A 66685-nucleotide genomic window follows, 5' to 3' on the forward strand; every position below is an offset into this window, starting at 1 on the left:
ATCAGTATCCCCGTACGCGGCGTTTCATCCTTTTGCGGACTCGTCAGCGGGGAGCAGGGTTGGGAGTTTGTGTAGAAGAACGATGAAGATAAGAAGTGAGTAGAAGTGGTGTGTGTTTATAGGAGAATCATAAAAACAAGACTGCGTGAAAGTGTATTCGTAAGGGGTAAAATAGAAAATTTAAACTGTGTGTCTTACCAAAGTTGTTGTTGTACTTCGATAGACCAACGCGATGAGCCATCTTAATGATTAAAGTTGTGAGACCGTGTGGAATTTTATCAAAATTCGTGTAAGAAATTGCTTGACAGCAGAGCTTGTATCCGTTCAAGAAGCTTGATCGAAAAGGGGTCAGGGATTACAAGTGTGTGCATAAAATGCGTTAGTATGTTACACATAGAATTTAATAATCTTCTAATTACTACTTCATTTAAAGACATGTATTGAGTTCGTCATTTTTCCGAACTAACGTGTGAATCTCAAGGCAATGTTACACGAGCAAATTTCAACATCAACTGCAGCAAAGTTTTCAGCAGGAAGGTTTCGAAAAAGGTTCACGACTTCACGTGTCGAATAAGGCATAATTATATGGTATATATGTAGAATTCATAAGTTGTCTCAAAAGCAAGTTGAAGTTTAACAACAACACTGTCACTGACTCTGTACATGTTCTTCAAATTTTTTATTATTGTTGCGTTGCGAGTTGATGTTGAAATATTAGGTGTAACATCACTTTAAAGTGGCATTTCCACTTCACTTTTCTGATACGCATATTGATACGAAAGCCGCCAAGTTTACACGACAATCATTTTGGGCCCGAGACCATCTCCAGAGGTAATAAAGTAGCATTTTTGACGAAGACGAAGTTGACAACATGAAAGACGAAGTTGCGCTTGCTGTTGTGATTAATGTTGGAGATGTATTAGGACCATCTGTTTCAAAACTTTCTTTAACACGCTTAGAACACGAAGATAACAACCCAGACGCGCACCTTTTACCGTTTAAATCGCACATTTTTCCGTTTAAATCGCACATTTTATACAAAAATACAAAACATTTATACCCGACTGAAAACAACAAAACAAATTCAGCCTAATAAAATCTGACGCCACCTAGTACTACGCAACGTACTTTGCATCTCCATGACAATCGGTTTTAGCTGTATGTTCGATTTAGAAGAACGTGTTTTCATCTACCAGCCTATCTTTAAGGCCAAAATTCCATTAAATTATCAACTTTGATTCGTGTTGTTTTGACAAATTATCGATCACAAAAACTCATCACAACATAAAACAACGGAATTAAGGTTAAGAAATTATCCAACACGAAAAGCGCTCCACGTATTTACAATTCGCCGTATTCAACAAGCATGAGGTAAATAATCAAAGTGATCAAACAACTTCATCTAATTCATTGGCATGGCACTTGGATTTTGGGTAAACTTTAAGGCAAATGCGAGGAATAATGTGATGCCTTACTTTCGTCACTTTGTATTTTTGATCAACAAAAAAATAAACAATATCCTAACGAAAAGCTGAGCTTAAAAAAGGTCATATTCAGGCATCATTTACCAGTAAATTATCAACTTCGATTTTTTTTAAATTTTCATCATATAAACATAATATAAAAAGCTTTTTACTTACCGTAAAATCATGGTTAAGACTTTAGGAACTTAGCCAGGCTCCCAATTTCAAAATTTCACTCCATTGAAGCCATCACAACACCATGCTGTTTTCGCTAATATCTCCATATTTAACCACATTTCAAACACAAAATAACATCCAGAAAGTTCGTTGGCATCCTTTTATAGTTTACGAAATGATTACAAACTATAACAAGGAATTTTTCAATAAAATATCGGCGATATAAAACATCACGCAAAATTATCAAAAAATTTCGAATTCTTCAAAAACCCTGCTAGTGCCAGTCTATTTCCGCATCACACGTCGATCAGCGCGACATCAGCGCGTTGCGCCGCCCTATATATAAGCGCCCTGTTACTAAATAAAACGTATAAACACAAGAATTTTAAACAAACATTTAATAGACCGGCATGGCCACTACTGTGGGCAGATCGCTCCTTCAAGTTTCAAAACCAAGTGAACGTTTCTCAAACGATAAACCGTACTCCTTAGATGGATAAAAATGATCGCTTACTATTACTGTTCAAAATTTTTTACCTTTTATGGGGATCTAAAGGATCGTTTCCTTAATATCGCCACTTTTTGCATTTCGAACTGTGTTTTCCTATACTTTTTTATGGAAAATCCGGCCATGGTACTGGCTGCTGCATATTAAATGTTTATTTGGCATATTTAATTTGCCCTTGATGGCGCAGAATGGCGTGGAAATGGCGTGGAAATGACGTGGTCACGGAAAATTCGTGTGACATGCTAAAGTATTGAATTTCGCCAGAGTGAAACCTCTTTATAATATCTACTCTTTGTCTGAGCTCTGTATCAGGGGCAATTTTGTACGCATTTGCCTCGAATTTTTGCTACTGTCATTGTGGAAACGGTTTGATAAAGAGTTCGTGTTCCTGAATTGGGAGAATCGTGAATTATTATAAATATATAAAGTGGTTTTTTACCGCAAAACGTTCTGGTGAGTGGATATTTTGGAAATTTAAGTTACGAGAGCACATAAGAATCGGTTGATTCTCGCGCAAGCTAACGAACGGTGTACGCCATAAACGATCATCACACGCTAACGCACGCGCTATAACGGTTGTTAAAGCACTTATAATCAATATTTCTAAACTGTCAAATATACAAAGCGCGAGAATTTATGGAAATTTACAATAATCAATCATGCATTAAAATTAAGTATAATAGTTCTACAGACTATTTACAAAAACAACTTAACTAGACTACTCGCTAATGTTGGAGTTCCATTCCGACAACGTAATGTCGTTAGTTGATGTGATGGACGCAGTCCTCCAACTTCGACTGCCACGAACACACACCACGCGAGCTCTAAGCAAAGCAAAGGCGATCTTTCGTCGTAACCAGCTAACCACCATAGATGTAGAATGATTCTTCTTGTCAGCCAGCTTCGCACCCAGGAAGGAAAGAAAATGTTGGGTCTCTCTTCCGCATCCGCCAAAGGCGCTGAAGACGACCGGTGTGAAGGAGCCATGCTCGACCTCAACAATCCGTTGGTTGTAATGTCGCTTCTTTTCCCGTTCCTTGGCTTTAAACGAGCTGCTCAACGTCTGGCGTCGATGTGTAGAGGCGTATGGGTTAAACACCCTTACATCAAAAAATGCCTTTTCACATCTCTGCCAGAAACCTCTCGCAGCAATGTCCACTTGGCGTCATCGGCTGAGTTAGCACTGGATGGAAGAACCTCGCCAGTCAAAGGAGCAAGAGCAGGTTCAATTGAAAACATCGTTAGCAACGTCATCGATAGCAGCAGCAAGTAGATCACGGATCTCATTATGTCTTCGATGGATAAAACCTCCTTTCAGGCACGACAGGGCATGATCTACGTGAACGATTTTCCACAAGCGCAGAAAGATGGAAGGCGTTTCAAAGGCCATCGATAACGCATGTAGATTGCATCAAAGAACTCACGCTTGGTCAAGATGTAGCCCTCTTCAGCAAGTGGCAGAGCAGTTAGCCAAGCTGAGGATCCTTTCAACTGGGCGAGGTCATTTGCTCGAACTGCTCTTCACTCATGCTCGATCTCAAGTTCTGTAGCAGCAACGAGTTCCTAGCTTGACGTTGTTTTGCAATCTCACGGCGAAGATCGTGGATGGAATCTCCATGTTCTGCTGATGGTGTACCATTCTGGTGGATGATTCTACTTGAGAGAAGATGACAGATGGTTGTGGAGTTCAAATGTTCTTCATCACAGATGTCGTTAAAGATCGGAATACCAGACCTCCCATACGAGCTGGAAGCGAAACCAATTGTCGCTCATGGATGGACAAGCTACGGTTATCGAGGAGCGCAGGAAGGAGCTTCAGGTTGATGGTGTCGTCAACAAGCTGCATCGCGGTCTTGAACCTGGAACGGCACGAATGTGGTAAGTAAATCTGTTGCCGAAAACCCGAGACAAACGCCGTGTATGCTGCTTTGGGGTTGGAATTTGGCAATTTCACTCAAAACGTGAAGTTGCTGGCACCATTTACTAACTAAAGAACTAATATACTTCTCTTTTCCGTCATCCGATCCAAGATATCCTCCAAGGTACTTATGCCCTTCACTTGAAATTCGTACATTAGTTCCAGCGAAGATCTCAATGGCAGTCTGCTCCAGGTGTGGCTTCACAATCAACCAGGATTTATCAGCTCGCGGGTAGTAACCAAGACTCGGACCATGTACGGCAATCTTCTCCCACCAGGCACGCAGTTGCATTAGCTTACCTGCCCCACTAAGGTCATCCGCGTACGCAACATGCCTTACATCACTAGCTTCACCAGATTTAATCATGAGCAGGAGTGGAGTAATGGCGACGGCGTATAACGGCATGGCTAACGGATCACCTTGCGTGGTACCTTCAGCTGATGCAATTTCTTTACCACCTTGCACGAACAATCTTGAAGCTGTTACATAACAATTGAACGTATAAACAGCCATTGCAGGACAAATGTACTGAATGTTATGTAACATGATCTTGCGGTTGATGGAATTGAACGCATTGGTGGCGTCTACCAGTAAGACAGCGTCTGTTTCTTCTTCTTCAAAAATCTTCGACATGGCGTGAACAGCAGCCTCGCAGCCTGATTGTTGTCCTGCACATAGCTGCAAGTCTCCTGCGCTATCCATGATTTGTGGTTTAATGGCAAAGACAATTGATTTTCCAATTATCCGTCGTAGAACCTCTCCAATCCCAATCGGTCTGACACCAGGGTTCTTGTCCAGAGGTATTAAGCGACACGCTAAGAAGGTCTCTAAGCTGGTGGTCTGATCTGCTCCAATAACGACCTTCTGGGTTGCAAGTGTTCTCGCCATTAACGCTATTGCGGATCGTAGATCTTTGCCAGCATCTCCATAGTTGCGAGACACCAATATGCCGCCATCCAAGTGCGTCAAGACCTGAAGGACCAGCAGCACCTTGAGTCCTCAATGCTGCTTTTGCTATGGCTGCCTCGTCGATGTTGGCGAATAACGATGGATCGACATATGGAATTTCACCATCAATCATGACGGAATGATCCTCAGGTTGTGCAGGTGGATGTTTCTGCAAGAGGTCCTTGTACACAGCGTCATTAAGAGGAAGAACTCCACCACATGATTGTTCATCCAACAAACGTAGAGCTGCGTTCACTTTGCCACGAAACATGAGACTAGCGAAGGTCTTGGAAAGCTGTTCATTCGAAACCTTTCTAGTAGCCAGTAGTGTCGACTGGATGGTTCTGCATTCCCGAAGTAACCCATCAAAGTTACCTTGTTGCCACAAAGCCATGCGCCGAGACAGACAAGTCACATGGTCTTTCGATCTCGATTTGAAACTCGGTTTTTGTAAGAGAAGAGCAGGCATGATCATAGTAAGTTTTAAAGAAATATCATGCAAGATCTCCGAGTTACTGTTCCAAGCGTTAACAAGTCTCTCCAGTTCCCTGACGTATGACTTTCCAGCAGCTCCACTCGGCAAAATAAACAGATTTTTGCGCCAAAAAACCACCTCTCCATAGGCTGCGTTAACAACTTGCTTTAGATCGTCTTTAGTGAGGCTGCCCCAAACACATGGTGATCCGCTATTTTGAGAACTTGAGGGAGTAACCGGATCGACAACAATAGAACCAGGCATACTTGATGTTTGTCCATCTTGTTGACTCGCTCCACCAGTTGCGTGTTTTTTCCTGCATGAATTTAAATGTAGCGACCGTCCTCGTTCCGAACCAAATTGTCTCGGGCACAAATTACATTGAAATGCGCGCTCTCCGCCTTTGCTTTCTTGCGGCATAGTTTCTAATTAGCGTGCTTCGTCACCAACCAATTTACCAAATCACGTAGCACGCGGTTAACGGAATAACGTTCGCAAATATAATTTAACGGTCCAAACTCGAGAAATAGCAAAATATTTGCGTAAAAGTTCCAAAAATATATATAATATAACCAATTCGAACTCACAGAATTCACAGTTGAAGTAGCACTGGAAATTATTCACGCTAAAAGCAATGAACGCGTAACCACTCCAATGACCAATGTTCGATGTCCAAATCTTGATAAAGTCACAAAATGCGCGAAAAAACCAAGTTAACAAAAAATAACACCAACGTTGTTTTAAAGATATCCTTACTTAAGTAATAACGCAATAATGTTTCTAAAAATTTAGCAGTAATTGTGTAAAAATTTCAAATGTCACGGAGCACTATTTTTTAGCGTCTTTACGCCATAGTGCGCGTGCGTTTATTAAATACAAAATACGGTATACGGTATACGGTATACGGTATACGGTATACGGCGTACGGTTGTTAAATACATCAGAACAATTTGGAGCCAATTTAGAACTTATTAGAATCAAATTGTATTATAAATGGGCAAGACACATCTGAAAACACGACAAAACAAGTTTAATGGATGGCTCTTTTCACTCGTTATAACTCTCTGGTTATCAATACGTCTGAAACCTATAATAATCCATCTCCATATCAAAACTACTCCTCAAAACATCTGTATTTCCTCTCAACTTACAAGCCTACCGGACAGATTATGTTTTCTTTGGACTTCTACTCGTGATAACAAGTTGCGGAGATCAAACCATGCTATCAATCTCCGCTATGGCCTACAATTCCAAATTAAGCAAAAGGCATTACATGTTGTCCTTCTCATCCTACTCGCTGGCGATATTGCCACCAATCCTGGACCCCAAACCACAACTCAGCGTTGGCTATCATTTAATGCACAAAGTGTAGGTTTGGAACTGCTAGTCTATGTTATATTCGTTATTGACAACTGTGCTAATCACAGGAAAACATATATCTTAATCATTTATATCAAGTACCATAGGAAATTAAGTTAACTAGATTTACGCATGGGTAAGGCATGCAGTTGGACCAGAAACTTGGCAGTATAGTTGAGGTATTCTGGCAGTAAGGAGCTAAAGGTTCGCAAGCAAAGAGCAAAATCTACAAGCTAAAGTAAAGTTTCTGAGTTACTGGGAAAACATCTGTAAGTCGTTTTTTATTTGTATTTAGTTATTGTAAGGGTTTGTTTTGGAGTTACACTATATTAATTTAGGTTTATGTATTTGTTCTATTTAGTCGAACCACGTTCACGTTCACGTTTCACGATTTGCATATCGTCAATTTCGGGTTAAAATTATATTCAGATTGTATACGAGTTTATGATCTATTATTGTCGTTGCCATTGGCAAAAGTGAATCTACCCATTCTGCGTGCGTTTTGGACTGTTTTCCCCGCCACAATTGTGCTCACACGTAAGCTTATACCGTATTGGGATTACTGTTTTGCGTTCGACGGTGTTAGAGCTTACACAAAGTCTTCAAAGCTTCAACAGAAGAGAAGATGGAACATTCTCAAGTTATCTAAGATCGTTTCAAGATCTTGTTTACTCGGAAAATCTCGATGTAATATCAGTCACTGAAACATGGCTTAATGACAGTGTGAGTGATCATGAAATATTACCTTGCTCTGAATACAACATCATCAGAAAAGATCGGCCATCCAACAAACGTGGTGGCGGTGTACTATTAGCTTTACGTGAAGGAATAGAGTACAATAGAGTTACCTCGGGGACTTGGTCTGACCAGTTAGAAATTGTAGCTGTCGAAATTGTCACTCGAGAACAAAAGAAGTGTATTCTGTGTGTTTGCTATAGACCACCGAACTGTGATCATGAAGAATGGCGTATCCTGTTTGAATCATTCTTACAAGACGCTGAGAAATACGAAAAGATTATAATAACGGGAGACTTCAATTTTCCTGAATTAAATTGGAACTATAACACTACCTCCAGCCAAAATGTTTCAGCGAATTCTATAAAGTTCCGAGATCTCGTAAATGACTTTTTCCTTGAACAAACTAACCCATTTCCGACGCGAAAAAGAAACATCCTTGACTTGATCCTGACCAACACTCCTGAGGCCGTTACTGGTATATCGTGTATATCGCCAAAGGCTATGGACGTTTTCAGCGACCATAATCTTCTGTTTTTTGAATATAACGTATGTGCCAAGTTATCGTCCTGCGTCACGCGAACGGTTCTAGATTACAGTTCTGCAGACTGGAAGGGTCTATTCAAAACGCTATCATCAATTGACCTTTCTTCGTCAATAGTCTTGGATAAATATAATAGTGACAGTTCCGGAAAACTCCCTAACAACTCCGACAACCTAGAAAATAATTCGAGCGACACTGACGATGATTGGCAACGTTGGTGTGATCGTTATATGAATGCTGTGTATCGTCACATTCCTACCAAAGTCATCAAGAAACGCAAATCTCCACCTTGGTTTGACAGCGACGTTCGACATCTACTGAAGAAAAAGGAAACAGCTAGACGAAGAGCGAAAAGAACATCTAACACCAACACTGGAATCCTTCCGTGAACTTCGCCGTTACTGTAAATCCCTACTTTTACAAAAACGTAAAAATTCTTCCAGAACTTACCCAACTTAACGAGATCTAACCCGAAGAAATTTTGGTCGCTGTTTAAATCCGTGTCAAAAACGTCCACTGTGCCAAGCAAAATGACCTGGAAACGAAGTGAAGAGACTATAACAGCTGAAAACCCAGAGGACATTGCAAACCTTTTAAACAACTACTTCCATTCCATGTTTAATCCTCCCCTTTCCCAGGACGAGTATAATAATCATCCAACTCCGATCACCTCATCCTGTGAACCAATTACAGATATCCACATTTCCTCTGATGCTGTCAGACGTGTTCTCCTCTCGCTTGATGTCAGCAAAGCCACAGGCCCAGATAAAATCCCTGCAAGGTTACTCAAATACAGCGCACCCTATATCTCGTCATCGCTGAGTGATCTATTTAATAAGAGCTTACATACAGGAAGAATACCAGCGGAATGGAAGATATCAAATGTAACACCTATTCCTAAAAGTGGTCAAAAGCATGAAGTCTCAAATTATCGGCCAATCTCTCTGCTTTCCATTGTATCGAAAGTCTTAGAGCGTTGTATCTACGATCAACTAATTAACCATCTATCCTGCCAACTGCATAATCTCCAGTTTGGTTTTCTCAAGGGAAAGTCTGCAACATCACAGTTACTTCAAGTTCTTCATGAAATTGGCAAATCGCTAGATAAAAGAGTTCAAACAGACATTCTATACCTAGACTTTGCTAAAGCATTCGACTGAGTCGATCATAAACTACTCATCAAGAAATTACAAAGAGTTGGGGTTGGTGGTAACTTACTGGCCTGGTTTGAAAACTATCTCACTGACCGCTATCAGCAAGTTACAGTTCTAGGCAAAACATCTCAACCAATACCAGTGCTGTCAGGTGTTCCTCAGGGTTCAATCCTTGGTCCATTATTATTCCTTGTTTATGTGAACGATCTACCACAAAAGGCGACTTCATCGTCGTCGGTAGCGCTATTTGCTGATGATACCAAGTGTTATCGTGCAATACAAACAACAGAGGACGTTAACAATCTTCAAAGTGATCTCGACGAAATCAACCAGTGGTGCCAGACGTGGCGTATGAGCCTCAACCAGTCTAAGTGCGGTGTTCTCACTGTGACAAGAAATCGAAAGCTAGTTCCATCAAGCTACAACCTGACAAATCACGATCCTTCAATCACATCAATGATCAAAAACCGAACTGTGCAAAAGGACCTCGGGGTTTTATAACCTCAGATCTCAAATGGAACCACCAAGTATCAGCTGTATGTACGAAAGCTAACAGAATGCTGGGGTTTGTAAGAAGATCTTCTAACAACCTGAGTGATCCTCGTATCCGCTGCACACTATATAAGACCTTGGTACGAAGTCAATTTGCATACAGCTCGCAAGTCTGGTCACCACAGTCTCTTTCTCTTATCCTTGAAATGGAAAAGGTTCAAAGACGTGCAACAAGAGTCATCTTGTCGTTGCCGTTTGGATTCAAAACAAGCTACAAAAACCGGCTGCTAAAAACAGGGCTACTCCCTTTGAGCTACTGGCATGAGTACCTGGACCTAATTCACTTCTTTAAAGAAATGAGACACAGTCAAAACATAGAAGTTAAATTAAGTAATCGTGTCACAAGGAGCGAGACATTGAATAGCGTTAGTATACATACCAAGAGTAAACACCTTAACATATCAAAATAGCTATCACAACAGAACTCCTAGAATCTTCAACAGTCTACCGCCACATATACGTAGATCAGATGTTACCATTGGACAATTTAAGTCATACATGTACTTATTGGATTATTATAATAAGATGACTGAACTGGTATATAACATTGATGTTCCGCAATCTTTTAAAACTATCTGTGTTAAATGTCATTCATGTCGTCCGTTATGTAAACTTGTTGATAAAATGTGCTGTAGAGGTTGATTCGCTGACCTCAGAATATTTCTAATGAGCTTCTCAGCCTTCACTGTTCAAATTGGTAATATTCTTGAAACATATTACTATATTAGGAAACTAATACAATTTGTTCAATGTCTGGTTGTTTCTATGAGGGCAGCGAAATAACAATTATCTTGTAAATGTTGTTTGTGCATGTATAATGTAATTTTAGGTACCCTATTAGTGGAGCAATAAGCTCTGTAGGGATCACTGGTCAGAATTGACAAAGCATGTAAATAAATAAATAAATAAATAAATAAATATTCTATAAAACTCTATACTCGGTTTGAATACTGGAATGGATCTGAATTTGTTTCAAACCTTTACTTGAGATATTTTTTCGTGAAATAGAGAAAATGGGCTACTCGGAGCTGGTGGAGGGGGGTCAGGGTGGCATTAAGCAGCACTGGAAGGGCAAATGCGTCCACCAGCATATGCGCTTAAAGAAGCCTTGAACACGTAATTAATTAACTTGCGTGGACTGGCGGTGTGGTTGTCAAACAGAGCAATAACATGAAGTATCTCAAACTCATAAACCGCCGCTATAGATTTTGAAATTTGAACCAGACTGAGGATTCGTATTTACAAAAATTGTTGGTATTTGGATGAAAAAATGCACAAGATAATGCAAAACATAAAAATAATTCAACCAAAAGATTCTAAAATAATATTCTAATAAAAAAGACCCTCTTGAGTAAAACTAAAGGTTGCAGATGAAAGTGGAGATTATAGTTTGATGTGAATAGGATTTATTTGAATAAATGCTTAGTAAAATACTTTACAACAAGGTATCGTCAAAACCCAAAGACCAACAACTCAGAACCACAAGCTCACGTCAACATGACGCGAGTAACCGTATCAAGCAAGCGTGATACCACATTTAAATATTAGTCTAACAGTCATACTACATCATCCCCCTCTACAGAAAAGGCAGAGGTTTTATTAGTTATCATATAAATAATAGAAATGTCAATAAGTGTCGAAAAATCAATCCCCGAGAACATAGTCACGCATCCATGTTGGCTGTTGTCGATTACGCCTCGGTTTGTTTGTCATTAGCGGTTGAGTTGTAACTGGATCAACGTTACTGGGGTTTCCTCCGGCTGCCCGCTGCTGCTTCTCAGTGTCTCTGTTCCGGATTGAGTGGAGAGGAATGGTTGACTGCTTGATTCCCACAACCAATCATCATCGTCCTCGTCATAAGTGGCATGCTGCTGGAACGTCTTTACAGTCTTTTTGTTCTGTGCTGGATTGCTCGCCCCTCTGACTGACCGGTTGGTCCAACGTTTTCTCCGAGCGCTCGGGATTCTGCGAATGTCTACATCTCTTTATGTTGTTGAAATGCACAACCACCTGTTTGCGGCTACCTAACTTCTTTAAGCGGTACACCACATGAGTTATTTTCTTTACGATCATATATGGACCCTCCCATGATGCTGACAGTTTCTTCGATTGTCCTTTTTTGACAAAGTGCACCATTCGCCAAACTCGATCACCAACTTTGTAGGGTGTTCCTTGTACTCTTGCATCATAGTAGTCCTTATACCTTCGAGTAGATCTCTTTGTTTTCTCACGTGCCAACTCGTGTGCCGCTTGGAATCGACCTTTCAATTCTTTAACATACTCGGAAGCACTCTGTGCTGGTTGGGTTGGAATATCTCCAGGTACTAGGATATCTACAGGCAAGCGAGCTTCTCTGCCGAACATCATGCGAAATGGTGTGACGCCAGTTGATGATTGTACACTTGTTCGGTATGCCATAAGCACTTGTGGAATCAAAATGTCCCAGTCTTGTTGGTTGTCATCCACACACTTAGATAGCATATTCTTCAATGTGCGGTTAAATCGCTCCACCAACCCGTCGCTTTCTGGGTGATATGGAGTGGTTCGAGTTTTGTGGATGCCCAGCATGTTGACCACCTCTTGGAAGACGTTGCTTTCAAAGTCCCGACCCTGGTCGGAGTGTAGCGTTTGTATTACCCCGTACCGCGTTATCCACTCGTCCACCAGTTTTCTTGCCACAGTTGGTGCCTTGTGATCAGAGATCGGGTAAGCCTCTGCCCACCTGGTGAAGTAATCTGAGATGACCAGTATAAATCGGTTTCCTCTAGCTGTTGTGGGTAACGGACCGACAATGTCAAGGGCAACTCGTTCCATGGGGTATCCGGTTGAACTGGTTACCAGCGGTGCTCTTCCTTTCTTTTGCGGTGGGTGGTGTTTCTCGCATTTCTCACAGTTGCGACAATGTTCCTCTACATCCGTTTCCCAGCCTTTCCAATAGTAGCGCGCTTTCACTTTCTGAGTCATCTTGTTAATTCCTAGATGACCAGAGGTTGGAATGTCATGTAATGTGCTGAGTACAACTGGGATTAGTTTTCTCGGGAGGCATATCTGCAGAAAGATGGACTTTCCATCCTCGGATTCGTACTCGCGACAAAGGACACCGTCATCCCGCATCTTGAGTCTACCAAACTGACTCCACAGCGATGATACCAAGGGGCCCAGCCCAAGGGGTCTCGCTTCGCGGCGACGTTTGCCTTCTATAACCCACAAGATCGCTTGGCTGATATAAGGGTCCTCGTCCTGGTACCGTGCCATCTCCCGACCACTCGTGACCACAGCTGGAGGTGAAACAGTTGACACATGCCTCTCGTTCTCTTCCGGCGCACTCTCATTCCTGTTACAGGGTATTCGCGACATGCCGTCAGCGTTTCCATGCATGACTCCCGATCGGTGTACCACGGTAAACTCGAATTCAGCTAGCCTCTCCAACCACCGAGCCATCTGGCCCTTGGGGTTTTTGAAACTTCGTAGCCATTTCAACGCACTGTGGCCAGTACGGACAGTGAAGTGCTGTCCCCACAGGTATGCTTCAAAATGTTCCATCCCCCACACCATCGCTAGCAGTTCTTTACGTGTCGTGCTGTAATTTCTCTCAGCTTTGGACAAAGACTTCGCGGCGAACACAATGACTCTCTCTTTTCCCTGCTGTACATGCGACAACACGGCACCAAGTCCTTCATTACTCGCGTCGGTGTCTAAGATGAATGGGGTCTCGAATTCAGGATACGCCAGCACTGGTGCAGTTGTTAGCTTATTCTTCAAAACCTGGAACGCGTTTTCACACTCTCGACTCTATCGGTAGGCTGTCCCTTTCTGCTCCAGCTTGTATAGAGGAGATGCTATGTCCGCGAACTTTGGTATGAATTGTCGGTAGTAGCCGGCACAGCCCAGGAAGGAGCGGAGACTCGTTAAATCACCAGGACTAGGCCATTCTCGCAACGCTCTTATCTTCTCTGGATCGGTAGAAATCCCCTTCCGGCTCACAACGTGTCCTAAGACCACCGTTTCTTCTTTCAACAGCTGACACTTCCGAGCATTTAACTTTAGACCAGCCTTCCCCAGGCGACTCAGCACCGCGTTCAACCGTTCATAATGTTCATCGAGGTTACGTGCGAAGATAATTATGTCGTCCAGGTACACGAGGCAGTCTAGCCAGTTAAGTCCGCCCAAGATGGTGTTCATGGTGCGCTGGAGGGTAGCTGGAGCATTGGTTAGGCCAAACGGCATCCGTTTAAATTGGAAGTGTCCGTTGGGCGTCGAGAATGCCGTCTTCTCTTTGTCATTTTCATCCACGCTAACCTGCCAGTATCCTTTGACTAGATCAAGGTGGGTAAAGTAAGCAGCTCCCGACATGGTATGGAGGATGTCTTCGCACCTTGGTAGGGGGTACACGTCCTTCTTTGTTACTTCGTTTAGTTTTCGATAATCCACATAAAACCTCTTCGACCCGTCCTTTTTCGACACCAGGATGACCGGAGCGCACCACGTAGAGGTCGACGGCTCGATGACGTCATTCGATAGCATCACTTCCACTTCTGGTTGGACCTCTTGACGCTGTTTAAAAGGAATTCTTCGAGGCGGTACTCGGACTGGCGCAGCATCACCTGTTGGGATACGGTGTTCGACAACCGATACTTCGCCAAGGTCATGGGATCCTTTCGCCAATACCATGTTATGACGTACAAGCAGGTCATAGATGCGGTTCTTCTCGTGGCTCGGCACAGCTGGGTTATCAATAGGGAATAGCTCGGCCATATCTCTTCGCATCTTACTAATATTCTCTCTCTGCGCAGTCATGCAATAGGAGTGCGTTGTCTTGTCAGGCGGGTCCATTGTTTTGGCGCACTCGTACCATGGAGATTCAGTTCTTAATTCCGTAAGGGGAATTAGGTTTCCCATAGTACTACACCGATAGATTCGTCGTGGCTTGGACCTCGAGTTGAAAATTCGTACTGGGATCGTTCCCTTTGTTACGGTCGCAGCTACCTTTATGATTCGTACCGCATAACATTCCTCAAACCGCGATTCTGGTTCCAGTACACCAGTCATTTCCTCCACAGTTGTACCACCGTCTACCCTACACGCGATGTTTATCATCGAGTACGGAGGAATAGTAACTGTCTCTGCCACTCTTACTCGACAAATCTGTTTGTCCTGTTTAGAAATCAGTTCGCTTGTCCCGCCATTGGCCTCGAGCATTCCTTTCGCAAAGTTAATAACGAAATTGTGGGGTTGTAAAAAGTCTGCCCCAATAAGCATGTCTTGTGCTAGATCATCGCACACTTGTATCTCGTGACTTGCGATAACTCCCGTTAGTTTTATCTTAACATCCGCCACAGTATGGACTAGCAGCGGACTGTTGTTCGCTCCCACCACCGGTTGACTTGTAACTTGTTGGTCGTGTTTTGATATCAACGGTTCTCACCCTGTTGAACACGTCCCTGTACATCAGAGTCACAGCGGCTCCGGTGTCTACCAAAGTTGTCACCTGTTTTCCGTTAACTCTGCATTCAGCGTAGATGGCGTTGTTTTTCGTTGCACTGGCAATCTTTCGAGCGGGTGGTGGTGGTGAGCGCGCGGGCGGATTCACTTCTGGTATGAACCTGCCCTGGTCGCGTTTCCCTGGTTCTCGTTACGTGCGACTCTACTTGGACAGTTTCGTTTCTCCTAGCTCTTCGTTCTCGTCTTGGCTGACCGCGTTCACTACTCTCCAACAATTTCTCGATTTTGCTCTGTCGCTCGATCAATTCTCTCGCCCATCTTGGCGCGTTCACGCTGGGGTCATGCGCGCCCGCGATATTCACCTCTGCCGGTTGCGGTTGCTCCCATTGCTCATGCTCATGAGGTATTATTTCAGACAAAATTTGTTCAAAAACCAACAAGACTAACCAAGGCCAGGTTACTGAGTAATATAGAATATCCAATAAGGCGGATAGCAATTCAAGTCAAAAGTTTAAGGTTAAATTTGTTGGAGGAGGTCGATATGATCTCGCGAATTTACCAAAAACAAAGACTGGTAAACGTAGGCGTTCCTTTCGGCGGAATAAAGAGCCTCTGGAGGTTTCTGGTAAGGCTTAAGTATTACCATTTATATACATTTTGTGATCACTTAGATAACTATAAATTATCAACCAGGTTTGTTAGCAAACTTTGTACGAATGAACCCCAATGTTTATAGAGCTAGAGTTGCTATATTTAATATTCGCTTATTGATTCGCCAGGTTTAGACCGAACCGATAAGTTGGTGATTTGGTATCGTATAAACGTTTTTATTCGATCTATAAATTGCAAGACATTACAAATTACAAAGACATAATACAATAATACAATTATATAGTTAAATTTAGCTTACTTTTGTTCCCGAATCCCAACTTTAACAATTATTAACATTCACTGGTTAGCAACTTTCTTTCAGACTCTCTGGTTAGCACTGTTTACAACATAAGTTCTCTTCTCATACAAAACACATGTTTTTTCCCTAATTTCTGCCCTTTTTCAAAAAATGTCAACTATATCAGTTTTTGTTACTTTATGTAAAAACATTATAATGTCTCTGTCAGACATCAAAACACGCATGGAATTTGACATTTTAACTCTGTCGAGTGGTGTATTTACCAGATAAAGGAGAAGAGAGCTTATCATGTGAGGATAGCGTACTTGAATCAACTGAAGTAGACATTGTATAAATATATTGTATAGTAAATATAGCATGAATCGTTATGGTCTATCGTAAACTATTGAATCACCGCAAAGATCTTTTATTACAGACAGACGATGTACTGCCAGCATCAAATCAATATGTTGGTGCTGTTTCAAATGTTGATGCCTATTTTTCTGAAGTCTGTCGAGCAAGTGCTGTGGCTGGTGTTGGACAGACCTTAATGGCATTTGCCATTCAAGATTTCGATAGGGTTAAAGGAACTTTAAAAGTTAAAGTTATTGTTTTAACACTTCTTTTTTACTTATCTGTTAATTAGTTAACAAAGTTTTTTTTTAAGAATCAAAACACTGCTGCATTAATTAACTAGCACTTTCAAATTTTATACCAGATGTTCTATATTATATTTCTTTTATATTATCCTAGGTAGCCCAAAGGTATTTGTGTTTTAATCTAAAGCGTCTATCCAGTTTAATATCGCGGTCTGTGACGTAAACACCAATTGCTATATTTGTATTATAATAAGATTATTATTATCTTATTATAATACAAATATAGCAATTGGTGTTTACGTCACAGACCGCGATATTAAACTGGATAGACGCTTTAGATTAAAACACAAATACCTTTGGGCTACCTAGGATATTATGCATATTTTGGTGATGTATTCCAATTTCCTAACAAATACATTGCCTTAATTGTGAAACAATGAATGTAAATAAAGATGTGAAACCCCCTACAACAATATATGTTTTGTTTGTTTTAGGAGAACTGCTTTCTCTTAGTAGAACGCTCTTTGCATAACTTTGGTGGTTCTGGACTTGGCTGGGTGTATAGATGTTCATGTGACAGCAATCGCTCCAATTATCTTCTATCATTAAATGTATATGTGCAAGGAACAGCTGAAGGTATGTTACTTGTATGCATGTTTACTGTAAGTTGAAACTGTTTATAATGATGTTTGCATACAGTACAGTGCATTACATATTGAATGAAGTATTCCTATGGAAACCTTTTGAATGCAATGTTACCTTTGTTCTGTGTTCATTTGCTGTATCTTAAATAGTAACTGAAATGTAACATTCAGAGCTTAATGAAGAAAATAAGCCATGTGAGCACTGCATGGTAGTAAAACGATTTATTGGAAAAATTGAAGCTGTTGATGGTTCATTGCTGGAAGCTGCTATAGGTATGGTATTCTACTTCTCTCATTTAAAGTGCATACTGTTATTATAAAATTCATGTTCCTTAAATGTACATATAACAACCAGATAAATATTTCTCAGGTAATCAGGATGATGACCATGAATATTTTGTGAGTATCATCAGGGGTAGATCCAGCACTAGGGCACAAATTTGCATTACAAAACAAAGTGGTTATTTTTAGCAGTTTTCTTGTGTCATGCAAATTAGTGCATTAGCGCTGGATCCACCCCTGAGTATCATATTCATTTCATTTTGCTTACCTTCACCACCGATCTCTACATATTAGCTGAATGAAACCTTTATAACCTTTGTTTTTTGGGCCTAGTCTGAATTTCTGTTAAATAGCCATTAAGTCTTTTATTATTAGTAGTGTGTAGGTGTAAATTGAGTTAATTGACTGACCTAAATTTGCTTTTGTGTTGCAATCCTTTTTACAGAATACAGACAGCATTTATGAGTTGCCATGCAGCAGAAATGTTGTCTGTTCTTTTGTTCATGGTAAATATTCGTTTGTTGGATCAGACAAATATGTCTTAAATGTCTGACATGCAAATATGATACTCACAGCTGTGTTCATGTGGTTTTTGTGCAAACTAAACTTGATGAAGATGACGAATCTTTCCCATTCTTACAACATGTTTTTCCTGACCACGAAGTAAGACGCTCTCCTTCTGTCCCCATATGTGCATCAAAGGAAAAAGTAAATTTCGACAATGCTCATAACCATAATTTGATGCAAGAGCACACGTTAAGAACTTTGTTGCCATGTGATGAAAATGGAATATTCCAAATCATGCCGGATGGGTTTGAACAATTGAGTCATTGTCCTTCGTGTTCCCATGCATGGTTCAATGGATCAGGCACAGAAAGCAGTGGATGCTTAGTTTCAAGAAGAAACTTATTTCTTTTCAGTGGAACCTTAGTATGTCATGGTTAGTTAATATTTCTTGTTATATTTGCCTCATGATTAACATGAAGTATGCCACCTGTGTTAGACAAACCCTCAGCCCTTACTTACCTGATTATGGTAACCATTCTGCACCAATTGTTTGCTCACCAGGGACCGATGCATGTTTCGTTTAGAATTACTTATTTTAAAAAAACTGCAAGTTGTTACAGTATTACTCCTTAACGCCAAATTTGAATTCTCAACAGTCCTGGTTTTGCCTAAAAGTTTAACACTATAATTGTTTGGTCTCTCAACCATCCATCTGCAAATAATTCGCAATTGAAATCGAAGGAAGTGCACAATAAAAGTATTCCATTATATTAAGAAATTAATGTATTTTTTATCTTCAAGTCTCTTACAGGCTATGTTCCAATTCCTCATGCCAAGAAAAAAATTTTTTTGATGGAAATAATTTAGGTATTCTAAACATGGACAGATACCTTATCTCCCACGATGTTCTGCGCGATTACATGCATCATTTTTTGTTTGGCAGGTACATGCATCATGGTTTGTTTGGCATTTTGCAAATTCTGTAAATTCTTCGCTTCATTCCCAGTGGTCTTAAATGTTACTGGAAATATTTCGGTGTTATAATAACCTTCTTGATCTTTTCCGCTGTAGGGCAGCGTGTATGTATTTTGTGTAATTTTATAAATTATGTATATGCGTCTTTATTTAGTTGTACCTTACAAACATATTTTCAAGTTTGGACCCGTCGATTGTCTGATGTTGGTACCGCGGAAGAGGAAATGCCATCGTATAAGTTTCGATACGCATGGTATTCATTCCTCAGTTTACTTGATATAGATTTTCAGCAGGGAATACTTGTCAGCAGTGTGGTCCGGAGCCGAATATAATGGTTTGCGATGCCACAACTGTTGCGTTTCGAAAATCCATGTTGTTGAGATGCAACGCAGAAAATACTCGTGCTGAAACATCGGGTGTAATGTCTGGAAGATAAGTACAATACCAATATAATATAAATGTTAGTATTGCGTTCTAGACTGCCTTCTGTCCAAAATTCGTGTGTTATATACTCACCTTTAGCCTCTACAAATGTAGAAGGGGCTTTCAAAGAGTGGCGGAAATTTTTTCAATGCATGTAATGTGGATCCAGATGAAGGATAAACTGTCATTGATTGGTGTTCCTATACTTTATGTCGAATACTGGAATTAATTTCCTTTGAAATATTTTTATCTATTTCTATTTTTATCGTTTTACTAGTCATAAAGAGAGAGTCATGATCAGTTCAAATCCCTGCCGGAAATTAATGACGAAACTTGCAAAGAATGGCAATTTAACAGACCAACAGTTTAGAGAATTAATTCAACTTCTCACAAAAGTGTCCCCTTCTGTCGTACCCTTTATAAACTGGCTCAAAGATACTTACGAACACTTATCCGATTGTCCGCCGCCGATTAAGGCTTTAATTCGTGCTATCACTGCAAGTTCTCCTGTGTGTGGGTTGATTAAACCAACTGAAGAACTTCATTCCCTTTTCAGAGAACTCATTAGCGGAGAAAATGTATTTAGTTGTCCGGCTAAACTGACGCTTGTTCATGAGCAATGCCCGGTTATCTTTGCTGTTCTTCGTGAACTTAGCCCAACAGTTTTACCACGAATGTGGCGTCCGATGTTTGCGGAATTTTTGATGAAGTCAAAAGCGCCATTTGTAAACACCACCGGCACCACGGCTCCGTCTATTTCAGCACCAATAGAGGATTTGGAAACCGACGCCTTGTGTTTCTTCCCAACTTTACCGAAACGTCGAAATCGTAAATTTTACTTGGCTGACGCTGCACGTCGTACAGATGAAATTTGTTCCAAAAAACATCCCGGACATTCTTTTTTTCTTCCAGGCATATTCACACTGTTTTGCCCACATGGTAATATCTTCTTTATACAATAAAATTAAAAAAAACATATTAGAATACAGAGACACTGATACATGCATGCTATACATAATAAATTAATAAATTAAAACACATTTTACTGTATGTATGTATGTGACTATAACAATGGATACATACATATATAGTAAAGTATGTATTTTAAAGTATGTATATGAGTTTTTCCTCTTTTGTAGGTTTTAACTATGGCTACCAAGTCATGCAGAGACGGGAATCTCCAAACGTACCATTTTCCATTTTTCTAACAAGATTTGTAACAGGTTTGTGTTTCGGTTTCGTCATATTTTGCTGTTATTGTATTGTCAAAAACAAATTATTTTCCTTTCAGCACCTCGAGTTATAATATATGACAATGCATGTAATCTGCATAGCTACTGCCTCAACAGAGATCCTGCGTACTTCAAAGACACAACTGTTTTGGTTGACCGGTTTCATTGGGGAAACCATAAAGGTATTGAGTATCGAGTGACTATTTTTTTTCAGAAGAAGTTAAAGGCGTATTAAAACAAGGCCGATATGTTGGCCCAACATTTTTTAGTTCAAACAACATGTCAGGGCAGGTTTCAGTTTCATAAAGTCATAACTAATTTTCTCTTGTAATTACAGTTATGCTTGAAAATTTAGAACCGTACATTCTTTATATATAGGTTGTTCTGGTGGCTATAACCTTAATATATACCCCCAACTGACAGTCATTAATAGTCAAGTGAACGAACAAGCAAATTCAATCATTCAAAGATATCGTGCCCAGTTGTCTTTCATGACCCAAGAAAATTTCATGAATCATTGTCGATTTGTACTGTGGTTTATGAACAAGAAAGCTTCGAAAAGAAATAATGCCTCAGATGCCTAATCCGAACACATTAAACAGAACTTTGTCTCAGAATTGTGAAATTTAAATCTTTCAAGTGTAATGAACTTAGCAGACATTTTGAAACCTTGTTGTTATAAGTGTTTCCCGTTATTAACGTATTTGTAGTACTTTACATTTTTCTAGAAGTTATCTGAGATTTTATTGTTTCCTAAAATTTGTCATTTGCCGTTCCCAAAGTATGAAAACAAACACGTCCTTGCACCGTGAAGTGAAGATATATATAGACACATGTCATTAGTTGGTGAAACGTGTAAATAAGAACAAAAAATTTGTCTGATAATGGGAGAATTATCACCACCTATCGATCGAAACATGCATCATTAACATTCGTAAAGCCGTTCTGGTCACCCAGAACCGGGTTGGTTAAACATGAACAAAATTTGTCTCTATTTAACCAAACTGGATAATGGGAGAATCATCACCACCTATCGATCGAAACATACATCATTAACATTCCTAAAGCCATTCTGGTCACCCAGAACCAATTTGGTTAAACATGAACAAAATTTGTCTGTATTTAACCAAACTGGGTAATGGGAGAATTATCACAACCTATCGATCGAAACATGCATCCTTAACATTCGTAAAGCCGTTCTGTTCACCCAGAACCAATTTGGTTAAACATGAACAAAATTTGTCTCTATTTAACCAAACTGGGTAATGGGAGAATTATCACCACCTATCGATCGAAACATACATCATTAACATTCGTAAAGCCATTCTGGTCACCCAGAACCAATTTGGTTAAACATGAACAAAATTTGTCTCTATTTAACCAAACTGGGTAATGGGAGAATTATCACCACCTATCCATCGAAACATGCATCATTAACATTCGTAAAGCCATTCTGGTCACCCAGAACCAATTTGGTTAAACATGAACAAAATTTGTCTGTATTTAACCAAACTGGGTAATGGGAGAATTATCACCACCTATCGATCGAAACATGCATCATTAACATTCGTAAAGCCGTTCTGGTCACCCAGAACCAATTTGGTTAAACATTATTCGCGAAATGTGAACTATTCGCGAAATGTGAGCCTCTCGAAAAATTTCGACAAGTGAGCGGTCCTTTGTTGACGTGGATAATTAATTCCTTTACGCACGCGAGTTTTGGTGAGCAAGCGAGACATTGAGTCAGCGTTCTTTAATATAGTGAACATATTTATGATGAAGTACCCGCAATTAGCTAGTACAGCTTGAAAGAATTCGTAAGAGATGGTCTTATCCTACACTGAGGAACGTGGTCATCGCCAGCAAATGAAAAGAGTTTTTTTGAGGCGGAAGGTTTTACGATTCCCGGCTAAAAAACAAAACGTTCCTGGTAGTTGATGGAAAGAACGCGAAAGAAATTCGTACTCGCGTGATTAAAGCTATGTGCGCGAGCGGCGATCTTGCAAGCGCGACTGCTAGCGTAGACAGGGCTACTAACACTAAAAACTCAACACTGTTGATCATTCAATCTGATAGTGCAGAAAGCACTGAAAACCTTAGAATTGAAAAATTAATGATGAACAGCGCGATTATTCGCTCGTTGGCTGAATCTGTGGATCGGCTCGCCTCAATAGTGGCTGAAATCCAAACAAAAATATACTGTTGGGATTACAGGATTCATGTGACAGGAGTATAAAGGCTACAGATGATGAACCAATTTTTTCTCAGCTGTTTAATTGGAAAAGCCATAAGAAAATTGTAACTGTTTTCCTGCCTCGTCTCCTTAGCCGTACGGGACAGGGGGGCGGGGGGGTTTGTGTGAAAAATTTCGAGAACTAAAAAGTTCGGGCAAAGTTCAGTCGAAAATTCGGGTAAACTGAAAAAAGGTTAAAAAGCTAAAATTTTTAAAAGTAAATCTTGTAATATATATCACATATATGTACTCTTTTTGACCATTTTAAATAAATTTGTAAGGCTCAATCAGTTGGTCATGCTAGGTTAGTTAGTCAGCAGGTCCTTTCTACGTTTGAAAAAACTATCCAGGTGATAACTTCATCCATTTTACAAACAGCTGGCCCAAGAGCGGCACGTTCATTAGACATGAAAAGATGGGATTTCCACAATATAGACAACATCGATATTTAAAAAGCGCTTGGAGATGTAACGTTTTATTTTGGTGTTTAGATCTTAAAGACACAAAAACAAAAATACGGGGTAGTTTTTAAGTTTATATTGTTGTCTCTCCGTACCATTACACACCTACCAGCGGTAGCGGTACAGTAGCCCATATTATTAGATTAAGAACAGAGGGGAATTAGGACTTGACCGAATCTCTATTCGTGTATTTATCACGATACTTCATTTAACAACGCACTAATTCGGTTGCTCGTGTAAAAAAATACCGTAACTCCCTCTGAAGGTCCTTAAATGTCGGATATGCACAAATATACGGCTTCATCCATTTTGCCAGTTCCGCTTTTGTTCTTTCTTGGCAGAACCTTGGAAAATGAGGACACAATTCAACAAACTCACTTGCCTAAATGGATCTCACCTGACCTGGTTTGGGGGTGCAAGGACTAATCATATAACAGTTTAAATATTGACTGACACAGAGTGCATTCATTATTTAAAAAAATTAGACAGAAAAGTCACGTTTTCACTGAAGACGTCCCTCCCACAAAATATTAAAAGTTTAATTTACCCTAAAGCAGTCTACGGTATGGGTAGCCTTATTTTGCTCAGTAGAAATTCAAGCTGTTTACATGTTTTATAATAAAAATCTTGTTTGCCCCAACAAGTCAAAGTCTGACTACTGGAAACGCATTTTAGATGTGAAGTCCGATGGAAATTCATTGAACAAAATATGGCTACTGTACCCGTAGACCAGAAGTTGGGTATCAGATTAGAACGGATATGCAGGGTAATTTGGCAGGGTTTTCGGTAATTCTCATCCAAAATTTGTTGGACCATGTTAAAGTTGAAGAAACACACCTCTCGTCACAAAAGAGTATAACTCCATAATCTTCTTTATGACATAATGCACGACCGATGGCTTGATTGACAGCTCGAGATGCCTGCTGACCATACCATTGTTGACCATTTAATCCCTGAAAATACAAGATTATGAGTGAAATAGTAACTACATTTGTTCCTGACTCAGAAGAAGTTTATCAAACTATTGTGATAGTGATGGTATAAACAATGATATATGACTTTGAGTTCACAGTCACGAATTGAATTGACAGAGCTTCAGATAAAATTCTCAGCACAAAAGTTTCCCTATTTGAATACGGGCTAAATTGACTTTTGAGTCTGGAATTGCCACATATTCCTGGTTTCGTATAGGATTGTAAAACCACAAAGCAATTTTAATAGTTTATTTCTTAAAAAAAATTATGATTAAAAGTACTTTATAACCAACCTTAAATACTCTTTTGTTTACCACCTCATCTAGGAATTGTTTTTTCAATTCCACCTGAAATGCGAGGGAAAACAAAAAAAAATGTTTTTGAACTTTGGAAAAGATGTCTAGAGATAATAGATTTTTACCATAACTGGGGTAATAATAACTGATTATTGACCGACGGATATGTGTTTCACGACCAACCAATCAGAGTAGAGGATCTTAAAAAGACATATTATTAATAAATTAAACTTGAGTAACCACAAATCCCAACGTATTCCTATTATCGGCTGAACGATGATCAAAAGACTCATTTCCCAATTTATTTTTTCGAATATTAAAAGAGCATTAGCTAGGTTGTTAATCGAAACCCCAACCATTGGATCAAAATCCGGTTGATAAGGTAAACCAGTTGTGACGACAGCACGACCGTTTATATCACTGAAGTCAACACCTTCGCTGAACTAAACGTGAGAAACACACGAGTTTCTTGTAAAACATCTGAGGCTTGTATCAATTCTTTTTACGATCTGCTATCAGGATGTGTTTGACTGGTATGTTTCGATCATAGTTTCACGCCCATAGCTCGTTTCATGTCTAAGCTCTACGAAGTTAATCCTAACTTTTAATTTCCAACCTCACCCTAACTCTTACCCAACTACTTATAACAGAGGGTTAGAATCAAGGATTATATATATTCGTTGACTCTGGACATGAAATTATCACCTGTTTCCACCAAATCTGACAAGATTTCAGCAGATTAACCAAGAGCTTATTACTGTACAAAGTTTTAAACGTAACAAGCGGTCTTAACTGTCGGTGTTTCATGACTTTGGTATTAATACGTTGGAAAAATGCGGTAAACACCATACCTTTCCTAGGCAAACGGCAAGAAACACAGCACCCTTGTTCTCTGGATCGCAGACTTTTTCATAAAATCCTTCCACTGCCTAAAACAGACTATAAATCTTAAGATAAACCTCAATCAGCCCGTTCATTAAGAATTATTTAGTCGAACATAACCTACAGATCAAAATGACCCGTTTTTCGTCGTGGTAAAAACGTACAGATGAACTGTTTAACCATATATTTACTCTTTATAAAGCCTAGTTTTAAGATTTCGCTGCATGGAAATAGAACCAAGCTCTGTAAATTCCCTTCTCCGTCTCGGCTCAACAAAAATAGTTTTCTTGTTTCAAGTCGGTTCCATAGACCAGAACTCTTACAAAACAAAGAATAATCATTGTGAATTAACGTAATGGACTAGGATATGAAACATCGTTCCTATCAGTTTCGTCAACAAACGAGGCGGTGAAATTTCGACTTAAGGCTAAGAAAGAACTAACAAAAGGTCCAGTAAGATTAATCTGTATAAAAATCACATTAGTTTTAGAGACGAAAAGGGAAAATATTTTTAATTCGTCTGTTCATTCGTCCGCGTATCAGAAACTACACCATCGTTAAATCTATAGCTATGCCTGCCAATGTTTCAGTGCTGTATCAAGGGTTCCATAGGACGGGGAAAACACCAGCATCCCATCAGGAACAACCTATGCAAAATTTACTGCAACAAAAAAGAGTTTCATGCAAACTTAAAATATAGAATCACTCATGGCAGAGGTACTCAAATACAACAGTTATATAATCTCCCTGTTAGAAGAGTTAGTTCCGGCCTCTTGAAAGCTTGCATGTGAACAGTCGAGGGGACTGCTTTTTTAGGGCAAAGTTTCTTTGTCCTAAGTGGCGAAAATTCAGACGAGTCAGACAATCCGTCAGTCATTCATAGTGTAAACTTTCCGGGGGTAGTTTGATTTACGCTTATAGTAATTTTTTGTACATGATCAGAAATGCAACGTTTTTAAATCAGTTTAACTTGTTTTATTTATTGATTTATACAGTATTGATTTTAAAATAAGTATATTGCTTTGTATTCACATCATTGACATAATATTCACCGCGGTTTTTTATTTCCATTATTTACAACGCAACTATTTTGGCTATTCTTTGGAAATGACGAATCAGTTGTTGCTATCATATACATGTAGTTCATGTAGTCACAGTTGTTTGACGAAAAGATGAGACATGGTGTTTTTTGCCGAACCCTGTAATACTAAACTGATAAAATAACGCCCGCTTTGCTTGAGCAACTAAATTTATAATCTAGTATTACAATATCGGGGCTAACGTAATTTAAGTACTTTGAGTAATCTCCTGTTTGATTAAGGGTTATGTTTAACCTAGTTCTTTACATTTTTACTGGCATAAGTCAAAACGTTTATGTTGGGACAAATGTCTGGTTGCTTAGCAATATCTATAAAACTTTGAACTATCCTTGGACACCTATAGTTTCACTTAAGTTTGTTGAATATAGACACTCAACATTATTGCATGATTATATAAAGTATAAGTTAACTATTAGATGGACGCATGCACATATAGCAGGCGCATGTTACGTATATAAAACGTTCTTGTTATGTTCGCTGTAAAAGGATATTAAATTTACATATTTGTACGATGTTTTCGCTGGATATTTATCTATAAAATGAACAGGTTATGGGCCCAGACGTCGCCAAACTGTGAGGTAACTGTCTATTGCGTTTTATATAATAACGTAAAGAATTCAAGCAATTTCGTTGGTCGAGAGCCATGATCTATAAGAGGACAGACGCACGGAATGACGTCACAGCAATTTTCTTGTTTTTAAATTGCAAACAAATAATTCAATTAATTTTGGATTTTTTTCAGTTTTATTATATAAAACAAATGTAATAAAATGTTTATTTTATATTTTATATAATAAAATGTTTTATTATATAAAACAGAGTGACCACTCGCCCCGGCGGCTCGTGGCCACTTTTTTATTCTTATCACATATGACGTCATACCGTGTATCTATAACTGAACAGACAACGGTTCATTGTAATCTATTTGTTAAATTGACCTGTATATTTTACGAAAATGGCCCAGGAAGACAAATTATCGATCGATAAACTTGAAGATGCGAGAAATTGGCAAATATGGAAGTATCAGATGACCGCAATTATGGAAGCTAAGGAACTGTACGGTCATGTTGATGGATCGTCGATTCGCCCAAGTACATAAGAAAGCAGTTCCGGGGCAGAAGCGTCGTTTGAAAAGGCTCAAAAGAAGACAAAAGCTCTCATAGTCACGTCTATTAAATCCGATCTTATTTACCTTATAACCGAATGCCACACTCCAAAAGAAATATGGGACACGTTGAAAAATCGATTTGAAAGAGATACGATTGCGAACAAGCTGTATCTAAAGCAACAATTTTTCTCCTTAAAGATGAAAGAATCAGACCATCTTGATGAACACTTAATTGCGAAAAATGAAAGTGATCACTGATCAACTAGCTGCTATCAAAGCTACAATACCGGAGGATGAACACATAGTCGCTCTACTTTTAAGCCTGCCAGGTTCATATAACACTTTGGTTACGGCACTGACTGCAAAAGGAGATGAATTAAACCTGAGTCAACTGCATGCAGCATTGTTAAATGAAGCAGAAAAACGCAAGCAAAGCAAAAGCCATGCTAGTGGTAGTGGAAGTAGTGATGGCCAATCTGCGCTACAACACAACAAGTCTGATCGAAAGCCTGTCAAGTGTTATGGATGTGGCGAGGAAGGTCACCTTATTCGAAATTGCGCTCAGAACAGGAGGAAGAAACAGCATAGACGTAATGAAAATCAAGGGAAATTTGATAAATCAAAGCATAATGCTTCTCCTGCTGATGGGGACAGTGGTAAGGATGATGGAAGTGGTGCCAATGTTTTTGCTGTTGGATTCAATGTTGCAAAATGTAGTGTTCAGCGTTAATAAGGACGTCACAGATAGGTATGGATATTTAAGGGTAACGAGGGATCGAGAGAGAAAAGGGGAAAATAAGATGGCGGCAAACACATGCTCATGTATTGATACAGAAAGCGTTTTGTAGATAAGTTTATACAGTATTAAATTGGCGACGAGTGATTTATTTTGGACGAAGAAAGTATGGCTACTACATTACCAGAATTTCCACCCTTTGATGTAGGTTTGGAACCTTCGTCACTGGGATTACAATGGAAAAAGTGGACAGCTCGGTTGGAAAATTTGTTTATAGCTCTGGCTATCGAAGATAAGAAGCGACAGAAAGCGCTTCTATTACATTATGGTGGGTCACAATTGTGCGATATTTACTATACACTTGAGAGTGAAGAAGATGAAGAGTATCAACATTTAAAAGCTAAGTTAAATTCATACTTTGAGCCAAAGATCAACATTACTTTTGAGACATATAACCTTAGACAACTAGCCCAGGCAGAAGACGAGTCTATCGATAAATTTGTTACTAGACTTCGTGAGGCTGCTAGTCGAAGCCAGTTTAACGATACTGCACGGGAGATTAAAGATCAGATTGTACAGAAGTGCACCTCTGATCGGCTGAGAAGGAAGGCGCTAAGAGAAGACCCAAGTTTGGATAATCTACTGAAGGCGGCACGTGCGAGTTGGCTGACCATCAGGCAACAGCTATGGAAGGTGAACCAGGAGTTCTAAAGGTGGGTCGAAAAGATGCTGTTGTTAAATCTGATAACAAGGATCAGTTGAAGCCAAAGGATAATGACAAGGTATGTTTCAGCTGTGGTGGATCATGGCCACACCCAAAAGGAAGGCGTTCCTGCCCATCTTACGGGTTAGATTGTAGACGGTGTGGTACAAAGAAGCATTTTGCACGCATGTGCAAAAACAAGAAGAATGTAAGAATCATTGCTGGGTCGGACGACAGTGAGACTGATGATGACAGTTATCGGGTTTCATCAGTGAAAAGTGGCAAGAAATGTCGCAGACATGTGACAGTGAAAGTTGACAGTCATCCGGTGCGCTTTCAAGTTGACTCGGGTGCTGATGTCAACATTATGGATGAAAAAACATTTTCACATATTAAAGAGAGAGTAAAATTGTCAAGGTGTACCACTCGACTTTATGCATATGGCTCCAGAAACCCTTTGCCACTGTTGGGCAAATTTACGGCAACGTTATCTAACAGTGAGAGGTATGACGTTGCCGACATTTATGTTGTACATGGCACCCAAAATGCGGGGTCACTTCTGGGGTCAGGATCAGCAACAGCATTGGGAATTCTGAAAATTGTTAATCAGGTAAATGTCAATGGTAATCAGAATGGGGGCAGAGCTTCAGCAACTGAAAAGGGTGCTCGAGTATCCACACCACAAGGGCAAACTGGCTCGGTTAACTCTGTCGATCAATTGGTGGCAGAATATGATGATTTGTTTCAAGGAATAGGCAAATTGAAGGGGGTACAAGTTAAGCTGCATATTGATGAACAAGTCCAACTGGTCGCACAGAAGCACCGTAGAGTTCCTTTTCACCTGCGAGAAAAATTAGATGCTGAACTAGAGCGTTTGGAGAAAGCTGAAATTATCGAGAAAGTCGAGACAGCCACAAATTGGGTCTCGCCAATTGTCATTACGCCGAAAAATGGCACTGATGAAATACGCATGTGTGTTGATAAGGGAGCGCCCAATCGAGCAATTAAACGGGTAAGGCACGTAATTCCGACAATTGAAGATCTACGGCATGATGTCAATGGTGCGAAGGTCTTTTCGAAACTGGACTTGGCAAATGGTTTTCATCAGCTGGAGCTCCACGAGGACAGCCGAGGGGTTACCACGTTCTCAACACATGTAGGCCTCCGTAGGTTTCGCCGTCTCAACTTCGGTACCAACTCTGCGCCAGAGATTTTTCACGAAGAGCTTCGTAAATTGCTCACGGGAATTAAAGGTGTTCGTAATATTCACGACGACATCCTGGTAACAGGGGTTGATATTCAAGACCACTACAGAGCGTTGTCAGAGACATTCCAGCGACTTCGAGAGGCAGGCCTAACACTTAAGCGATCTAAGTGTGAGTTCGAGAGGTCCGAGTTGACATTTTTTGGACTGGTTTTCACCAAGGATGGAATTCGCCCAGATCCAGAAAAAGTGAAAGCCATACAACATCTCAGCCCCCCGAAGAATGTAGCTCAACTTCGGTCATTCTTGGGAATGACAAACTATTCCGCACAGTTTATTCCGGACTATGCGACTCTCGTTGACCCTCTTCGTTCTTTGACAAAGAAAGATGTTCATTGGGTGTGGACAGAAGGAGACCAAGAGTGTTTCGACAAGCTCAAAGAAAGCTTAAAAGAAAATGCTTTGCTGAATTACTACGATCCTAGCCTCCCTACGGAAGTAGTGTGTGACGCATCTCCAGTTGGCGTGAGTGCTATATTAGCTCAGTATAAGTCGGGGGAGACAGTGCCGAGGGTAATTGCATATAACAGTAGAACGCTTACACCCGTGGAAAGAATGTATGGCCAGATAGAGAGAGAATCTCTATCAATCCAGTTTGGGTGTCTAAAAAACCAGCTGTACTTGTTGGGTCACGAGTTTACGGTCGTAACAGACCACCAGCCATTGGTCTGTCTGTATAATAATCCCCGACGCCCAGGACCATTCCGTGTGGAGAGAATGAGGTTAAAGCTGCAAGGTTTTAGCTTCAAAGTTGTATATCGCCCGGGCAAGTTTAATCCATCTGATTATACTTCGCGACAGCCTCTGTCTATGGTACATTCCACCAAGGCAGATCTGGCTGCGTCAAAAGAGTTGGAATCTCACGTACACTGGGTGGTTGAAGGAGATGTGCCATTGCCTTTAAGCCTTAACGATATACAGAGAGAGACGATGAAAGATCGGGCCCTAAGCAAAGTCTATGAACATTTACAACAGGGAACTGTTTTTAGAAAAGAAGATAAAGATCTACAACCTTATCAGAGCGTAGCTGGCGAGCTATCTATCGCGCATGGGGTTATTATTCGAGGCCGGAGAATAGTCCTGCCCACGTCGTTGCACAAGAAAGTAATTAATACCGCACATGAAGGACACCAAGGTCTAATTAAGACCAAACAGCTCTTACGATCCCGAGTGTGGTTTCCAAGGTTGGAAAAGAAGGTGGAATCCTGCATAAATACTTGTATTCGGTGTCAAGCAACCGTACATACGGCATCGCAAGAACCGGTTAAATCCACAACACTACCAAACGGTCCATGGGAGTGTTTGTCTATGGATTTCTATGGCCCGATGCCATCGGGAGAATACGTGTTAGTGGTTATTGATGAGTATTCTCGTTTTCCTGAAATCGATATTACTACGTCCACGTCTGCCAAAGCCACGTTGCCGAAGCTCGATCGCATCTTATCCTCATTTGGAATTCCCATCAGTATTAAAACAAATAACGGGCCACCTTTCACGTCTAAGGCGTTTAACGACTATTGTCGTCTTATGGGAATTAAGCACCAGTCCATTACTCCCAGACATCCACGGGCCAATGGTTTAGTGGAAAATTTTAATCGTATGGTCAAAAAAGTTACACGTACGGCAGTCATCGAACGTAAGTCGTGGAAACAGGAACTATACACATTTCTAAGGAGTTATCGAGCGACTCCACACTCCACAACGGGCGAAAGTCCAGCTAATCTTCTGTTTTAGCAACGACGGTACAGAGTGCGCCTGGCTGAGCTTCCACCGCCAGCAGTCGATGACAAGCCGGTTAGGGATCGTGATGCGAATAAAAAAAGAAAGACAAGAAGAACAGGCGTCAGTTGCAGAAGGATCAACTAATAAATTTAAGCTGTGGCATCAAAGGATGGCTCACTTGAATGCAGGACAGATGAAGTTGATGGTTTTAAAACAGATTGTGACAGGCACTGACATGCTGGGATCTGGGAAACTGGACTTTTGCGAAGCCTGTGCCGAAGGTAAATCTCATCGAGCACCCTTCAAACCAGTGGGAGAAGTACAATCAAAGAAACGATTGGAGCTTGTCCATAGTGATGTTGTTGGACCTATGAAGATTGAAAGTTTTGGTGGTGCTGGGTATTTCGTGACGTTCATTAATGACTATTCGAGGTGTGTAACCGTTTATCCCATTGCACACAAATCAGAAGTCCTAGATAAGTTCAAAGAATGGGAAGCAGTTGTTACAAATCAAGCGGACTGCAAAATTAAAACTTTGCGGACAGATAACGGAGGTGAATATATGTCGACTGAATTCAAAAATTTCCTCAAAGAAAAGGGCATCCATCACGAGACAACTGTACCCTACTCACCACAGCAAAACGGCATCGCCGAGCGTATGAACCAACTGACATCAGGTGCTCAACAAGAGAGAGAAAACCGCCTGTTTATTATCACGATGAATATGCTAGTATTGCAAGAGCGAAGCATACAGCCCTCTATGTAACAGAAGTTGAAGAACCGACAACATTGAAAAAAGCACTCGAAAGTGACTACGGTGTACACTGGAAGACAGCTACTGATTCTGAATACAAATCCCTAATGGAAAATGAGACCTGGGAACTTGTAGAATTGCCACCAGGAAGAAAAACAATTACCTTTAGATGGGTATTTAAAGTCAAACATGATGAAAATGGGAAGATTGAACGGTTCAAAGGACGTAGCGAAAGGTTTTCTTCAGAAGTCCGGGATTGAATTTGATGAAACATTTTCACCTGTGGTTCGGTTTACATCTATCCGAACTATTTTGGCCTTTGCTGTCTCTAGAAATATGTTTGTCCATCAAATGGATGTTGTCACGGCTTTTCTGAACGGGACACTTGAAGAAGATATTTATATGGAGCAGCCTGAAGGTTATGTTGTACAAGGAAAAGAACACCTGGTATGCCATCTTAAGAAATCTCTTTATGGACTTAAACAGAGTCCACGATGCTGGAATAAGTCATTCAATGAATTTATGCTATCCCAGGAATTTGAGCAAAGCACAGCCGATCCATGTGTGTTTATTCGCAAAGTCGATTGTGAACTGACCGTAGTTGCTGTGCACGTTGATGACTTAATACTTCTAACCGAAAGCGATCAAGAAATGATCGACTTAAAGGCGGGTCTCGCTGCCCGTTTCAAGATGAAAGATATGGGCAAACTACATTACTGTCTTGGAGTAAACATCAAATCACTGGACCGTGTTCTGCAAATAAGCCAAGGACAGTATATCCACAAGATATTAAACAAGTACAACTTACAAGATTGTAAACCTGTATCAACTCCGATGGACGTGAACGTGAAGTTGGTCAAAGATGATGGTATCAGCAAATCTGTAGATCCGGTTATTTATCAATCGATGGTGGGAAGCTTAATTTCGCGGCTATTGCAACACGACCAGACATCGCTCACGCAGTTGGTACTCTGGCAAAGTTTAACTCGTCTCCAAACGAAGCGCACCTTACCGCTGTTAAGCGAGTATTTCGATACCTGCAAGGAACAATTAGATTTCAGCTGCAACACGAAACGAGTGACAAAAACATGGAAGGGTATTCCGATGCCGACTGGGCCGCAGACTCAGAAGATTGAAGATCAACTTCAGGAAATGTGTTTCTAATGTCCAACGGTGCCATTAGTTGGGCAAACCAGAAACAACCCACCGTTGCACTTTCAACTGCTGAGGCCAAATATATCGCCTTATGCCTGGCAACACAAGAAAGTGTATGGTTACGACAACTGAGCAAAGATCTGCAACTAGATTGTTCAAGTCCAACAATCCTTCACGAAGATAATCAAGGGACAATCGCAATGTCAAGAAACCCTGTTCTGCACAAGCGCACCAAACATATTGACATTAAATTCCACTTTGTACGAGAGAAAGTACAAGATAAAACAATCGAACTTAAGTATTGTCCTACTCAAGAAATGGTTGCTGATATCTTCACGAAGCCTTTAACACGAGAACAGTTTGAATGTCTTCGAGCAAGACTCGGACTTGTACAAGTGTAGTAATTAGTAAATGCTGAGTGAGTGGGAGTGTTGAATATAGACACTCAACATTATTGCATGATTATATAAAGTATATGTTAACTATTAGATGGACGCACATATAGCAGGCGCATGTTACGTATATAAAACGTTCTTGTTATGTTCGCTGTAAAAGGATATTAAATTTTACATATTTGTACCACTTTTTCGCTGGATATTTATCTATAAAATCAACACCGCATTGAACATCTAAACACGATATCTTTTTATTTTTCTAAAAACCTGACACCACAAATAACAGAAAAGTCCTAAACTTCCCGCAAATGCGCAAAACAAATTTCCGCTACATAAAGAAGCAGGAGCAAAGGGATTACTGTTTCCGATTTCCATATTTGACCGAATCACCGACACTTTGGGGAATTTTGTCTTTAAGTTTGGCTATTTTTGCCACAATTTTCGCCCGACACAGGATATTTTTTATGCCTGTATGTTTTTGAAAATTTTTGAAATTTTTTGAAAATGAAATAACAAATTTTAAATGTGGAAGACTGCATTTCGAAAATGAAACTAAATACTTCTATTTTTTGCTCATTCAATTGTATTATTTTGTACGTTGTGGAAACACGCTAGTCGTCAGGATGTCCCTTTTTGGTGGCTTTACACCAAGAGCTCAGGCTGTGGAAAATGTTAGCACTTCTGCAGCATTTGAAGACGTGAACTTCCCGAGCTTTTCATTTCGAGCGCTTTTGAACAAATATGAGATTGGACGAGGAGGGTTTTCCTCCGTTTTTACAGCGGAATTACCACAAAGTAGAGAAAAGGTGGCTGTGAAAAAGTTTTAAGGAAGTGATCAAATAGACGCCAAAATCTTACTGAAAGAGGCAAAACTTTTAAACAGTTTACGACATCCAAACATCGTAGGATTTAAAGGTATCTATAAGGATAATTACGCATTACTTCTAGAGTTTGTCCAGTTCGATTTCAAGCCTTTTGGGATAGACCTGCAGGGGAGTTCTCTTGCGGAACTACTGTGTCATTTTGACAAATCCGACTGTAAACACGTTTCGGAAAAAGTGTTTAATCGGGCTGTGGAAGATGTGGCACTTGGAGTCCAATACCTTTACGTCAAAGGACTTGCCCACCGAGATTTAAAGCCGGCAAATGTTCTTGTCTCGAACCAACATTACAGTGGCATGACAGACCAAAATGATATCGAAAGAGAAAGTTTAACATCACCTCTAGTGTGCAAGTTAACCGACTTTGGTGAGAGTCGATCACGAGAAGTTCAAACCAATACCATCATAACCAGCAAAACAAGTAGGATCAGTAGAGGCACACCAGTTTTTATGGCACCGGAAATCTTAGTCAAAAACTCGTCTGTCAGAAAAGCCTCACTACCGTTTTTGCAAAAAGCCGACTTGTGGTCGTTTGGAATGGTCGTGTTTTGTATCATTAACCCAGGTTTGAAACATCATTACGAGTTAAACATCCAAATGGAAGGGAATATCAAGAGCGCTGTTGTGTGTTTAGAAAAGATGATGGAGTGTCGTTCAAAACCGATACCACAAGAGAAGTATAGCAGGAAGCAAAGCGAAGAATGGAAAGAATTGCTCGAAATTTATAAGTCGTGTACTGTTTTTGAGCAAACGGATAGGCCCAATATCGAGGACATTGTTCAAAGGTTACATTTACGAAAGTCACCATTAAATGCTAAAAGAAGTTCTGAAGATGCCTCAGGCTCAGACGGTGAAATACATCTTAAGGTTAGCCAAGCCTCATTTTTTGAACAATGTAACAAGCTTGCAGCAAACCAAATACAAGCAGGTTTTGTGCTTGACCAAGAAGAAATCAATCAGCTAAACTCGTATGTAACATCAGGCGATGCCACTAATAGTTGCACGTTTCTTTGCTTAAAAATTGCTGATAGCATTTACGAGCAAATGTTACCGCTGCGACAAATTTATGGAAAGATGTTGCTGAGATATCTGAAAGTGTTATCTTAACTCTTCCTGAAGATATAAATAATATCCGCCAGATCTCATTGACCTATGATGTTATGGAAGCATACACATTATTGAAAAACGCTAAATTGCTTTCATCCGACTATACATTTACCGAAGAGTTACCATACGCGTTCGGTGTATTTTCAGATGAAGGCAAGGCAAAGCTGGCCAAAAAGATTGAAGAACTCATGAAAAATCCAGGAGAAACACTCGTCGCGCTATATACATGTGAACCATACACTCTACTTCTTGGTTTTATTTTGGATAGCCTATTTATTTTGGATACACACGCTGTTCCAGAAGATTGTGGTGGAATGGAAACAGGCATGGTGAAAATATTCCATGGGCCACCAGAAGTGGCGTCAACATCCGCCTGCTCGTGGCTGTGGAAAAGGCTAGAAAGCGCTGGCGTACAGAATGGCCCACAATCCCTCTCTGTTATGAAGACAGAAAAATCAAGGTATTTTTCTCTCATTTATCTTATCAATTCACTATGATGACTTTGAAATTTCTCATTCAACTCATTAAATTATTTAATTGGACGAATCAGAGGAAAAGAATACTAATAACTTCTTATTAACCAAGAGCGAGGTCTTTACTGCGAAATATCCGACTGAGGTCTTTTTGAACAGACCGAGCTCAAAGAGCGAGGTTTGTACAAAAAGATCGAGATCCGATATTTCTCGGTAAAGACCGAGCAAGCGAGGTTAATAAAAAGTTTATTATATGGCATATGGCAAAAAAAAAATGCGTATTAGTAGCCTGGTACGCATTTGATAAAAACAATAAATATTGAATTATTTAGTTTACCAAAACAGTCCAGAGACGTCTTATTAATTTATACAATCAAAAGCAATTAAAATTTCTTTCGAGTATTCATTTGGGCCTTTTTCATTCGGAATTTATCTGTCTGTTTTTCATCTCGTAAATGGATCGCCGGTAACGCTGGTTTTTTCGGGAAAGTGCCAGTCCATTACGGGAAAGTAATGGACCGTGAAAATTCTTCTCAGCCAATCACTGAGCTCTATTTAACCGGAAATGACGCTTGCCATGTAAAATAATAAATATTAATATAATAATATAGGAAACAGGCCCTGATTGCGAGTACTAACAGCAATGATGTGATTGAAGATATTCCGTCAAATATGGTAAGTAGTAACTGTAGTTTGACAAAAGAGTTAAATTGATGTCATTAGAATCGAGTGAACACGATATTAAAATATGCTTTTGCTTAGAATGTTAATTGTTCTTCTCACGACAATCAGTTTCAAAACCTGAGAAAAGATTTCCTAATTTCCAAAAATAGGTATATATTATTATATGCAATAATATATGATATACATAAAACTATGTTTATATGAAAGCCTAAGCTCGTGTGTAAATTTTTTAACGAATTTAAAAAAATGTCCTTCCTACGCAGTTTAAACGGCCGAGGTGAAGTGTGCATACCATCTCCAACGGCACATTTTGAAAAACAACAAACACCACTTTCGTTTCCCTCAACGCAAAACTCAAAAATTTGTGATTAGCTCATCTGTGGTATCAATTATTTAGTTATAAAATTGTATCTTAGCTTATATAAAATTGATCTAGATTATTTTGATTTCGTTGTCTGATGAATCTGATGATAACTTATTGGATACTATTTCTGGTGAGAAGAGTGAAGAAAGGATTAATACTCATAAAAAACAGGTTCCGATTAGGAGTACCAACTGCAACGACATAATTGAAGATATTCCGTCAAAATTTGTGATTTATATCTGCAGTGTATGATATTGTAGAAAAGTGTAGAATACAAAATTAATATTTTGTTTTGTTTAGAATATTGACCTTTCTTCTCATGAAAAGTTTTAAAACCTGATAAACGATTTCCCAATTTCTAAAAACAGGTATATATTTGATTGCTTATTCAGTAGATTTCTATCTAACTGTGCTAATTGTAACCTGCAATTTTGAATGGTGTTATTGACAATATCAATTTGTTTGCATAGGTACTAATAAGTCGTGTAGCTACCTCCAAAAACATTTACTTATATTCTAAAAATTTAATCTTTCTTGCGCAGCTCGAACAACCGAACATCGTCACTGCCAACATTGTCATTTCCCTCAACGCTGGTAAACACACGATTGTCTTTCGGAAGTATAAAATGAATTTTCCTTGTGATATATATATAATTGGATTTAAACTTCTTTCAAGGCTAAATTGATTTGTTTGTCTGATGAATCTGCCGATGACTCTGATTCAGACGCCCGAAAGTATGCAAGATAACTCAAAATGTTAAATTTAAAATTTCGTAGTGTTGCTTAGCTTTCCAAATTATAAACAGTAGCAATTATAAACTTTTAGAAGAAAGGTCGTAATGGATAATACAGATGCCGAATATGACTCCTGCCACAGTCCACCTTCAAATAAAAAAGGTACATATTTATAATTACAAAGGTTAATATTGAAAATTCTGGCCTCTGATTGGTCGAGTGACCTTGGAATATTACGCGACAATCACCTAAGCGGATTTTTCAAAATGGCGGCGAGTTGTTTTTGCAAACGTGACAGATGAAAATACTGTACCTAAAAGCACAAAAAAGTGAAAAAATTAGGCCTAAAATTGTTTTCAAGTTAAGAACTACTTTGCATGTAGAACGCTTTTTAACTTGATTTTGCGAAAAAATCTTTTTTCTTTTATAAATAGAAGAAGATTTTTATCATTTCAAAAAAGTTATAAAATGCGATGACCTCATCCATCTGTGACGTAATCACGTCATTCAGTTGTAGGTTTATTGCAGTGTTAATTTGGAAACCGTAAAATAACAGTAATACTTTTGTACATGCATAATCTAGGCAAATAGGTGAAATAGCATAATACATGTTATGTCAGAGCATCTGACTTTTTTAGGGGAAAAATTACAAAAGCAGAGGTATGAATTAGCAACTGGAACTATAGAGTTGCTTTAATCTTCTTTTATTATAAAATAATAAAAGATTTGCCATAGTCCTGCTAGATATTTTTGTCTGTTTGTAAAATAAGTATTTTCTACAACAGATCCGCTTTTTTAGTAAATTACCTTCGTAATTATTCGTAATTAAAACAATTATTCACTTTGGCTATAGGCAGCCCAAAATTTTACTAGAATTTGTCAACATAATGCAGTAATATATTACCACATTATATTGACAAATTACCGAAAACGTTTATCAAAAATTACCGCGAAATTTTGGGGCGCCAATGCTTAGACTCGGTTGACTCGTCTCATTTAATTGTACCTTTTCTTGCTTTAACATAGTCATAAAAAATACTTTTTTTCAATAGAAATGCTGCTGAATTCTATCACGGGAAGTCTGCATTACCTGCTTTTGAATGGGCCAACAAGATTAAGACACCCGTTGAGATACTGGAAGTCTTATTAAAACCATGTGATAGCCGCACAACTTGTTCGTCAGTCCCAAATAATATTGCCCATAATGTTTGCTTTTTGATCGATAAGGATTCATTGAAGTCCGCTGATGACTGGAAATCAGACGATATGGGGTCATGGAAAAACAATGGTGTTCAGTATTTTCATTTGGCAATGCAGGGTGAATCAGTATTTTATCTTGACAGTGACAGTTTAACGCAGGATGACGTAAAGCAGTACGTCATTAAAAGAACATATTACAAGAACAAATCGTCGAATGACTTAAGAAAAATTGTTTCATACTTAGAAGGTGAGTTATAATGTTCCCCGCTAACTTGGACGAGGAAGTAATTTTTAGCACCTATAATTAAGTCAGGTTTATTTTATACTTTACTATTCATTACATATGTTTAGGTCAGCGAGGCCCGGTATTCGTTCAATATATATTTGATGGCATTGAACACGAGGTAATACCTGCCAAGCCTGGAAACTGCAAGAAACTAAATTCGATTGGATATGTACGAACAAAGGAAAGTACGATGAATATGCTAGAGAACGAAGCCACCAAGAGCGCACCAAAAGCAGCATATCATGCAGTTCAAAAAAAGAACGGCAGTATAATGGGGGCATCTTCAATAAGCGATCTCCCAAGGAATCGGGCACAGGCGAAGTATATGAGACACAAGAATCTGGATTGCCGTACCATAGACAAGGATGATTACCTAGTCATCCTACTGGATCAATGTAAGCGTCAGCAAATTGAGCGTAATGTTTCGCCATTTATCCGAGAAGTTACCTGCACTCCGGAACTTAGATGTATCTTAGCGTTTGACTGGCAATTAAACGATCTGGCGGCGTTTTGTAGTGATCCTGCTCAGTTTTCTGTATTTGGCGTCGATCCAACATTTAATCTCGGCCATTTTAATGTCACTGTTACCTCATTCCGGAATTTAAAAGTCGTTGACCGGAAAAGTGGTCTTCACCCGGTTATGATTGGACCATTGCTACTCAGTCAAACGAAGACTTTTGACGCCTATAACCAATTCTTTAGCAAATTAGTGAGCCTGAACAAGAACGTTTGCGGCATTTTGGCGTATGGGACAGATGGAGAAGAGGAATTGTATAAAGCATTGGGTGTCAGTTTTCCTCACGCCTTATCTTTAAGATGCTTCATTCATTTTCGCGAAAATTGTAAAGAAAAGTTGAGATCATCTAATATTCCGGAGCAGATACAGAAGGAATATCTGGCTGATATATTTGGGCGTCGCATTGGGGATGTTTGGAAGCAAGGTATATTGCTTGGTCTTTATTTTATACCTTATTCATTCTTCACGTTAATATTTTTAAACAACAACAGTGGAAAATTACCCTTATAACTATACTTGTACAGGCCTAGTTGACGCAAAAGATGCAGACGATTTTAGGCAGAAGTTAGACGAGGTTAAAGATTCTTGGAATGCAAAGGAAAAGCAATATCTCCCACACGAATGTCCTCCTGCATTCTTTAAATATATAGAGGAAAAGGTTCAAAAATCATGATCACATGATATAATATTATTTCATTTTTTTTTACTCGTCAATATTTACTCGAAAATATACACGGGCGATTAGCATATTATTCATATTGTGTGGCAGCACTTGCACCACATCTATTGCCTGAGCACATCACATATTTGAAGCAGTTTGGTATGCGGTTTTAACATTATCAGGATTGACTAATTACCCTGGAATATCAATTTTTGTTGTGTTTTGTTTCGAATTTCCGACATGATGAGTGTCGCGTGTATAACTATTCTGCATTTCAACTATACATTATGGACATTAATTTTATTGTAAAGGATTGACTAATTCCCCTGGAATATGAATATTTAGGGTTTCGTTTCGAATTTGCAACATCATGAGTGTCGCGTGTATACTAATTTGCATTTCAACCATACAGGATAGCCATTAATTTTACTGCAAAATACTTAGAGTAAAGTACAAAACTAAAAATTGCTGTAGCCCCCAGACTTTGTCCACTCTTTGTCGACTTCCGGATCTATTGATCAGAGAACCGCCGTTTCGCAACGTTTTAATGCATGATCGAATTACTTACATTTGCTGTTTCTACGTTCTGTCAACTGACTGTGTTCAAATGTGTACATAGGCTTCGTATGGTTGAACTGCCTTATGAGAATGATAAGTTTTTATAAAGTGATTACTGAAATGCGAAAGTGATTGCTGAGAGTAATTTATATTTGTATTCTTTTTATGTTTGAAATTAAAGGGATGTTCTAAGATGTTCCATGAATTAATTTATCTCCATCCTGTTCCCCCATATCCGTTCCGCATTTTACCCCCATATCCGTCCGCATTTTAACCCTATATCCGTTCCGCATTTTAACCCCATATCCATTCCGCATTTTAACCCCATATCCGTTCCGCATTTTAACCCCATATCCGTTCCGCATTTTAACCCCATATCCGTTCCGTATTTTAACCCTATATCCGTCCGCATTTTAACCCCATATCCGTTTCGTTCCGTTGATCCGTTCCGCATCCGCTTCCGCATTTTAACCTAACCCGCAAGAAATGCGACTGTTTCGCTACTCGCTATCTATCAACAATTAGATAGCGAGTAGAGCAGGCAATCAAATTTCAGCATTTCCAATAGTATGCTAGTATGATTCTATTAATAAACATTATGTCTGGATATTATTTCTGTGGTGAAGGCATATAAATATAAACATACAGACATATAACATGATTTTACAAATATTCGTATTCAAAATCTATCACATTTTTAAATAATACAGATATATCACACCAGTATTGTTTATATGAATAAACAATACAACAGATGAGAATATTAACGACTCCAAATTCTAAATATTAATATAATTTTATGACTTTTGACCGGCGACGGGCGAATATAAATGAATGCTAATGAAGGCAGCTTCAAAGTCCAAGTGAAATATACAGCTTATGTTATCGTTCGGTTTATAGTTTATATTAACTTATAGTATCATCGGAGAATAGTTTAAAAATCGAAACATGAACTGAAGGTGAATATTAAATTTACCTTGGCGCAGAAAATCGACATTACACTTCTCAATTCGTTTAAAACCTCCATAGCAAAATTACTCGACAACATGTTATCAGTACCACAAATAGCCTCCGTTGCCAAGAACTGTATTCGACTGCAAAAGCTATCTCTGCATGAAGTCATTCGTCATGTAGAGGCGGAAACGAGAAAAGCAACGATACAGAAGTTATCAAAGATCAAGCGTACTGCATTTTAAATTTTTTTAATAATTTTAAGCGATTTGTCATTAAGTTCGCTTAGTGAAACTATACTTTAAAACCTTCGAAAAATAATAAATTTGGCTCAAAGTACTGTAAAATAAATCGCAATGTAAGACCGATCCATTTATTTAAGGACGAAAATTAAAAAGAAAACCAACGATATAAAAAATATCAAAGATGGAAAGACCAAACTTACTATTACTATATGATCAAGATCATCATAATGATAATCATAGTTGAAATTAAAACCATCATTTATTATGATTGATATGTTAATTTTGATTATTATCATCAAAATGATGATAATGGTTGCCATGGCAACCATCATTTATCATAAATAAGATGCTAAAAATGATCAAGATCATCATAATGAAAATTATGGTTGCCATGGTAACCATCATTTATCATCAATAATATGCTAAATATGATCAAGATCATCATAATGATCATCATGGTTGAAATTGCAACCATAATTTATGATTGATATGTTAATTTTAATCATTATCATCAAAATGATGATAATGGTTGCCATATCAACCATCATTTATCATGAATAATATGCTAAATATTATCAAGATCATCATAATAAAAATTATGGTTGCCATGGTAACCATCATTTATCATGAATAATATGCTAAATATGATCAAGATCATCTTAATGAAAATTATGGTTGCCATAGTAACCCTCATTTATCATGAATAATATGCTAAATATGATGAAGATCATCATAATGAAAATTATGGAAGAAGATCATCATTTTGATGATAATGATCAAAATTAACATATCAATCATAATAAATTATGGTTGCAATTTCAACCATGATGATCTTTATGATGATCTTGATCATATTTAGCATATTATTCATGATAAATTATGATTACCATGGCAACCATAATTTTCATTATAATGATCTTGATCATATCTAGCATATTATTCATGATAAATGATGGTTACCATGGCAACCATAATTTTCATTATGATGATCTTGATCATATTTAGCATATTATTCATTATCAATTATGGTTGCCATGGCAACCATAATTTTCATTATGATGATCTTGATCATATTTAGCATATTATTTATGATAAATGATGGTTATCATAGCAACCATAATTTTCATTAGGATGATCTTGATCATATTTAGCATATTATTCATGATAAATGATGGTTGCCATGGCAACCATTATCATCATTTTGATGATAATGATTAAGATTAACATATCAATCATAATAAATTATGGTTGCAATTTCAGCACTGATGATTATTATGATGATCTTGATCATATTTATCATATTATTCTTGTTAAATGATGGTTACCATGGCAATCATAATTTTCATTATTATGATCTTGATCATATTTAGCATATTATTCATGATAAATGATGGTTGCCATGGCAACCATTATCATCATTTTGATGATAATGATCAAGATTAACATATCAATCATAATAAATTATGGTTGCAATTTCAGCACTGATGATTATTATGATGATCTTGATCATATTTATCATATTATTCTTGATAAATGATGGTTACCATGGCAATCATAATTTTCATTATTATGATCTTGATCATATTTAGCATATTATTCATGATAAATGATGGTTGCTATGGCAACCATTATCATCATTTTGATGATAGTGATCAAAATTGACATATCAATCATTATAAATTATGGTTGCCATGGCAACCATAATATTCATTATGATGATCTTGATCATATTTAGCATATTATTCATGATAAATGATGGTTATCATATTAAACTATTTCTTTATTGAGATGAACATTTGCTCCAACTAGTGCCCAGTTTTTTTCTGTTACAAACTGCGCGCGCTTTGTAAAAGAATATGGTGTCTAGACCAAAGCGCACATTATGCAAACCTCAACGTTTTGTCCACGAATTTGCGGTTCGTTGGCGACCCTATGGGCTATGGCAAAGATAATATATTTCCCGTTTCTTGAGCATGAAAAGCCTCGTGTTTTGGCCGCCGCGTTAATATAAATGATAGAGCCGATAATAACAATAAACCCTTTTGATTAAAATTTGCCCTTACACGCGCAGGTAGCCGATGTGAACGATATTAATATCCCTCATTCCAGCATATTATATAATATATACACAATATATTAATGAGAAAATCATTAATGTGTACTGTAGCAGCGTAGGTTATTGCTGACGCTATTTACAGTATATATTTGGACAGCATTTGTCAGGCTTAAAATTTGTCAAATTATACACAACTGTGGTATTAAACAGTACTATATTAAAGCATACAAGGTGAAAATATAAAATTCTTTTGCCTGCCTATCTCGTAAGTAAACGGCGGGCCTCCATTCTGATTGTGTTCACATCACCAACAGCAGAGACTACATTAATTAATGTGTGAACAACATATGCAAATGCCGACCAATGTCGCAAAATACCTATAGTTCATGGTCATCGGTCCAAAGCTAATTCACGTAAAATATGTACGAAATTCATATGAAAATACGCGCCAAAACATGTAGATTTCAATTTCGAATGTAAGGAAAAGAAATATTGTATAGTGGAAGCAGTAGGAGGAATTTTCCCGCTACTTCCGCTCTAAACGGCGATTTTTGACCAATATTCTTATATAGCCCGCAACATTCAAACCCCAAAGTCCGACTCCAGGATACGACGAATCTTTACTAAAAACAATAAAGTAATGTGTGGCATAGGTCTGAATATATTAATCCGTGTGTAAGTAAAAGATAGCTTCAGTTTCTAAGACACAAAAACAAAAAAGCGCTTATTTTGGACGAGTTTGTATTGTGCACTTCAGGGGGTATCCTCGCTTGTAACGCGATATAGACTATTTGTATATCGAGAGTTTGAAATGCATGGCAACCATAATTTTCATTATAATGATCTTGATCATATTTAGCATATTATTCATGATAAATGATGGTTGCCATGGCAACCATTATCATCACTTTGATGATAATGATCAATATTACATATATATCATAATAAATTATGGTTGCAATTTCAACCATGATGATCATTATGATGATCTTGATCATATTTAGCAAATTATTCATGATAAATGATGGTTACCATGGCAACCATAATTTTCAATATGATGACCTTGATAATATTTAGCATATTATTCCGGATCAATGATGGTTGCCATTGGAACCATTATCAAAATTTTGATGATAATGATCAAAATTACCATATTAATCATAATAAATTATATTTGCAATTGCCAACATGATAATCATTATGATGATCTTGATCATATTTAGCATATTATTCTTGATAAATGATGGTTACCATGGCAACCATAATTTTCATTATGATGATCTTGATCATATTTAGCATATTATTCATGATAAATGATGGTTGCCATGGGAACCATTATCATCATTTTGATGATAATGATCAAGATTAACATATCAATCATAATAAATTATGGTTGCAATTTCAACACTGATGATTATTATGATGATCTTGATCATATTTAGCATATTATTCTTGATAAATGATGGTTACCATGGCAATCATAATTTTCATTATGATGATCTTGATCATATTTAGCATATTATTCATGATAAATGATGGTTGCTATGGCAACCATTATCATCATTTTGATTATAATGATCAAAATTGACATATCAATCATTATAAATTATGGTTGCAATTTCAACTATGATGATCTTTATGATGATCTTGATCATATTTAGCATATTATTCATGATCAATGGTGGTTACCATGGCAACCATAATTTTCATTATGATGATCGTGATCATATTTAGCATATTATTCATGATAAATGATGGTTGCCATTGCAATCATAATTTCCATTATGATGATCTGAATCATATTTAGCATATTATTCATGATAAATTATGGTTGCTATGGCAACCATACTTTTCATTATGATGATCTTGATCATATTTAGCATATTATTCATGATAAATGATGGTTACCATTGCAACCATAATTTTCATTATGATGATCTTTTTCATATTTAGCATATTATTCATGATAAATGATGGTTACTATTACAACCATAATTTTCATTATGATGATTTTTATCATATTTAGCATATTATTCATGATAAATGATGGTTGCTATTGCAACCATGATTTTCATTATGATGATCTTGATCATATTTAGCATATTATTCATGATAAATGATGGTTGCCATGGCAACCATTATCATCAATTTGGTGATCATTCAATTTGATTATTATCATCAATTTGATGATAATAATCAAAATTAACATATCAATCATAATAATTTATGGTAGAAATTTCAACCATGATGATCTTTATGATGATCTTGATCATATTTAGCGTATTATTCATGATATATGATGGTTACTATAGCAACCATAATTTTTATTATGATGATCCTGATAATATTTAGCATATTATTAATGATAAATTATGGTTACTATAGCAACTATAATTTTCATTATGATGATCTTCATCATATTTAGCATAATATTCATGATAAATGATGGTTTATATGGTAACCATAATTTTCATTATGATGATCTTGATCATATTTAGCCTACTATTCATAAGAAATGATGGTTACCATGGCAAACATAATTTTCATTATGAAGATCTTGATCATATTTGGCATATTATTCATGATAAATGATGGTTACGATGGCAACCATATATTTCATTATGATGATCTTGATGATATTTAGCATATTATTCACGATAAATGATGGTTACCGTGGCAACCATAATTTTCATTATGATGATCTTGATCATATTTAGCATATTATTCATGATAAATGATGGTTGCCATGGCAACTATTATCATCAATTTGATGATAATAATCAAAATTAACATATCAATCATAATAAATTATGGTTGATATGCTAATTTTGATGATCTTTATGATGATCTTGATCATATATAGCATATTATTCATGATAAATGATGGTTACCATGGGAGCCAAAATTTTCATTATGATGATTTTGATCATAATTAGCATATTATTCATGATAAATTATGGTTACCATGGCAACCATAATTTTCATTATGATGATCTTGATCATATTTAGAATATTATTCAAGATAAATGATGGTTACCATGGCAACCATAATTTTCATTATGATGATCTTGATCATATTTAGCATACTATTCATGATAAATGATGGTTACCATGGCAACCATAAATTCATTATGATGATCTTGATCATATTTAGCATATTATTCATGATAAATGATGGTTACCATGGCAACCATAATTTTCATTATGATGATCTTTTTCATATTTAGCATATTATTCATGATAAATGATGGTTACTATTACAACCATAATTTTCATTATGATGATTTTTATCATATTTAGCATATTATTCATGATAAATGATGGTTGCTATTGCAACCATGATTTTCATTATGATGATCTTGATCATATTTAGCATATTATTCATGATAAATGATGGTTGCCATGGCAACCATTATCATCAATTTGGTGATCATTCAATTTGATTATTATCATCAATTTGATGATAATAATCAAAATTAACATATCAATCATAATAATTTATGGTAGAAATTTCAACCATGATGATCTTTATGATGATCTTGATCATATTTAGCGTATTATTCATGATATATGATGGTTACTATAGCAACCATAATTTTTATTATGATCCTGATAATATTTAGCATATTATTAATGATAAATTATGGTTACTATAGCAACTATAATTTTCATTATGATGATCTTCATCATATTTAGCATAATATTCATGATAAATGATGGTTTATATGGTAACCATAATTTTTTATGATGATCTTGATCATATTTAGCCTACTATTCATAAGAAATGATGGTTACCATGGCAAACATAATTTTCATTATGAAGATCTTGATCATATTTGGCATATTATTCATGATAAATGATGGTTACGATGGCAACCATATATTTCATTATGATGATCTTGATGATATTTAGCATATTATTCACGATAAATGATGGTTACCGTGGCAACCATAATTTTCATTATGATGATCTTGATCATATTTAGCATATTATTCATGATAAATGATGGTTGCCATGGCAACTATTATCATCAATTTGATGATAATAATCAAAATTAACATATCAATCATAATAAATTATGGTTGATATGCTAATTTTGATGATCTTTATGATGATCTTGATCATATATAGCATATTATTCATGATAAATGATGGTTACCATGGGAGCCAAAATTTTCATTATGATGATTTTGATCATAATTAGCATATTATTCATGATAAATTATGGTTACCATGGCAACCATAATTTTCATTATGATGATCTTGATCATATTTAGAATATTATTCAAGATAAATGATGGTTACCATGGCAACCATAATTTTCATTATGATGATCTTGATCATATTTAGCATACTATTCATGATAAATGATGGTTACCATGGCAACCATAAATTCATTATGATGATCTTGATCATATTTAGCATATTATTCATGATAAATGATGGTTACCATGGCAACCATAATTTTCATAATGATGATCTTGATCATATTTAGCATATTATTCATGATAAATGATGGTTGCCATTGCAACCATGATTTTCATAATAATGATCCTGATCATATTTACCATATTATTAATGATAAATGATGGTTACCATGGCAACCATAATTTTCATTATGATGATCTTCATCATATTTAGCATAATATTCATGATAAATGATGGTTACCATGGTAACCATAATTTTCATTATGATGATCTTGATCATATTTAGCATATTATCTATGATAAATGATTGTTACTATGGCAACCATAATTTTCATTATGAAGATCTTGATCATATATAGCATATTAATCATGATAAATGATGGTTACGATGGCAACTATAATTTTCATTATGATGATCTTGATCATATTTAGCATATTATTCATGATAAATGATGGTTACCATGGCAACCATAATTTTCATTATGATAATCTTGATCATAATGAGCATATTATTTAGGATAAATGATGTTTATCATGGCAACTATAATTTTCATCATGATGATCTTGATCACATTTAGCATATTATTCATGATAAATGATGGTTACCAAGGCAACCATAATTTTTCATTTGGATGATTTTGATCATATTTAGCATATTATTCACGATAAATGATGGTTACCATGGAAACCATATTTTTCATTATGATGATCTTGATCATATTTATCATATTATTCATGATAAATGATGGTTTATATGGTAACCATAATTTTCATTATGATGATCTTGATCATATTTAGCATATTATTCATGATAAATGATGGTTACAATGGCAACCATAATTTTCATTATGATGATCTTGATCATATTTAGCATATTATTCATGATAAATGATGGTTACCATGGAAACCATAATTTTCATTATGATGATCTTGATGATATTTAGCATATTATTCATGATAAATGATGGTTACCATGGCAACCATAATTTTCATTATGATGATCTTGATCATATTTAGAATATTATTCATGATAAATGATGGTTACCATGGCAACTATAATTTTCATTATGATGATCTTGATCATATTTAGAATATTATTCAAGATAAATGATGGTTACAATGGCAACCATAATTTTCATTATAATGATCTTGATCATATTTAGAATATTATTCATGATAAATGATGGTTACCATGGGAACATTATTTTTCATTATGATAATCTTGATCATATTTAGCATATATTAATGATAAATGATGATTACCATGGCAAGCATAATTTTCGTTATGATTGTCTTGATTATATTTAGCATATTATTCATGATAAATGATGGTTGCCATTGCAACCATTATTTTTATTATGATGATCTTGATCATATTTAGCATATTATTCATGATAAATGATGGTTGCCATGGCAACCATTATCATCAATTTGGTGATCATTCAATTTGATTATTATCATCAATTTGATGATAATAATCAAACATAACATATCAATCATAATAAGTTATGGTAGAAATTTCAACCATGATGATCTTTATGATGATCTTGATAATATTTAGCGTATTATTTATGATATATGATGGTTACCATAGCAACCATAATTTTTATTATGATGATCCTGATCATATTTAGCATATTATTAATGATAAATTATGGTTACCATGGCAACTATAATTTTCATTATGATGATCTTCATCATATTTAGCATAATATTCATGATAAATGATGGTTTATATGGTAACCATAATTTTCATTATGATGATCTTGATCATATTTAGTATATTATTCATGATAAATGATGGTTAACATGGCAAACATAATTTTCATTATGAAGATCTTGATCATATTTAGCATATTATTATTGATAAATTATGGTTACCATAGCAACTATAATTTTTATTATGATGATCTTCATCATATTTAGCATAATATTCATGATAAATGATGGTTTATATGGTAACCATAATTTTCATTATGATGATCTTGATCATATTTTTTAGCATATTATTCATGATAAATGATGGTTACCATGGCAACCATAATTTTCATTATGATGATCTTGATCATATTTAGCATATTATTCATGATAAATGATGGTTACCATGGCAACCATAATTTTCATTATGATGATCTTGATGATATTTAGCATATTATTCATGATAAATGATGGTTGCTATGGCAATCATAATTTCCATTATGATGATCTGGATCATATTTAGCATATTATTCATGATAAATTATGGTTGCTATGCGACCATACTTTTCATTATGATGATCTTGATCATATTTAGTATATTATTCATGATAAATGATGGTTACCATGGCAACCATAATTTTAATTATGATGATCTTGATCATATTTAGCATATTATTCATCATAAATGATGGTTACTATGGCAACCATAATTTTCATTATGATGATTTTCATCATATTTAGCATATTATTCAGGATAAATGATGGTTATTATGGCAACCATAATTTTCACTATGATGATCTTGATCATATTTAGCATATTATTCATTATAAATGATGGTTGCTATGGTAACCATTATCATCATTTTGATGATAATGATCAAAAATAACATAATCATAATAAATTATGGTTGCAATTTCAACCATGATGATCTTTATGATGATCTTGATCATATTTAGCATATTATTAATGATAAATGATCGTTACCATGGCAACCATAATTTTCATTATGATGATCTTCTTCATATTTAGCTTATTATTGATGATAAATGATGGTTACCATGGCAACCATAATTTTCATTATGATGATCTTGATAATAATTAGCATATTATTCATGATAAATGATTGTTGCCATGGCAACCATTATCATCATTTGATGATAATGATCAAAATTAACATATCAATCATAATAAATTATGGTTGATATTTCAACCGTGATGATCTTTATGATGATCTTGATCATATTTAGCATATTATTCATGATAAATGATGGTTACCATAGCAACCATAATTTTCATTATGATGATCTTGATCATATTTAGCATTTTATTCATGATTATTGATGGTTACCATGGCAACCATAAATTCATTATGATGATCTTGATCATATTTAGCATATTATTCATGATAAATTATGGTTACAATAGCAACTATAATTTTCATTATGATGATCTTGATCATATTTAGCATATTATTCATGATAAATGATGGTTACCAGGGCAACCATAATTTTCATTATGATGATCTTGATCATATTTAGCATATTATTCATGATAAATGATAGTTACCATAAAAACTATAATTTTCATTATGATGATCTTGATCATATTTAGCATGTTATTCATGATAAGTGATGGTTACCATAGCAACCATTATCATCAATTTGATGTTAATAATAAAAAATAACATATCAATCATAATAAATTATGGTTGAAATTTCAACAATGATGATCTTTATGATGATCTTGATCATATTTAGCATATTATTCATGATAAATGATGGTTACCATAGCAACAATGATTTTCATTATGATGATCTTGATCATATTTAGCATATTATTCATGATAAATGATGGTTATAATGGCAACCATAATTTTCATTATGATGATCCTGATCATATTTAGCATATTATTAATAATAAATGATGGTTACCATAGCAACCATAATTTTCATTATGATGATCTTGATCATATTTAGCATATTATTCATGATAAATGATGGTTGCCATTGCAATTATGATTTTCATTATGATGATCTCGATCATATTTAGCATATTATTCATGATAAATGATGGTTTATATGGTAACCATAATTTTCATTATGATGATCTTGATCATATTTAGCATATTATTCATGATAAATGATGGTTACCATTACAAACATAATTTTCATTATGAAGATCTTGATCATATTTAGCATATTATTCATGATAAATGATGGTTACAATGGCAACCATAATTTTCATTATGATGATCTTGATCATATTTAGCATAATATTCATAATAAATGATGGTTACCATGGCAACCATAAATTCATTATGATGATCTTGATCATATTTAGCATATTATTCATGATAAATGATGGTTACCATGGCAACCATAATTTTCATTATGATGATCTTGATCATATTTAGCATATTATTCATGATAAATGATAGTTACCATGAAAACTATAATTTTAATTATGATGATCTTGATCATATTTAGCATGTTATTCATGATAAATGATGGTTACCATAGCAACCATTATCATCAATTTGATGTTAATAATAAAAACAATATCAATAATAAATTATGGTAGAAATTTCAACAATGATGATCTTTATGATGATCTTGATGATATTTAGCATATTATTCATGATAAATGATGGTTGCTATGGCAATCATAATTTCCATTATGATGATCTGGATCATATTTAGCATAATTCAGATAAATTATGGTTGCTATGCGACCAACTTTCATTATGATGATCTTGATCATATTTAGTATATTATTCATGATAAATGATGGTTACCATGGCAACCATAATTTTAATTATGATGATCTTGATCATATTTAGCATATTATTCATCATAAATGATGGTTACTATGGCAACCATAATTTTCATTATGATGATTTTCATCATATTTAGCATATTGTTCAGGATAAATGATGGTTATTATGGCAACCATAATTTTCACTATGATGATCTTGATCATATTTAGCATATCATTATAAATGATGGTTGCTATGGTAACCATTATCATCATTTTGATGATAATGATCAAAAATAACATAATCATAATAAATTATGGTTGCAATTTCAACAATGATGATCTTTATGATGATCTTGATCATATTTATCATATTATTCATGATAAATGATGGTTACCATGGCAACCATAATTTTCATTATGATGATCCTGATCATATTTAGCATATTAATAAAATAATGATGGTTACCATGGCAACCATAATTTTCATTATGAGATCTTGATCATATTAGCAATATCATGATAAATGATGGTTGCCATTGCACTATGATTTTCATTATGATAATCATGATCATATTTAGCATATTATTCATGATAAATGATGGTTGCTATGGCAACCATTATCATCACTTTGATGATAATGATCAAAATTAACATATCAATCATAATAAATTATGGTTGCAATTTCTACACTGATGATTATTATGATGATCTTGATCATATTTAGCAAATTATTCATGATAAATGATGGTTACCATGGCAACCATAATTTCAATATGATGACCTTGATAATATTTAGCATATTATTCATAAATGATGTTGCTCGGCAACCATTATAACAATTGATCATAATGATCAAAATTAACATATCAATCATAATAAATTATGGTTGCAATTTCTACACTGTGATATTATGATGATCTGATCATATTTAGCATATTATTCTTGATAAATGATGGTTACCATGGCAATCATAATTTTCATTATGATGATCTTGATCATATTAGCATATTATTCATGATAAATGATGGTTGCTATGGCAAATATATCATTATTTTTGATGATAATGATTAAAATTGACATATCAATCATTATAAATTTGGTTGAATTTCAACTATGATGATCTTTATGGTGATCTTGATCATATTTAGCATATTATTCATGATCAATGATGGTTACCATGGCAACCATAATTTTCATTATGATGATCGCGTTCATATTTAGCATATTATTCATGATAAATGATGGTTGCCATGGCAATCATAATTCCTTTATGATGATCTTGATCATATTTAGCATATTATTCATGATAAATTATGGTTGCTATGCGACCAAACTTTTCATTATGATGATCTTGATCATATTTAGTATATTATTCTTGATAAATGATGGTTACCATATCAACCATAATTTTAATTATGATGATCTTGATCATATTTAGCATATTATTCATCATAAATGATGGTTACTATGGCAACCATAATTTTCATTATGATGATTTTCATCATATTTAGCATATTATTCAGGATAAATGATGGTTATTATGGCAACCATAATTTTCACTATGATGATCTTGATCATATTTAGCATATTATTCATTATAAATGATGGTTGCTATGGTAACCATTATCATCATTTTGATGATAATGATCAAAAATAACATAATCATAATAAATTATGGTTGCATTTCAACAATGATGATCTTTATGATGATCTTGATCATATTGCATATTTTCATGATAAATGATGGTTACATGGCAACATAATTTTCATATGATGCCTGATCATATTTAGCATATTATTAATAATAAATGATGGTTACCATGGCAACCATAATTTTCATTATGATGATCTTGATCATATTTAGCATATTATTCATGATAAATGATGGTTGCCATTGCAACTATGATTTTCATTATGATAATCATGATCATATTTAGCATATTATTCATGATAAATGATGGTTGCTATGGCAACCATTATCATCACTTTGATGATAATGATCAAAATTAACATATCAATCATAATAAATTATGGTTGCAATTTCTACACTGATGATTATTATGATGATCTTGATCATATTTAGCAAATTATTCATGATAAATGATGGTTACCATGGCAACCATAATTTCAATATGATGACCTTGATAATATTTAGCATATTATTCATGATAAATGATGGTTGCTATGGCAACCATTATAATCAATTTGATCATAATGATCAAAATTAACATATCAATCATAATAAATTATGGTTGCAATTTCTACACTGATGATTATTATGATGATCTTGATCATATTTAGCATATTATTCTTGATAAATGATGGTTACCATGGCAATCACAATTTTCATTATGATGATCTTGATCATATTTAGCATATTATTCATGATAAATGATGGTTGCTATGGCAAATATTATCATTATTTTGATGATAATGATTAAAATTGACATATCAATCATTATAAATTATGGTTGCAATTTCAACTATGATGATCTTTATGGTGATCTTGATCATATTTAGCATATTATTCATAATCAATGATGGTTACCATGGCAACCATAATTTTCATTATGATGATCGCGTTCATATTTAGCATATTATTCATGATAAATGATGGTTGCCATGGCAATCATAATTTCCATTATGATGATCTGGATCATATTTAGCATATTATTCATGATAAATTATGGTTGCTATGCGACCATACTTTTCATTATGATGATCTTGATCATATTTAGTATATTATTCTTGATAAATGATGGTTACCATATCAACCATAATTTTAATTATGATGATCTTGATCATATTTAGCATATTATTCATCATAAATGATGGTTACTATGGCAACCATAATTTTCATTATGATGATTTTCATCATATTTAGCATATTATTCATGATAAATGATGGTTATTATGGCAACCATAATTTTCACTATGATGATCTTGATCATATTTAGCATATTATTCATAATAAATGATGGTTGCTATGGTAACCATTATCATTTTTTCGATGATAATGATCAAAAATAACATAATCATAATAAATTATGGTTGCAATTTCAACCATGATGATCTTTATGATGATTTTGATCATATTTAGCATATTATTAATGATAAATGATCGTTACCATGGCAACCATAATTTTTTATTATGATGATCTTCTTCATATTTAGCATATTATTCATGATAAATGATGGTTACCATGGCAACCATAATTTTCATCATGATGATCTTGATAATAATTAGCATATTATTGATGATAAATGATTGTTGCTATGGCAACCATTATCATCATTTGATGATAATGATAAAAATTAACATATCAATCATAATAAATTATGGTTGATATTTCAACCGTGATGATCTTTATAATGATCTTGATCATATTTAGCATATTATTCATGATAAATGATGGTTACCATAGCAACCATAATTTTCATTATGATGATCTTGATCATATTTAGCATATTATTCATGATTATTGATGGTTACTATGGCAACCATAAATTCATTATGATGATCTTGATCGTATTTAGCATATTATTCATGATAAATCATGGTTACAATAGCAACTATAATTTTCATTATGATGATCTTGATCATATTTAGCATATTATTCGTGATAAATGATGGTTACCAGGGCAACCATAATTTTCATTATGATGATCTTGATCATATTTAGCATATTATTCAGGATAAATGATGGTTACCATGGCAACCATAATTTTCATTATGATGATCTTGATCATATTTAGGATATTATTCATGATAAATGATGGTTACCATAACAAGCATAATTTTCATTATGATGATCTTGATCATATTTAGCATATTATTCATGATAAATGATGGTTACCATAACAACTATAATTTTCATTATGATGATCTTGATCATATTTAGCGTATTATTCATGATAAATGATATTTACCATGGCAACCGTGATTTTCATTATGATGATCTTGATCATATTTAGCATATTATTCATGATAAATGATAGTTACCATGAAAACTATAATTTTCACTATGATGATCTTGATCATATTTAGCATGTTATTCATGATAAATGATGGTTACCATAGCAACCATTATCATCAATTTGATGTTAATAATAAAAAATAACATATCAATCATAATAAATTATGGTTGAAATTTCAACAATGATGATCTTTATGATGATCTTGATCATATTTAGCATATTATTCATGATAAATGATGGTTACCATAGCAACAATGATTTTCATTATGATGATCTTGATCATATTTAGCATATTATTCATGATAAATGATGGTTACCATGGCAACCATAATTTTCATTATGATGATCCTGATCATATTTAACATATTATTAATAATAAATGATGGTTACCATGGCAACCATAATTTTCATTATGATGATCTTGATCATATTTAGCATATTATTCATGATAAATGATGGTTGCCATTGCAACTATGATTTTCATTAGGATGATCTTGATCATATTTAGCATATTATTCATGATAAATGATGGTTTATATGGTAACCATAATTTTCATTATGATGATCTTGATCATATTTAGCATATTATTCATGATAAATGATGGTTACCATGGCAAACATAATTTTCATTATGAAGATCTTGATCATATTTAGCATATTACTCATGATAAATGATGGTTACAACGGTAACCATAATTTTCATTATGATGATCTTGATCATATTTAGCATATTATTCATAATAAATGATGGTTACCATGGCCACTATAAATTCATTATGATGATCTTGATCATATTTAGCATATTATTTATGATAAATGATGGTTACCATGGCAACCATAATTTTCATTATGATGATCTTGATCATTTTTAGCATATTATTCATGATAAATGATAGTTACCATGAAAACTATAATTTTCATTATGATGATCTTGATCATATTTAGCATGTTATTCATGATAAATGATGGTTACCATAGCAACCATTATCATCAATTTGATGTTAATAATAAAAAATAACATATCAATCATAATAAATTATGGTTGAAATTTCAACAATGATGATCTTTATGATGATCTTGATCATATTTAGCATATTATTCATGATAAATGATGGTTACCATAGCAACAATGATTTTCATTATGATGATTTTGATCATATTTAGCATATTATTCATGATAAATGATGGTTACCATAACAACCATAATTTCATTATGATGATCCTGATCATATTTAGCATATTATTAATGATAAATTATGGTTGCTATAACAACCATGATTTCATTTTGATGATCTTGATCATATTTAGCATATTATTCAGGATAAATGATGGTTACCATGGCAACCATCATTTTAATTATGATGATCTTGATCATATTTAGCATATTATTCATGATAAATGATGGTTGCTATGGTAACCATTATCATCATTTTGATTATAATGATCAAAATTGACATATCAATCATTATAAATTATGGTTGCAATTTCAACTATGATGATCTTTATGATGATCTTGATCATATTTAGCATATTATTCATGATCAATGGTGGTTACCATGGTAACCATAATTTTCATTATGATGATCTTGATCATATTTAGCATATTATCCATGATAAATGATTGTTACTATGGCAACCATAATTTTCATTATGAAGATCTTGATCATATTTAGCATATTAATCCTGATAAATGATGGTTACGATGGCAACTATAATTTTCATTATGATGATCTTGATCATATTTAGCATATTATTCATGATAAATGATGGTTACCATGGCAACCATAATTTTCATTATGATAATCTTGATCATAATGAGCATATTATTTATGATAAATGATGTTTATCATATCTACTATAATTTTCATCATGATGATCTTGATCATATTTAGCATATTATTCATGATAAATGATGGTTACCAAGGCAACCATAATTTTTCATTTGGATGATTTTGATCATATTTAGCATATTATTCACGATAAATGATGGTTACCATGGAAACCGTATTTTTCATTATGATGATCTTGATCATATTTATCATATTATTCATGATAAATGATGGTTTATATGGTAACCATAATTTTCATTATGATGATCTTGATCATATTTAGCATATTATTCATGATAAATGATGGTTACCATGGCAAACATAATTTTCATAATGAAGATCTTGATCATATTTAGCATATTATTCATGATAAATGATGGTTACAATGGCAACCATAATTTTCATTATGATGATCTTGATGATATTTAGCATATTATTCATGATAAATGATGGTTACCATGGCAACCATAATTTTCATTATGATGATCTTGATCATATTTAGCATATTATTCATGATAAATGATGGTTGGCATGGCAACCATTATCATCAATTTGATGATAATAATCAAAATTAACATATCAATCATAATAAATTATGGTTGATATGCTAATTTTTATGATCTTTATGATGATCTTGATCATATATAGCATATTATTCATGATAAATGATGGTTGCCATGTTAACCATGTTTTTCATTAAGATCATCTTGATCATATTTAGCATTTTAATAATGATAAATGATGGTTGCGATGGCAACCGTTATCATCAATTTGATAATAATGATCAAAATTAACATGTCAATCAATAAATTATTGTTGCAATTTTAACTATGATGAGCTTTATGATGATTTTGATCATATTTAGCATATTATTTATGATAAATGATGGTTACCATGGGAACATTATTTTTCATTATGATAATTCTGATCATATTTAGCATATTATTAATGATAAATGATAGTTACCATTGCAACTATAATTTTCATTATAATTGTCCTGATTATATTTAGCATATTATTCATGATAAATGATGGTTGCCATTGCAACCATGATTTTCATTATGATGATCTTGATCATATTTAGCATATTATTCATGATAAATGATGGTTGCCATGGCAACCATTATCATCAATTTGATGATAATAATCAAAATTAACATATCAATCATAATAATTTATGGTTGAAATTTCAACCATGATGATATTTATGATGATCTTGTTCATATTTAGCGTATTATTCATGATAAATGATGGTTACCATAGCAAAATAATTTTCATTATGATGATCCTGATCATATTTGGCATATTATTAATGATAAATTATGGTTACCATGGCAACCATAATTTTCATTATGATGATCTTCATCATATTTAGCATAATATTCATGATAAATGATGGTTACCATTGTAACCATAATTTTCATTATGATGATCTTGATCATATTTAGCATATTATTCATGATAAATGATGGTTACCATGGCAAACATAATTTTCATTATGAAGATCTTGATCATATTTAGCATAATATTCATGATAAATGATGGTTACCATGGTAACCATAATGTTTATTATGATGATCTTGATCATATTTAGCATATTATTCATAATAAATGATGGTTGCTATGGCAACCATTATCGTCATTTGATGATAATGATCAAAATTAACATAATCATAATAAATTATAGTTGCAATTTCAACCATGATGATCTTTATGATGATCTTGATCATATTTAGCATATTATTCATGATAAATGATGGTTACCATGGCAACCATAATTTTCATTATGATGATCTTGATCATATTTAGCATATTATTCATGATAAATGATGGTTGCCATTAAAACCATGATTTTCTTTATAATGATCCTGATCATATTTACCATATTATTAATGATAAATGATAGTTACCATGGCAACAATAATTTTCATTATGATGATCTTCATCATATTTAGCATAATATTCATGATAAATGATGGTTACCATGGTAACCATAATTTTCATTATGATGATCTTGATCATATTTAGCATATTATCTATGATAAATGATTGTTACTATGGCAACCATAATTTTTATTATGAAGATCTTGATCATATTTAGCATATTAATCATGATAAATGATGGTTACGATGGCAACTATAATTTTCATTATGATGATCTTGACCATATTTAGCATATTATTCATGATAAATGATGGTTACCATGGCAACCATAATTTTCATTATGATAATCTTGATCATAATGAGCATATTATTTATGATAAATGATGTTTATCATGGCAACTATAATTTTCATCATGATGATCTTGATCATATTTAGCATATTATTCATGATAAATGATGGTTACCAAGGCAACCATAATTTTTCATTTGGATGATTTTGATCATATTTAGCATGTTATTCACTATAAATGATGGTTACCATGGAAACCATATTTTTCATTATGATGATCTTGATCATATTTATCATATTATTCATGATAAATGATGGTTTATATGGTAACCATAATTTTCATTATGATAATCTTGATCATATTTAGCATATTATTCATGATAAATGATGGTTACCATGGCAAACATAATTTTCATTATGAAGATCTTGATCATATTTAGCATATTATTCATGATAAATGATGGTTACAATGGCAACCATAATTTTCATTATGATGATCTTGATCATATTTAGCATATTATTCATGATAAATGATGGTTACCATGGCAACCATAATTTTCATTATGATGATCTTGATGATATTTAGCATATTATTCATGATAAATGATGGTTACCATGGCAACCATAGTTTTCATTATGATGATCTTGATCATATTTAGCATATTATTCATGATAAATGATGGTTGCTATGGCAACAATTATCATCATTTTGATGATAATGATTAAAATTGACAGATCAATCATTATAAATTATGGTTGCAATTTCAACTATGATGATCTTTATCGTGATCTTGATCATATTTAGCATATTATTCATGAACAATGATGGTTACCATGGCAACCATAATTTTCATTATGATGATAGCGTTCATATTTAGCATATTATTCATGATAAATGATGGTTGCCATAGCAATCATAATTTCCATTATGATGATCTGGATCATATTTAGCATATTATTCATGATAAATTATGGTTGCTATGCGACCATACTTTTCATTATGATGATCTTGATCATATTTAGTATATTATTCATGATAAATGATGGTTACCATATCAACCATAACTTTAATTATGATGATCTTGATCATATTTAGCATATTATTCATCATAAATGATGGTTACTATGGCAACCATAATTTTCATTATGATGATTTTCATCATATTTAGCATATTATTCATGATAAATGATGGTTATTATGGCAACCATAATTTTCACTATGATGATCTTGATCATATTTAGCATATTATTCATAATAAATGATGGTTGCTATGGCAACCATTATCATCATTTTGATGATAATGATCAAAAATAACATAATCATAATAAATTATGGTTGCAATTTCAACCATGATGATCTTTATGATGATCTTGATCATATTTAGCATATCATTAATGATAAATGATCGTTACCATGGCAACCATAATTTTCATTATGATGATCTTCTTCATATTTAGCTTATTATTCATGATAAATGATGGTTACCATGGCAAACATAATTTTCATAATGAAGATCTTGATCATATTTAGCATATTATTCATGATAAATGATGGTTACAATGGCAACCATAATTTTCATTATGATGATCTTGATGATATTTAGCATATTATTCATGATAAATGATGGTTACCATGGCAACCATAATTTTCATTATGATGATCTTGATCATATTTAGCATATTATTCATGATAAATGATGGTTGGCATGGCAACCATTATCATCAATTTGATGATAATAATCAAAATTAACATATCAATCATAATAAATTATGGTTGATATGCTAATTTTGATGATCTTTATGATGATCTTGATCATATATAGCATATTATTCATGATAAATGATGGTTGCCATGTTAACCATGTTTTTCATTAAGATCATCTTGATCATATTTAGCATTTTAATAATGATAAATGATGGTTGCGATGGCAACCGTTATCATCAATTTGATAAAATGATCAAATTAACATGTCAATCAATAAATTATTGTTGCAATTTTAACTATGATGAGCTTTATGATGATTTTGATCATATTTAGCATATTATTTATGATAAATGATGGTTACCATGGGAACATTATTTTTCATTATGATAATTCTGATCATATTTAGCATATTATTAATGATAAATGATAGTTACCATGACAACTATAATTTTCATTATGATTGTCCTGATTATATTTAGCATATTATTCATGATAAATGATGGTTGCCATTGCAACCATGATTTTCATTAATGTGATCTTGATCATATTTAGCATATTATTCATGATAAATGATGGTTGCCATGGCAACCATTATCATCAATTTGATGATAATAATCAAAATTAACATATCAATCATAATAATTTATGGTTGAAATTTCAACCATGATGATATTTATGATGATCTTGTTCATATTTAGCGTATTATTCATGATAAATGATGGTTACCATAGCAAAAATAATTTTCATTATGATGATCTGATCAATATTTGGCATATTATTAATGATAAATTATGGTTACCATGGCAACCATAATTTTCATTATGATGATCTTCATCATATTTAGCATAATATTCATGATAAATGATGGTTACCATTGTAACCATAATTTTCATTATGATGATCTTGATCATATTTAGCATATATTCATGATAAATGATGGTTACCATGGCAAACATAATTTTCATTATGAAGATCTTGATCATATTTAGCAATAATATTCATGATAAATGATGGTTACCATGGTAACCATAATGTTTATATGATGATCTTGATCATATTTAGCATATTATATAAATGATGGTTGCTATGGCAACCATTATCGTCATTTTGATGATAATGATCAAAATTAACATAATCATAATAAATTATAGTTGCAATTTCAACCATGATGATCTTTATGATGATCTTGATCATATTTAGCATATATTTCATGATAAGTTATGGTTACCATGGCAACCATAGTTCTAAGTATGATGATCTTGATCGTTTTTTGCATAATATTCACGATAAATGATGGTTGCCATTAAAACCATGATTTTCTTTATAAGATCCTGATCATATTACCATATTAATTATGATAAATGATAGTTACCATGGCAACAATAATTTTCATTATGATGATCTTCATCATATTTAGCATAATATTCATGATAAATGATGGTTACCATGGTAACCATAATTTCATTATGATGATCTTGATCATATTTAGCATATTATCTATGATAAATGATTGTTACTATGGCAACCATAATTTTATTATGAAGATCTTGATCATATTTAGCATATTAATCATGATAAATGATGGTTACGATGGCAACTATAATTTTCATTATGATGATCTTTACCATATTTAGCATATTATTCATGATAAATGATGGTTACCATGGCAACCATAATTTTCATTATGATAATCTTGATCATCATGAGCATATTATTTTTGATAAATGATGTTTATCATGACAACTATAATTTTCATCATGATGATCTTGATCACATTTAGCATATTATCATGATAAATGATGGTTACCAAGGCAACCATAATTTTTCATTTGGATGATTTTGATCATATTTAGCATGTTATCACTATAAATGATGGTTACCAATGGAAACCATATTTTTTCATTATGATGATCTTGATCATATTTATCATATTATTCATGATAAATGATGGTTTATATGGTAACCATAATTTTTCATTATGATAATCTTGATCATATTAGCATATTATTCATGATAAGATGGTTACCATGGCAAACATAATTTTCATTATGAAGATCTTGATCATATTAGCATATTATTCATGATAAATGATGGTTACAATGGCAACCATAATTTTCATTATGATGATCTTGATCATATTTAGCATATTATTCATGATAAATGATGGTTACCAAGGCAACGAAAATTTTCATTATGATGATCTTGATGATATTTAGCATACTATTCATGATAAATTATGGTTACCATGGCAACCATAGTTTTCATTATGATGATCTTGATCATATTCAGCCTATTATTCATGATAAATGATGGTTATTATGGTAACAATTATCATCATTTTGATGATAATGATTAAAATTGACAGATCAATCATTATAAATTATGGTTGCAATTTCAACTATGATGATCTTTATCGTGATCTTGATCATATTTAGCATATTATTCATGAACAATGATGGTTACCATGGCAACCATAATTTTCATTATGATGATAGCGTTCATATTTAGCATATTATTCATGATAAATGATGGTTGCCATAGCAATCATAATTTCCATTATGATGATCTGGATCATATTTAGCATATTATTCATGATAAATTATGGTTGCTATGCGACCATACTTTTCATTATGATGATCTTGATCATATTTAGTATATTATTCATGATAAATGATGGTTACCATATCAACCATAACTTTAATTATGATGATCTTGATCATATTTAGCATATTATTCATCATAAATGATGGTTACTATGGCAACCATAATTTTCATTATGATGATTTT

The 66685-nt window shown here is 34.8% G+C and overlaps 2 protein-coding genes across 4 annotated transcripts; both read left to right on the forward strand.

Annotated features, from left to right (window-relative positions):
* The first annotated feature begins 15773 nt into the window (after positions 1-15773).
* On the forward strand, positions 15774-19399 carry LOC114543257. Of its 3 annotated transcripts, XM_028562321.1 has the most exons (8): positions 15774-15901; positions 16602-16769; positions 17259-17400; positions 17580-17681; positions 17779-17807; positions 18136-18630; positions 18999-19140; positions 19327-19399. In XM_028562321.1, exons 1-6 carry the CDS (start codon positions 15818-15820, stop codon positions 18241-18243), a joined length of 633 nt encoding a protein of 210 aa, XP_028418122.1. In that variant the 5' UTR covers positions 15774-15817; the 3' UTR covers positions 18244-18630; positions 18999-19140; positions 19327-19399. The 3 variants fall into 3 exon arrangements, with proteins under 3 accessions (XP_028418122.1, XP_028418121.1, XP_028418123.1); XM_028562320.1 differs by having other exon boundaries at positions 18136-19140; XM_028562322.1 differs by having other exon boundaries at positions 16602-16763; positions 18136-19140.
* Positions 19400-28785: 9386 nt separating this feature from the next.
* Positions 28786-32318, forward strand: LOC114543255 (uncharacterized protein K02A2.6-like). Its single transcript, XM_028562319.1, has 2 exons — positions 28786-29190; positions 29295-32318. The coding sequence occupies exons 1-2, from the start codon at positions 28786-28788 to the stop codon at positions 32316-32318; spliced, it is 3429 nt and encodes a 1142-aa protein (XP_028418120.1).
* Positions 32319-66685: the final 34367 nt, after the last annotated feature.

The sequence above is a fragment of the Dendronephthya gigantea genome, unplaced genomic scaffold, assembly GCF_004324835.1.
Source record: "Dendronephthya gigantea isolate DGI-Jeju-01 unplaced genomic scaffold, DenGig_1.0 000427F, whole genome shotgun sequence".
NCBI classification, from domain to species: Eukaryota; Metazoa; Cnidaria; class Anthozoa; order Malacalcyonacea; family Nephtheidae; genus Dendronephthya; species Dendronephthya gigantea.

What these genes read in the sequence shown, in the direction of transcription:
- LOC114543257 (XM_028562320.1), top strand. Translation starts at nt 15,818, where the DNA reads ATGATCTCGCGAATTTACCAAAAACAAAGACTGGTAAACGTAGGCGTT. An exon ending in TGTGCAAGGAACAGCTGAAG is followed by an intron (nt 17,401 to 17,579) that starts GTATGTTACTTG and finishes TGTAACATTCAG; the next exon opens with AGCTTAATGAAGAAAATAAG. An exon ending in ATGATGACCATGAATATTTT is followed by an intron (nt 17,808 to 18,135) that starts GTGAGTATCATC and finishes TCCTTTTTACAG; the next exon opens with AATACAGACAGCATTTATGA.
- LOC114543255 (XM_028562319.1), top strand. Translation starts at nt 28,786, where the DNA reads ATGGCTACTACATTACCAGAATTTCCACCCTTTGATGTAGGTTTGGAA. An exon ending in GGGAGATTAAAGATCAGATT is followed by an intron (nt 29,191 to 29,294) that starts GTACAGAAGTGC and finishes GCTGACCATCAG; the next exon opens with GCAACAGCTATGGAAGGTGA.